The sequence below is a fragment of the Ascidiella aspersa genome, chromosome 7 (assembly GCF_963924565.1).
Source record: "Ascidiella aspersa chromosome 7, kaAscAspe10.2, whole genome shotgun sequence".
In the NCBI taxonomy this organism is placed as follows: domain Eukaryota; kingdom Metazoa; phylum Chordata; class Ascidiacea; order Phlebobranchia; family Ascidiidae; genus Ascidiella; species Ascidiella aspersa.
In genome coordinates this window covers 1518963-1591051 of record NC_139453.1, presented here as the reverse complement: position 1 = coordinate 1591051, position 72089 = coordinate 1518963, and the positions used below count along the sequence as shown (strand labels likewise).

Sequence of the window (72089 nt, the reverse complement as noted above, 5' to 3'; positions counted from 1 at the left end):
ATTAGAATTTAAACTTCACTAAAATACTGATAAAAACACAGATTTTTACACCCACAAAAATTGCCATTTTGGCATATAAAGGTGGAAAGACTTTTGAATGCCACAAAAACATAAAACACATATTGACTATCCATACAAGAAAAAGGAGCTGCTATCCCAGATTGAAATCCAAGTTTGGCAACAAACATAAAAATTGACAAATTCGGGGATATGAGAAATTAATCAAGTAATAAGAATTGCAAATTTGTAAATGATGTTTTTAAACAACATTCAAAACACATGCTCACATCTCACTCTTCTCCACCCAAACAGTTGTACAGCATAACTTTAAAGACTTGGCTGGCCCTAACATTATGGGTTTTAGCGCTTGTTTAAAAAAATGACAAATTGGAAAACAAATGAAACCAGTAACGTTGACATTTTTTTAATTTAGACATGAACAGTTACTAACTGAAAGTACAAAGTTTGTCCTGGACTGGTATAGAGTTTAGGTTAAAGCAAAGTGGAAACAATTGTTCTATTTTGTAGTTTAGGTTGACATAAAAAATTAAGCAAACACAAACAAGAATGAATACGTCTAAAAATATATATACAGTATATCAATTGTTTTTACCAGGCCAGTATAATTAAAACATCTTCTCTGATAATTTCTCCAACGTTTTCCTTCACAATCCGCCTTCTTCAGGGTGAATGAAATCGAATTATCAATATTTTAAACATGTTTGGGCCAGCAAGGAATGGGAAATCAAGATGAAATGTTTAACACTTTTCCAGGCGAACACGCTATAATCACAAGCACAAACAGATATCTGTCGCTGTTACAATGTCAACAACTTAGTCAACCTCTGCTCTTGTGTTTATTTTAAGACGCTTTGTGGGGATAAAGACAGGACAAATAGAAATAGTTGCTGTATGGTTCATTATATTTTGGTTCAATCACTGAAACCATTTTGTGAAGCAAAAAAAGTCTTAAACATGCCACAATTCTACTAATGTTCAAATAACTGAATATCATTTGAAAATTGCAAGATATAAAGTAATTATTGTTGTACGTTGTTACAAGTAAAATAAAATATAACGGTAGCTATTTGCCTGGATCACTCTTTTACGTTAGCATCAATACGTGATTATTGGTTCGGGTTTGGGTGTTGGTAGAACCCTAACCCTAATAGATTTAATTTTTGAGTTTTACATAATTCCAATGACTATTCAGAAATTGCTTTAAATTGCTCTGTTAGCCGGGTAAATAGCCTCAGGGGGTGTCTATAGGTTATTTGACCGGATCGCTCTTTTACGCTTGCACCAAGACGTGATTATTTATTGATTTTGGTTTGGGTGGACTGGTTGGTGGTGCAGGGCTAAAGCTGATTTCGTTTGAAGCACTGATGCGGGTTTCCGCTGATTTGAGTCTGGCTCCGTTTGTTATGGTTGATCAAAAGTTGCGTGTTCCTACAACTTAGCCACAGCAAGGTATTAAACGGATCTGAGTTTATTGAACAACATCAGAACGGCAATCAACTTACAGGAATAGCCTAAGGTCCATGGTACAGTACTAACAATCCAGCATAATACTTTCTATCCTTTACATTATTTAAGTTGAGCCATTTGTGCAGCCGCGTTCAGTTGATGAAGCGTAGAGGGGTTGTTGGGAGCTATAAGAAGGCTGCTGACACTATAGACGAGGGCCGACGGCTGCCTAAGTCTCTTACAAGTTCTTAATCCGACTCCAAAGGAGCAGGCCGCTAGAATCCCTGTCCTTAACTTCTTGTACTCTAAGCAAAGACAATCCACTCAGTAGATAGTTGCTCTTAGAGTATATTCACAAATCTCAGAAATACAGCGATAAACAGAGCGGTGATTCAAGCCGCTAATCAGTAAGACGTATAAAGTAGAATCAATTGTCAAATGCGGAAAAGCAATTCGCTAGGTGCGGCGGTCACACGTCAGTGGACAATGGTCACGTGTATAGTGACGTAAAAGTAGGCTAAATGCTAGAGTTGATTAGTTTATTTAGCCTCGCTTGGCTTAATGCCCACAGCTTTTGTACACATCGTCTGGCCATAAAAGCATTTAGCAGAGGCGTGTTAACAGTTGACATCTCCGTGTTTCTTGTTTATAGACACGGTCAAATGTTTAGTGGTGAGAGGTCTGCGGTTTGGCCACGTCAAACAGTTTGTTATAAAACATTAAGTTTAAATAATAACAACAAATAACAATACGTGTACCCTACAGTAGTATAAGAATTATTTATTTGATTTTTGTTTCAGAAAATTGATTTAAATTACTTAGTTAGGATAATAGGATAATATTTTATTTGGAACGTCAAAAAACAAAAACAAAAAACGAGAATCGCCGAAATCACAATGTTTTGAAATATTTGACGTTCCCAGGAGACAGCGAAAGACCGTAAGGTTCATCGAGTCAGCTGTCTCAGTTAGACATGTAAATAGCCTCAGTAGGTGCCTGTAGGCCAGATTGGAAAAACCTTGGACTTAGCGCGGGGGAGACGATTTTGCAGCTTGAATTTGCGCGGCTGTAATAACGGTATTGGTAAATTTTGCACGGCTGAAAATGGAGTACATGACTGAAAACCGTTGGCGCGACGAAAATTTTGCGCGTTTGAGTAATTTTGCGCGGCTGACCGCATTTTACGTTGATTTTACATAAAATGCGCGGCTATGACCGCGGCTGAGGGGAAAACTGCATGGGGGATTTATCCCCCCGCGCAGGCCTTACTTTCCAACCTGGCCTGTAGGCTATTTGACCGGTTTACGCTTGCACCCGTTAGTGATTATATGAATATATGTGGGTTTAAACTACTTTGCTGTCCAGGTAAATAGCCTCTTCCTAAAAATTATATCTAATGTGGCGACCAACCGCAATAGAGAAACTCAACTTTGAAGTTCACAGAGATGCACACTTTACGTTGTTTTACATATTGCATTCATCTCGTTAACCCTACTATAACCAACTATAACCAACAGTTGTTGATTTTGTGAAGGTTACGATTATTGCTAAACAGCACTGCGCTCTATGGTAAATCACCTTAAGGTGCTTTCCCGAACACCGCTAGTAACTTTTGGTTTCGAGTGGAATAAGTTACTCTTCCCACTAACAACACCGGGCAACATATACCTCAGCTTTTGTTGTAATTTATGTTTATTCACTGGGGTTGTTTCCACATAATTTTAGGTTTTTTGTGTGGACTGTAATTACGGTAAAAGTCGTACTCTAAAATATGACAGAAAATAGTCCTTTTAAATATTCCACGCATGACCGCGCATCTTCATGACCTTTATTGTCGTCCGGAATTTTTGCAAAAGTACGCTGCTATAAACTTAAGTTGTCAAAGTGCTGGAAAACTGTTGGAATACGTTTGTGGCAACTATTTATTGTTTGCTGAATATGTTTGTGATTTGTGGCAACTGTGAGAGCACTGGAACTGTGGATTCCCGAAATTGTCGCTAACTTGGTAAGCTTTGTTGTTATCCTAAATATTTTTTCAGCCTGTAATAGTGGATTATGGTTGTTCTGCTACTAAATTATAGAATCCACACGTGTATATTTGTGATCTAGTCCTTCTGAGGCAACTGTGGAAAGTATGGCAAGTACACCCGCGAGATTTTTTCAACCTTTGAAAAGTGCACCCCACATGTGAAAATGCTTGTGGACCATACGTTTACAGTGCAATGTATTCAATACAGAGAGTTTTAGAAAGTGATAAAGTGCACCCGAGCTGTACTTTTTTGACGTTTGTTGCACCCGGTACTACTCAGACCATATTTGTATTTTTTTTAAATGATATAACAATAATGCATAATATTTCCGAGTAAATTATTCCTATAATAAGTAGTTAACTAGCCTATGTGCCGGTTAAAATTTACTTGTACTGTAAGTTGGCAATCAGTTAGGCTAATATAGCAAAAATTGGCCATATTACGTTAATTTAAAAAGTGTGGTATAACATTATGGTATGAACTAATGGATCTTCCGGTAATAAACTTATTACATTTCAGATCCTGGTAGAAGAGTATGTAGAGAAACGACGCATGTCTGTTTGTGCTTGTAATTATAGCGTGTTCGCCTGGTAAAGTGTTAAATATTTCACCTAGATACTCATTTTCATTCGTGGCCGTTCTGGCAAATCTAGCCGACATTCGACTCAGCTAATCTCCATCGCAGTCGCTCTTGTGCTATATAGTGTCACGCTGCTGTTGGATTAAACACGACAGTCAACTGATGCATGTCTTACTTGCGAGACCCGTTTTTACTGCGCTGTAAGCCATTTTATTGAAAGCGAGCTATGCTAAATTATGTGAATGTACAATAAATCTATAAGCGACCTGACAGTATGCTCTTTAAATTACAATGAAAGTTTGTCTTAGTTTTGATTTAGTGGAGTTTAGATAGCACGGTGGTCATGTCTCACCTGTTGAAATATACAAGTGCAATCTTTCAACAAGTGTTGAAATATATCAAGATATCTTCTGAAGTAGTATTGGTCAACGATTAAGTCACTCATAACCTAACCGCAGGCATATTTTCTAGCCTTGCCTTACACTAGAATCCTGATTAGGCCAACTGATATCTGTAATGGTTTTTCCGAGGGCTCCCGGTATATTGTTGTTCTGCTTTATGTATTTATTTAAAGTTTGTGAACGCGCTTGATTAAAGTTTTGTTTCTCTGTATTATTCCTGCCTTATTATGCGAGTTGAATGGTGCGTTGTGACGTCATAGTGGTGCGTTATGTTTGTTAGCATCAAACTGTTTAAAGTGCAAAACTTGAGATTTAAAGAAAAACTCTTAATGTTATCCAAGATGTTTCACAAAATGACTTAAGTCCAAGTCAAGTCATTTTGGTCAAAGACTTAAATCAAATCAAGTCAAGTCATTTCAAAACAGTTCCTTAAGTGCACTTAGGTCAAGTCATTGACTTTGCCTAGGTTCGATTTTAAACGAAAAGTCGGAACATGTCAAGAAGGTTGCAAATCCCAATCGAAAAATAATCATATTTAAAAAAAATTACGACCAGGCCACAAACTGGCACTTGGTGGCGCTGGTGAGGAAAGCTAACAAAGTTAAAATTTTCGTCACATATTTCCTTATTTCATGCACCGAGCTGAACAGTATTAGTCGCTGGTTTTGCTACTACTTAATTCTAAAAGGTTTTTATGTGTCGGAATAACCGACAATTTTGTTTAATTTTCTACCTGTAAGCAGTGGTGCGATACAAATATTTTGTCAGCCGGTTCTATCGCAAAAGGCATATTTTTTAGTCGGTTCTGTTACAAAAATTCATAATTTTTGGCAAATAAACTGAGAAGCAAGCATTAACACCGTGTCATACAAGGGATTGATAGAAACATCAAATATTAAAAAAGTCAAGTAAATTAAAACTAAATTATTGAAGGTTTTCACCATTAAAAATAGCCTGTACGACATGTTAAAAATGTTGCGAACCGGCTGAATCCCATCACTGCTTACAGACTAAAAAGCAGCAGTCGTCTAATGACTTTCACTTATGACGCAAAAAATTCAATTTTCAGACAAACAATCACAAAAGGAAAACTATTACAATTATAAAAATTAACACAATGTATGACTGTTACGTGCGAAATCGGTGTATTAGATAAAAGGCAAAACTCCATTGACAGTAACCTGTGATGCTAACCGGTTCGCTGATCTCTTAAAATTTTGTTAGACGGTTCTATGGAACCGATGCCAACAGGCTGAATCCCACTACTGCCTATAAGTGTAGTAGTAACACTTCGTCACATTGTTATTTATCACACAGAATTTTTGTTTTATCGCTGTATCACCGCTTTAGTGTTTCGTCATGGAAAGTTTTCTGTAAAAAAACATCAATTGCCGATCTAGGAAAGATTTTGCAAAGACACCATTTTTCACTGAGTCAGGCGTCGCCGGCTCATACGTACATCCGTTTAATGTTAACGCATGTTTTGAAATTCACCTTATTGTCAACAATTCGGGTTTGGCCAGTTACGTGGTATTTGTCATTCGAAGGCTTTTGTTTAAGCCATTTGGGGCAAAAATATTATTTCCGTGTTTAAGAGAGTCGAGAGAAAAAGCTTAGCTGGAAACGCCCTTGTCACGTGAATGCCTACGTATTATAATATAACAAATAACTATTTTACTGCGCATGTGCGCAGTGTTCACGCTAAGCGCATTTTTTTGCGCATTTGCACAAAATTTTGGGCACTTGCGCACTTTTTTTTACAGAAATGCGCAAGCCAAAAAAAAATTTAAAAGTTGTATTTTTACTTCAATTCGACCTCCAGTCCTCTACTGATGCCCAGATTATCACTGTTTTGCAAAGATTATTACATAATACCTTATGTACCCCATTTTTGCTCCACGAAAGTTTCGAAAAAGTGCCCAAATCAGTTTTATTTAAGCTACGTACGGACAAAAAAGTGTAAAAATTAGTTTGCTTTGAGATATACGTGTAAAAAAAGTGGTTCTTAACTAGGGAAGGCGCTCACACCCAAATAGAGCGCCGGCAAATTCTCAGGGCGTCGCAAGTTCTGCTAGTAATTTTTATGGCTACATGTTACGCTTGGTATGATTTCTGCCTATATTCGGTGTCTTATGTTTCACTTTGAAATTACATGCATGTGTAGTTTCAGCCGATCTGTCAGAAATTAGTGCAGTTTTATGCAAAAAGGTGTACGACAATTAGGGCATCCAAAGGCAGGAGAGTCTGACTTTTAGACTTTAAGCTAGCGGCAATTTGCAATAATTGGATCTTTAGGTAAACTTCCGGCAGATATAAATAAAAAATATTGGCTAAAAACTTACAAAAACTATGAGATAGACTTAATAATACTTGACCCACCCGAACCCAAACGATAAACAGTTCCCTAACTCAAATAATGTGCGTTAATTTAATAATTATTTAAACGTTGGGAAAAAGCCCAAACTCGGGTGGGCATAAGATAATTTCTAGTCCAGGTTATATAGGATTGTTACGTCACACATTGATGTATTCGGACCAAAAGTGTTTATATTATTACTAAATCAATGCACATTATTTGGGTTAGGGTGCTCGTTAGCGTTTAGGCTCGGCTGGCAGGTATTGTTAAATTTAATCTTCTTAAGCAGATTTGTTAAGTCAAATTAGTACATTGTTCCAAGACTTCAAAGTCTAAAAGTCCGACTTTTCCATCCTTTGGATGCCCTAATTGCTGTATACCTTTACTTAAAACTGCACCAATTCCTGACGGATCGGGTGGTAGTTTAGTAACTGTAAAATTTGGTTCGTTGTTTTGTGATTGGCAAGTTTTTGAACTACTAATTTTGATTAGTTCTCGGTGTCTCTAATAGGCTCACTTAACTCATATTTCAATCTTTTACGACGATTTTAGCTTAGTCTAAACAAGGTAGTGCATTTGACTTGAATCTAAGTTTTGCATAGAGGTTAGACACCAGGCCATGGTTCTCAGTAACTGCAATTTTTTTGCGATATGCGCGAATCTTTCGTTTTACAACTTTATTTTCTTCCTGATTTAGAGATATTTTTAGCTCAAGGTATCTGTGTTTTGCACTTTATGCTTTGTGTTATAGGAAAGTACTTGCTTTATATAAAATACCTCGCGTTGTAATAGCTTTAAACAAAATTATTACAATTACCCGCTATATGCTTTTATTTGCAAAAAAGAACTTTTTTATGCTGTTTTTTTTAATGCTAAAAAGGTAAGGACTTCCCGAAGATAAAACTTTTAGGCTCATTTTTCGGTAAAACAAATGTAATGCAAATTACAATATACCCGAAAAAGCAAAGTTGCGTGTTGTGTCAACTAAAGGAGTAGGTTAAATTTATGTCAATGTAAACAGAAAAGACGTGAAGGCCAAATTTGTTTCTAATTAAAGTTATCACTTTAAAAAAATGCGTAACCCGTTTAAAAGTTAAAAATGCTTACTGCTAAAACCACCCCACTACGCGCGAGAATTATATGGGCCGAAAATTTATTTTCGGGACATATCTTGTTTTTGCCGCTATTCTTTTTTGGTTTTTATGGTTTGTATGGTTTGCTTGGTATGTTTCAGACCGATTTTTGTCCAGAGCATTATAGAAAAAGTATACATCGTAGAACGTAATCGTTTTAGTTCATAACAGCTATCTACTCCTATCTAGCGGCAGAAAAACTTCAATACAGAATGCTTTCATATCACCTGCTTTATTCAGCTCGCGTCGCGACGAGGCGGCTGCTGGCATCCCTGCTGCGCCTTATTGTCCCGCGCGTGCAACGATTTTGTTGGAAGTGGCTTGCCTAGTAAAACTAGGTGCATGCGACTTGCCTTTCATAAAGAGGCCTCTCTAAGTAAAAAAACCTATTGCTCTTACAACACAAAATATTTTACCACCGCAAATTTAAATGCGAATCCTGGAGGCAGTGGACATATCTCTATTAGCACCTGTTGTAATTGTTGCACCATTCAAACATATCAACACCAGGCCTGAACAAATATAATTATACAAGAGCCGCAACAACAAAAAGCTTAAGTTTAACACATTTTTAGCGACGACGTTACAAAGATACGTCATAACATGGCGTCATAAATAAAAAATATTAAGACCACTGCGTTTATTAGATTTAAATTGGCAAAACTTTCAATATAAAAGGTATAGTTTTTTAGGCACATAAAAAAATTTTGCACATTTCTCGAAACTACAGATTTAAAGCTTGTTTCAACAGTGATTGCTCGGATCAAGCCATGGTAAAAATTTACCGAGTAAAAGTTGGCAAAAGTATAGCAAACCATAGGCGCTAAACGATTTGAAGTCTTTAAGAGAATGATAATATTTGCTTTTTTAAAATGGTAGATGGCCGAAATGTAATAACATGGCCGTAAGCATTATTTACGTAAATTATATTTATCAAATATATGTTTTGATCATTCCCCAAATACTACGCCATTATTTGAACCCCTTTCGCAATAAAGCCAAAGTTAATTGGGAAAGTTTTCGGCCCATATCTGTTTTTGCTTGCAGAAACAAGTTAAGGAAAAAAATATATATTATTAAATATACAATACAAAATATCAAATATCAAAAAAAAATAAATAAAAAAAAATAAAAAAAAAATTTGAAATTTGAAATTAAAAAAAACACCAAGCCCTGAAAATATGTCTCCTGACAAAATATACAACAACCGCACCCCCGTCTACTTATATGCTCCTATCTAGCGGCAGAAAAACTTCATTGTGGATTGTGGATTGCGGATTGTGGATTGTGGATTGTGGATTGCGGATTGCGGATTGTGGATTGCGGATTGTGGATTGCGGATTGCGGATTGCGGATTGCGGATTGCGGATTGCGGATTGCGGATTGCGGATTGCGGATTGTGGATTGTGGATTATGAATTATTATGGATTATGAATTGTATTGAATAAAGTCTTGGCTGTTACTCAGGGAACCAATTGGAGTGCTCGTATGTTAGAAGCAGGCGACAATGAACAATTTAATTTGAATGCAATATCTACATTGTAGTTGTGAGGTTGGTACACCGAGGCACAAAAGACAATTAAATGAGTACTCATTATCAACCACATCTACAGTGTTTTAGGGGATGCGATTAGGGGTAAAGGGTGGGTTTAGAACAACTTGGATACCCTGAACACATGGCAGTTAGTTGGTCACTTACCGAGGCTTTTAGGTTCTACAAATAGTAGCCGATAAATTCGCTGGTTTAAGGAATCGTTGCAAGTGTACATGCATGGGTGGTGGGGATCCCCCTGTACCACTACTCTAAGTAACCACATAAATGGAAAATACAAGGTTTAAAGAGTTCAGACGAAACTAAAGTGTTAGTTGCAACTATTTATGTTTAAGCTTTACAAACTTGTCCACAGCCTGAGTGTTACACAAGGACAGCTAAGAGCACAAAAGTTGTGTCACGATCACAAGTTTTGCATCGAAATAATACTCATAACTGTTTATTTGTTGCTACAATGCGAACACAGTAGCAAAGGGTCAACGAAGAACCACAAAATGGTTATCGAGTCAGTTGACCCTGATAGTATAAGGAACTCAGGTTACAACAGAAAATGGGAAATAACAACGATAAAAGAGAAGATTAAAGCAAAAATGCATAAGGAACGTTGGCAATGCAAACTATGTTTAGCGAAAAATGAAACAATGAACAACCAATCGTTATGAGAGTAACTTAAACCACAATGCGGAATGAAATATTCACAAGTGAAAACACGCTTCAGGCAATCAGGCAGGCGAATCAATTAGTTGAGTTCCCCACGGCAATGGTCAGTTCAGCTGAAGGCAACGGTCAATCCGAAGCGAGCCACGCGCAATCAAATTGTTTACAAACAATGTCACGTGTTTACATACACAATGATACATGAATGAAACACAGGTTAGTTTTAAGTAGCGTATTTGAAACTGTTTGTTTCATCCAACGTTTAAAACCAATTAGGTTTAATTTTTTAATATTTTCAGGAATGTTATCCCATACTTTAATACCTGCATACTTCAGTGTTTGCTGGCCACGTGTTGTTAGCATTTTTGGTAAGTAATATTGCCCCTTTACAAGGCGTCTGGTGTTGTGTGCGTGTATGTCACACGTGGCAATAAAATAACTTTGAAAAATATCTGGTAATAGCTTTGAATTAAACAAATACATAAACTTGGCCAATTTAACGTAATGTATGTCAGATAGCTTCAAGATTTGGGTTTTACTATAGAGTTGATTCATTGAGCTACGAAATGGACTATTTGTGATGAGTTTCATTACTCTATTTTGCATAACAACTAAATTATGAAGAGTACTTTTGTTGGCAAAGTAATAAAAAAGCGAGAAGTGTTTAAAACAGGGCGGTAATAGAAAGGTGTAGTTCAAGTAGCAAAGAATAGTATATTTAAACACTAAAAATCAAAATAACTGCTCAAATTTGCATGATTTTCTGTCTGATTAAACCTAAACTTTGCTTTGTATGAGTGATGGAGTGGGAGGCACAGGAACGGTGTTCCCTCTGCTGCACACTGATATGTTGCAGTGAGCGATCTACGCTGTTAGAATTGTCCAACATTGTCTCCAGCTTAGCACCTGAGTTCTTGTGCCGACTCCTGTTGGTGTAAATACACATTAAACAAGAAACCACATTGTGGAGCATAATGTCTGGAAGTTGTAGTAAGGCAAGGAATGAAAAGATTATACATCATTCGAAAATCATACATGATAAGGTAACATTATGTTCGAATAAAATTTTAAACAACGTTTACAATATTTATGGATTCACACAATATTACCAACTTTTTTATGCTTTTTGTATATTCAAATTTCGTTGTATAGTTTAGGTTTAACCAACAAAGGCCTTTTTTGCTTTATTACCCAATACGAGTCAAAATGCTGGTTTAAATGAACTTGGACTAAATTTAAAAAGGACCGCAGGTAATTTTAATATTAAGCAAAGCTGGGCTTAAGCTGATTGCTGCAAATAACTTAAACTCGTGATTGGCTTGCGTGCGCCACTGAGTGGATATTACGTTGAAGGAGAACTTACAAATATTCTCACATGAATCGTCAGCTTAATCCCACCAGCTCAGAAGCTTGCTTTCGTCTTTTTCCTGCGGTTTGGTTGTTGGCAATCTGGAACGGTGCATGTCATAAGAGCAGTATTGTCCCACTGATGCTGTTTTTTGCGTATCTGTTTCGGTTCTGACGTTCATTACGCAAATTCGTGTGAAGATTGGCTTCGTTCGTGTGAAGATTGGCTTCGTTCGTGTGAAGATTGGCTTTCTTCGTCGGAAGATTGGCTTTCTTCGTCGGTAGATTGGTATTGCTGTGAAAATAACTTAGAACCTGATTCACAAATTCCCTTGCCTCACAGCCAGTAATTAGAACTACTCAGTAAAACTTTAATTAATCCCATCTGCTTTCGAATTTAGCCCCAAACCGACAAGAAATGCTCTTATATAATGTGTAGCGAGTTGTAAAGGTGGAATTGAATTCGTTGTGCTCGTGTCCCAAGTGTGTGTAGCGGTCGACAAACTCTTTTGTCGCCGCCCAAAACACCCTTTTAGGAGCTATTAAAGGCCCACTACGTAAAAACCAATGCCGTCATTTTGTTTGGGACTGTCATAAAAATGATATAATGAAGTTACAAAGAGGCGGAGAGACGGATGATTTACCTTGGCGGGACGTAGGTTGCCCAAGCCGGAGCTTTACAATGGCCATACAAGATTTGAGCAAAACAGCAAAAAAATGCATTAATTAGATAATTTGATAAAATGCAAATTTTCAAGGAGTTTAAGTCCACACAGCGCTATAGGAAGTACACAAAAGTATAATACGAAGACAAAAGGTATAAAAGCTACACAAAAAGTTGTGAGTCAGTGGTTCTCAATTCCTGCCTTTTACGTGTGCAAATGTGCATCAACACCCAAAACATATCATTTGCCAAAATGCCAATTGTGGTTTCTAATAATTATATAGTTCTCGCTCTTTTCTTTGAATAGGGTTAGGATAAACTTTCATATCTCGAAGTGAAAAATGTTTTATGATTTGCGTGAGGTTAAGATTCCAGCTAATTTTCGATATACGTATTTTCACTGTGTTTCAAACCTGACGTATTTATTTTCCCTTTCAAAAGTCGCCTAAAATAACTTATAGGTGTTTTAAATTACCATTGTTAACCAATGTTTGAAATGATCATTGTTAACTGACCATTGGTAATTTGTTGTAATTGACGGAGTACCGCGGGTAAGTCGTTTAAATATATAGGAAATGATATTTTTATTTTTTTTATGAATTAGGATTTTAGGTAGCGATCGCGGTTCGATGCTGTGTTTTTTTTGTTTAGAATGTAATTAGCTTTGTTTAAATCGTAGTAATTGACTAAGGTGCGTGATACTTAATAAATTTGTGTACTGACTTAAATGTTGTGATTGTCAGGTTATTTTTCTTATTATTAAATCAATCTAAAACCCGAATTAAGAACTACAATCTAACAATCTAAACTAGACACGAAAAAGTCGCAACACTGTTCCACGGTATTTTCAGCTTGTTATTACATGGGCCACTTTTTACCTCAGCTTTTGTTTTTTGTTTCGTTTTTGTTACGACTAGGACCACCAAGAAGTTAGGCACAGGAATTACCACGGCTTATGAGTCTGTTATCACTTAATAAAACATTGCAACTACCGTGGAAAGGTTTTCTATGTATAATCACATTGGAGTGATTTCATTAAATGGCCTTTAATATATTAGAATGGGCTTCGGTCGCAAAATTTTACCAGCTTGATGTTTTCGTAAATTTAGGGTCGCCTTAAATGGCAAACTAATTGTTTAGAAGTTGATCCTCACACGACGCAACATGCTCTAGAATGCATGGCGTCTTTTGGGTGAGTAGATTAAATTAAAACGGAATAGTTTATAATAGATAAAAAAAATTACATAGTTCATCTTGGCTTGGATTTATTGTTTGGGGTTTAGCTTTGTGGCCGTGGAATCAACAAAACGTCTAAATATAAACTCTTATCCACACTTTTAAAATACAGTAGAATTACCATTCATAAATCAAAAGTTGCTAACATTTAAGCTTGATAATTGTATTTTTTTATTTATAGCTTAGGTTAGGGGATTGAGTTTAAGAACAATCATCAAGCACAGATAGCGCCTAATTAAGCAGAATTTGTTATTACAACGGCAAATATCTTAAGTGTAAGGTCCAACCGGATTGAACCTGAGAAAACTTACTACTTAAGTTCTGTTTTGCTCGCGTACAAAGTATTGCTGTATTTGTTCGACGCCGCTATGTTAAATGACTGGTTCACAATGGAAAGGTGTTACGTCACAGTCAGTTAAACAGGTGACATCGCACTTATGCATAATGTCCCAACAATATGTCACTTATATTTGTAAGCTACCTTGCGCAGAGAATCCACATCAGCTTCATCGATGTCGCATTCATTTAACCCCAGCTCTTGTACATTGTGGGCACAAGTTCGGAGGAAAGCGAGTTCTTGCGATCCCAACTTGTTGAAGCTTAGATCCAACCTCCTCATCTACATAAGCACAACATAATGTTAGATACAAGCACGTGTTTGGCTGCATTAGGGTTTCTAACTAGAAACAGATCGTATAATATCAGCCCGTAATATCGGAACTTGTCCGATGCTGAAAGAATAAAATGTTGCTGAGGCTTCCAAAGAAAATTCGTTCCAATTAAAATTACATAAAATCACGGACATTTTATTACAAAGGAACTCAACACAAAACGTCAATATTTTAGAACCAGATGTGATTGACGCATTGTATTTTATAAGTCGACTTACTACCAACGCGATTGCTAGAGATTAATGTTGTGTAAATTATTATTGGTTTCCTTGTTCAACTTGATTTACGATCCTGCTAGCTGCATTAGCTCCAGAAAGAGCCCAGGTTGGAGATTTGGAGTAACATTAACATGTGACTCAAACTACGATATGTTTGTAAATTTACTTAGATTTCAGCGTAACCAGTGACATTATATTTTTATCACGCAATTAGTTTGTACCGATGTACTTTCAACGCACGTTTTTTGGTCATTATTTTACTGATTATGGCATCTAGGCAAAGTTTACAAACCAATGTATTTACTATATTCCTAAAAGGCATATTTGTTTACTTATCAATGATGAAGTGCAGAATTTAAGCCACGGCCCTGTGAGCTATTAGACGAGGTTCGCAAAGAGACAAAAAATTATTCAACAACGTTTGTATTTAGAAAGTGATTTAAACCATGCTTGGAAAACCTGTGGTCCACTTACTTTTTCGAATTCCCGCAGCAATAAGTGGGTCCCCACCGCTGTTTTGAACAAAAACTAACTGGTTTGCATTGTGGCGGGAACGCGTAGGAAAAACATTCCCATAAAAATTTGTTTACCTTTTCCCTTAATGACGTAATAAACGTAGTGACGTCATACTTTCAGCAAATAAAACTCTGTTTAATATTTTACCGGTCGATCCATTCGTGAGATGGCGTCAGTCAGAGGTTGCAGATCGGATCCAGCGATTTCGCAATACTCCAACTTCAGCTGGTTTATGTTGCTTACACTTGTTGCCAGGCAACTCAACCCACGTGACCCCAACTTGTTTACACTCAGGTTCAAAACCTCCATCTATAAAACAAGAAAGTTGAGTTATTACACACTCGCCCTCTACAGATGCGCCACGTTGTCTGAATAATAAACACGGCATTTTAAGTTGATGACGTCACGATTTATTTACCTTAATTGGCGGAAATAATGAGATTAGTAGAATGCGTCGCTATTTACTTTTAACCGACACAATCCGTCCAACCATAAAATTACAAACAAATAATTAGCTTATCTTAACACATTCCAGTTCGTTCGTGGGCCACAAAAGTAACTGATAAAATCTAATGACACTTGAACATAATTTGCGCATGAGGCGCCGAATAGTTTATAGGCAGCGCTGACATACCGTGTTTATTTTAGAGTTGTATGCTTAGTTGCCTTATCTTAGTTTTTAAAAGCGTTCTTTATCAATTATTTTAAATTGACGGTGGAGTAAGAGAAATTTATTTATATTTACCGAGTTATTTAACCCAGATTATAACAGTAATGCATTAAATTACATAATAACAATGGATTGTGATTGTTTATTCTAAATCTAAAAAGTACATTGTAGCCGATAGAAATGTGGTAGCTTGCTTTAGCAATCAACTAACTTTCGGCTTGACGCGAGGACTGGCATTTTGTGTCAGTACAGACAAAATGTTATTGAGAGAGTCCACATATTCACGTTTTTTGTGATAAACATGAAAATGAATTTTCCAATGTCAAAGAAGTCGAAAAGAAAAGAGCGACGATCATTGCTGTTATTGTGATTGTGAAATCAGCCCAGAGGCAATCGAAAACACAATGTTACAACAACAACAAATTGCTAGAGGCATTACAGTACATCATTCAATAAATAATTTTATTGCAAGCCAAACTCCGCCATGGGGAACTAAACTTGACAACCAGACAGGGTCAGCTTCAGGCGTGTCATGCTGCCATGCACCACGGTTTAAAACAGGGGTCAGCAACCTATGGCACGCGGGCCAGTGAAAATCATCCGGCCCGCGACCTGTTGAACATGCTAGACAGTGGACATGGCTAATCGGTAATGCCTCATATTTTTAACTATGCTAAAATGGAAAAATGCAAAAAATTTTCGCGCCTCACGCGAGTCGTATTTGCCTTTGCCCTTAAGTATATATTTTTTTTTGAGAGGGCTTCTTAGACTTAGTTATATTTAACGAAATATTTAATAAATTCGTCGCAAATGTAAGAACGTGCTATTGCTTATACGTAAACAAATGTTAGGGTCATTTTGATGCCTGATAATAATAATTAATTTATGTTGATTTACGGGCTCATGAACAGTTTTAAACTAGAAAAGTTACTTTGGCTGAAGGTGCATACAATTCATGTTGTAAATAAAAAAAAATACTTATTAGACTATTATTTTCCTATTTTGTGCAATTTGGACTCATGGTTGTATTATTTAGTTATTTAGAAGGAATTCTCGCCAACCGGACTTTGAGTAGCTTTACTTGAAAAGTATTTCTCTTATTATCATGAAATGTTAGAACTTAAAATATAGTCAGCTGGGTTGTATTGTGGCGGGAACGCGTGGAAACAGCATTACCAAATAACAATTTGTTTCCACATAACCTTTGTCGCAGACTAGTTCGGGACACAATCCCCAAAGTACCACAGTGGCTGCTAGGGAAAGAAATGACTTTACTTTGTCGAGCAAGACGTTTATTGGACAGTACGACAATCAGTATAAGGCAAATAACCATGCACACCAAGTGCTCGCATAACGCTACAGCTTGTTTCTAACCACGAGTTTGCAAACATAGCTCAAAATGCGTCCGATTCTCTCGGTATCGGCTAGTAGCCGTTACGAACGGCGATGCCCGCGGCCAAACGCATTAGTTCGGCACAAAAGGGCTACAATCCTACAATAATTAAATTTGTTACAACCTTAGCAAGGTAATTAACATGTAGTGACGTCACACTTCCAACAACATCAACTCTGTTTTATATTTTACCGGTCGATCCATTCGTGAGATGGCGTCAGTCAGAGGTTGCAGATCGGATCCAGTGATTGCGCAATTCCACAACCACAGCTGGTTTATGTTGCTTACACTTGTTGCCAGGCAACTCAACCAACGTGACACCAACGCGCTGTGACTCAGGTCCAAAAGCTCCATCTATAAAACAAGAAAGTTGAGTTATTACACACTCGCCCTCTACAGATGCTCCATGTTGTCTCAAAATAACCACGACATTTTGAGTTGATGACGTCATGATTTTTTCCCCTTAATTGGTGGAAATAAAGAAATTTATTAAATGCGTCTCTGCTTACTTATAACCGACACATCCCATCTAACCATAAAATTGTGAACAAATATGCTTATTTTTACGCATTCCAGTTTTCCCAAGTAACAAGCCACTAGGATAAGTAATATACAAAAAAGATACAAAAGTAAAACATGCATTTTTGAACCTGAATGAAAACAAGAAACATTGTTCACATATAGCGTCGTAAACATAAAAAACCTGAAAATGACTACAATGGCATTCTAATATTTGTTTAATTGTAGGTTGGGAAAACAGAAAGGTGGTGCCGAAATTACAGCGATTGAGTAAAACACTTAATGTGTAAAATTCAATAAAAGTAGCTGATTTTCAATAAATGTTTGGCTGCCATTAGAGCCACCAACACGACAGGTACAGGGTCTGCTGGTCTGCCCAGTTTATGGAACCAACCAAATCACAATAAAATAATTGGAGATTTGCGTTATATTTTACGAAATATTTAATGACTTGTTTGCAAATGTAAGAACGTGCTATTGCTGATACGTAAACAAATGTTAGGGCATTTTGATGCCTGACAATAGTAATTAATTTGTGTTGATTTACGGGCTCATGAACAGAGTTCCAAACTAACAAAGATATTTTGGCTGAAGGTGCACACAATTCATGTTGTAAATAAAAAAACAAAACTTTATTAGACGTATTATTTTCGTATTTTGTGCAATTTGGACTCATGGTTGTATTATTTAGTTATTTAGAAGGAATTCTCGCCAACCGGACTTTGAGTACCTTGACTTAAAAAGTATTTCTCTTATTGTCATAAAATGTTTAGTACTTAAAATATAGTCAGCTGGGTTGTATTGTGGCGGGAACGCGTGGAAACAGCATTACCAAATAACAATTTGTTTCCACATAACCTTTGTCGCAGACTAGTTCGGGACACAATCCCCAAAGTTCCAAAGTAGCTGCTAGGGAAAGGAATGACTTTACTTTCTCGGGCAAGACGTTTATCGGACAGTACGACAATCAGTATACGGCAAACCTACATGCACACCAAGTGCTCGCATAACGCTACAGCTTGTTTCTAACCACGAGATTGCAAACATAGCTCAAAATGCGTCCGATTCTCTCGGTATCGGCTAGTAGCCGTTACGAACGGCGATGCCCACGGCCAAACGCATTAGTTCGGCACAAAAGGGCTACAATCCTACAATAATTAAATTTGTTACAACCTTAACAAGGTAATTAACATGTAGTGACGTCACACTTTCAACAACATCAACTCTGTTTTATATTTTACCGGTCGATCCATTCGTGAGATGGCGTCAGTCAGAGGTTGCAGATCGGATCCAGCGATTGCGCAATTCATCAACACCAGCTGGTTTATGTTGCTTACACTTGTTGCCAGGCAACTCAACCCACGTGACCCCAACTTGTTCCAACTCAGGTTCAAATACTCCAACTATAATACAAGAAAGTTGACTTATTACACACTCGCCCTCTGCAGATGCTCCATGTTGTCTCAAAATAACCACGACATTTTGAGTTGATGACGTCATGATTTTTTTTCCCCCTTAATTGGTGGAAATAAAGAAATTTATTAAATGCGTCTCTGCTTACTTAAAACCGACACATCCCATCTAACCATAAAATTGCGAACAAATATGCTTATTTTTACGCATTCCAGTTTTCCCAAGTAACAAGCCACTAGGATAAGTAATATACAAAAAAAAGATACAAAAGTAAAACATGCATTTTTGAACCTTTATTAATATCGTGCTCGCACAAGCAAAATATCATATTTATACGTAAAAGCTCGATTTTTTAAGTTATCTGGCCAAAATTACCTTTAACCTTAAAAAATATATTTTTTACATTTCAAGATAGAATAACTGCATTTCCGCAAATACAAATACATTCCGATAGAAAAGTGAAGTCATTGCTAAGGCCAATTAAGCAAAAAAATAAATAAATTAATAATTGCAATTAATTTTCGGTGTAGGCTATTACGCAAAAAAATATTTTGCGTTACAAAGTCTTATTATCTTGTTTTTTTAATGAACTTGTTTGTATATTTATTTATTTAAAAATAGAAACTCACGTTGAATCGCAAAACACGGAAAAAGTTATTAGTTCAAAAAACACCATGTAAACATTGAGCTCTTTCAATAGAGGATAATAAAACATTGCTTGTACTACCCTTTAATAAGTTGAAAAGACGATTTGGTTTGAGTAAATATTTTTTTACATTATTAATATTTCAGATTATGTCACTGGAATTCATTCATGCGTAACTGGCACGTATTGCGTTGGACAAACCTTGTGATTGGTGTGCGCCATTGTATTGATAAACATTTCCAAACCGTTGCCAGTAAATATGACTGAGTAGTAACCCTCGCCCACTGAGTCGTCAACCCCAAGGCTGATGACCATCTCCCTTTGTGTTGCTCGAAGCACGTGACAGAGACTTGACACTTCACTGGGAACGATTGTTCCCCTCTTTATGTGAAGCTCTCCAGGGAGGGAATCGGCCAGAGCCCTGGTGATGCCTTCATCATTGGATTCCTGTGCTAAACTGCAAAGCTTAAACAATTTTGATTTAAAGCTGTTATCATCACATGTTGAAAGTTGGGACCCAAGCGAAGTGATTAGATCTTTAAGCAAAATTTTCTTCCTGGCAACATCAGCAGAAGAGATTTTAAATATGGGCTTTAGCTTACAGTGGATTTCTGTGTTCAGAAACCCGAAAAGAAATCGTAGAACCATCTCCCACTCATCACTTTCCATGCTTTGAAGCTGTTTAGAAAAAGTTTTAAGGTCTATATCAAACATCAGATGGAGAGCTGCAAAAAATTCATGCCAAAGGAGGTGGATAAAGAAGAAAACTTTGTCCCCCTCCAGTATTTTGAGGTCAGGGTCTGTGGAAGAAACTTGCATGTTGATAAAATCTTCCAACCCAGCAGCATCAAGATTAGCTTTGGCAAAATCATCCATATCAAAGTTAACCTTGCCATTGAGCATTCCGATAACAGCCAAGTGCGAAAGTTTTTGTAAAATATTTGGAGTACTTTCAAACTTTGGGGAGCGAATGCAAGTGTCAACAAACGAGGCAAAAACATCAGTAAGAGTGAATGAGCTATCGTTTGTGAGATATTTTATGATATATGGTGCGATGGTTTTGGCAAATATTGGAATAAAACACAAAGCATTAGCTGATGGGTTTTGTTCTAGTAACTTTTTAATCTTGTCATAATCCTCTTGGTTTGGATAAATCTTTTTGAAGTACCTATCTTGGGAGCTTTCATTAAAGCCAATTACCCGTACAGGAAAGTGGGGCTTGCAACTTGGGTGTAGCTTGTGATAAGCCCACGGTCGTGAAGCAAGCAGCTTGTGAGCATTTGGAAGAATGTCGCCTCGTAGAAGGTTTTGGAGAATGACAACTGGCTTATTGCAGTCATCCAAACGGATAACTTGAGCATCCGATGAAATGTCTTTAAACCTACATTCGTCCATACCATCCATTACGATATATACGTTATTGGATTTAGAAATTCTGGCCAAAAGTTGATTCTCTAAACCTGCTTGACACTTCCAGTTCAGATTGGAATTTCTAATTGAGGTTGTAAGAAATTCAAGAACACTCATAACCTTGTCATTATTTAATTCCTTAAGATATAGAAATGCCAAATACGAACTATCGTGAGCAGTTATTGCATCTCTGACATGCTTTTTTAATATGTCTCTACTGTGCTTGAAATACTGCTTAGCAAATGTAGTTTTGCCAATTCCAGCGGAACCAATCAAAGTAATAATGTTGCCATACCTTGTAACATGATCGTCAAACGCAGCTTTGTTGCTGAATTTCTTACTTTTAGCCTCTTCAACTGCATTTTCCTTTGCAGTAGCACCCAGTTTATCCACTGTAACCCTGGTAGAGTTTGATGTATTGCTGGGAATCAATCCTTTTCCTTCATCTCCGGTGTTTGTTGACGCTCCACTGTGGCCTCAAGGTCACATGGATCAGTCGGCAGAGTTCCAATGACCTTCTCAGCATATTCGTTGAGGGCTTTTGTCAAGGATGCACCTGGAAACGCAAAATAACATTCTTTGTAAAACTGTTTTCAAACAATAACAAGTAAATGTATAAAGCAAGTTTTAATTAAATAGTTGTTCACTACATGGATGCTTGTACGATTATGGCGGAATCAGATGATAATGCTAAAACACTGTGAGTCGAACCAGGGGTATATCTATTGAGCTCAGGCAAACACAAACCGACCAGATGCCATTAGTTGTTGGCACAAATCACCATTATGTTTGTCTTTCAACACTCTATTGACCTAACACCACTTTCAATAAATCGGAGCTAGCAATGCTTAAAACACAGAACATGGCTTCTTTGTTACAAACTTAAAATTATTTTATCGTTGCAATTTAAAATTATTTTAATGCTGTTTATTTTACAATTATCGCTATTATGTTTTATTTAAAAGTAACAATTCACACGCCTGTATTCTGTTTACCAGTATAGTAATGTTGCAAAATGGATAGTATATATATGCCTAGGTATGCCAGCAGTTATATGTTGTGGCACAGTGAATAAAAATCGCTTGGTTTCCATTACTCGCTTAGCCTGCATATTCCGTCATGTATCTGTCTTTTCGTTTGCAAACGTATCCACTTACACCGGTATTGTAATGAAAAAAGGGAAATTATAAATGCCTGGTGATGCCAGCATTAATATGTCATGACACAGTTAACCAAAATGCAATTTGGTTTATATAAAGCAGAATTACAGTAATACCATAAGACAATGAAGTTAAAGTGCCGATAATTGTGATGCTTTTACATAATTATAAGTAACATTATTTAACAGTAAAGGTTTGCAATATGTCAAAGCATATCTTCATTATTTTAAACTGTGATTTAAACCACAATGTCCACATCCACTGGATGTTTTCCACAATCCCACCTCACCAATTAACAAATGTATTAAACACAGTAAAATATCTATGACTCACCGGCCTCTGCAATGGAGCATTCATCAGGTTTGCCAGCAGCTAAAAATATACAATATCAAGGTTTATAAAACGTCATTAACCACATAAACATTACAAATCAATGTTATGTGTTTGCAAATGGCAGTGAACGTGTTTTCACTTGTTTTACTTCTTTATGTTAATAACAAATACGATTATTAATCAACGTATAAATGCACTTAGTTTCGAAAGATTTTTAAAAAACAAAATCAACAAAATTCAATTTCAATTTCTTTTTTTTTTATTATTATTTTGGCACATAACGTTAATACAACAACAAAAGCAAAAGATTATTTAATACGCCGGGAGGCACCGATACAACCAACAGGTTTACCGGTCAAGGTGCCCCCTTTCACAATATATATTAGCAAACACAAGAATTATTTAAACATATTAATACTATTTATTTAAATTATTATAAGTTTTTAAATTATTTATTAGTAAGACTCTGAAAAGATCATCACGACACCAATAAATGATGCAGTTGAAAAAAACAAATGCATATATACCAGGAAGTAAACTATATCAAATAATAACGCTAAAGAAAAACAAATATTACTGCAGTAGTGAAATAGCAAGTTAAAATAATTGGAGCAATGTAGTTTTATATTTAATTTTAAATTGGTGAAATGATAATGATTTTAAGTTGATATTAATATTTCCCCATACCATTGGTCCTCGATATCCAAGTGATCTCTGCCCTAGTGATGTGTTTGTGCGAGGTAAAAATAATTGCCTAGTATCCTTTAACCTAGTTAAATGATTATGTATATCAGAAATTTTAGTAAAGTAAAGGCTAAATGTGGGAGGTAGAGCATTGCTGTGGAATTTGTGCATAAATTTCCCAAATTCTCATTGATATATTTCTGAAATTTTAAGTAATTGCAATTCTCTAAAAAGTGGTGTGATGTGGCTATCATATTTGCTGAAAGTTATCAATCTAACTATTTTATTATGAAGAACATTGACTGCATGAAGTGTTACTTTGGTGGCTCCACCCCATGTTAAAATGGCATACTGCAAATGGGAATGAACAAAGCTAAAATATACTAGCAGTCTTAATGTTTCTGTATCTACATAGTGTCGCAGTTTACATATTATTCCTGAAGCCCTAGCTAGTTTTGTTTCAAGTTGTTTTAAATGTTCTGTCCATTTTAGTTTATTATCAATTTCAACTCCTAAATATTTAACAGAATTTCAGTGTTGTTTATCTTTATTCTAAAATTATGCTTTGTTACTATGTTTTGACGTGTCATCAACAAATATGATGTTTTACAATAATTTAGGGATAATTTATTATGTCTCATCCAAACATCTATCTTTGCTAGTTCCAAATTAATTTTACATTGTAAACTTTGTAAATCCATATCAGAAAAAGAAAGGTATGTGTCATCAGCAAATAATTTAGTATTTAGTGATGATGCTAGAGTATATTGTGAAGCTTAATCGCAATTTAAATGCCTTTTGATCTTTTAGAAGTTCAGATGTTGGTTTTATTGAAGCAAGGTTGGTTTCGGGACATCTACTCATCGCTGTAGCTGAGCGCCATGGCCGCGCAAAACTTCTAATCCGTTTCTTTAATGTTTTGTTTTAAGAAATCTGAATCGCTAAGCATATTATGACATGTTGCGTCATGTAATTTAAACTCTACATAGTCCCTGTTCAGTCACGTGTCCTTATTGAAAACCCTGAGGCACTCCACATTTTATTGAAGTACATGTAGGTTTAACTCCATTAACAACAGTAAATTGTTTACAGGTAGAAATATAACTTTTAAAGAGTTGTAAAGGTAAAGGTAAGCCACGAATTCCACAGCAATGCTCTAATTTTTTTAGAAGTATTGAGTGATCAACTGTATCAAATGCTTTTGATAAATCTAGAAACACGGCACATGTAACAAGGCCTTTATCCATTTTACCTAAAAGATCTTCATAAATTTCTATATTGCCAAATTGGTTGAATAATCGCTTCTAAATCCATATTGATGATCAGAGACAAGGTGGAATTTCTTAAAATAATTTACCAACCTTCCATGAAGTAATTTTTCAAAAAATCATAGTAAAGTTGGGCAATAAAGAAATTGGTCTATAGTTTGTGCAGTTTTCTTTGTTCTCCTTTTTAAATATTGGTGTAACTTGAGCAACCTTTAGAGAGTCTGGGTACACCCCCTGAAGAATGCATTGGTTGTATAGATCACTATAGGGGAGATGACAGATTTTTATAAATTTGATGGGAATATCATCAACAGGTAAAGCTTTTTTATACGGAATTGAGGAAATAATTTCTTCCACTTCCTACGAAACAATAGGAATAAGAAAAAAATATGACGATGCTGCCTTTGGCAATGCTGGAGGTGTAGATGGGGGTGTGATGTTTTCAACAAAATCAGTAATTTTCATTTTATTTTAAGTCAGTCATTGCAAAGCTTGGTCTTACAAAATTATTATATTAGGCTCTGTTTTGTACTTAGTCAAGCGAACCTTGTTACATTTGTCGAGATGATTTATGGTTTTTCGGATTAGTAAGCGTTACTATTACTTGAGAAATAACTACGCTGAATTTTGTCCTAAAATTGAACTAGAGTAACTCTGCACCAAACTTGTTTTTTTTAGTTTCTTTTGCAAGTTAATGCCCTTTAAGAAAATTGCAAATCTCTGCAACTGGCACTAGGCCACACCAGTGTTTGGCATTTTTTTGTCGAATCCCAAAGTATGCTTTTTAGAGGCCCACACATAAAACCACTCCGAAAACAGTGGTTACGTGACGCATAGCAATCGAATCATTTATAGTAAAGTTTAACAGAAATATAACTGTTAGTTATTAGTCACACAACGCAAGAAATCACAAAATATCGCTTTTTCGCTAAATAGATTTTAGTATAACATTTACAAAAGTGCATAAAAATCCTTACATTTGACTTGGCAAGTAACACCGTATGGTTGAAGTAATTTAAGATACATGTTGTTCTTGAGGTAACCGGAGGTAATTTCACCAAACGTAAAAATTTACATAAAAAGTTTGCACGAAACACATAAAAAAGGAATACATTACGTTAATCTTCTTATAAGATTTAAATAAATGTTACTAATGATACTTTATTACAAAGTTTAATAAAAAACTAAAACTAGATATACTCGCGGCCCATTAGATAAGACTCTGTGGTCCACAGTGCGCCAACCACTGGGCTACACCTCGCCCAACAGCATTTACTGCACACTTTATGATTAGGCGAAAAGCTTCATCGGTAAGTAATAGACCGCCCGAAAAAACACCAAACTAGTCAGCAAATAGTTTCTGACAGATTATTTCAACGTCGAAATAAACTTATTTATGTACACTTTTTTCCAAAAGAAATTTACTACCGTCTTAAGTTTTTAAGTTTTTAAAAAAAAAATACTCGAAAAAATATTAATATTTAATAAGAATATTCACCATAAAAATCAGGTTAAAATGTTCATAATAATATCGGGTTTTGCCGAATTAAACCCTTACTCCCCTACAAAATTTCAAATTTATAGCAAGCAAGGCATCATTGAAACTGTTAAAAAAAATGTAGTTTCAACCTGGGATGAACATTTTAATTTGATATTTATGGCAAATATTAATATTGAATCAAGTTTGTAGAGCTCTTGTGGCAAATGTAATTTTTTTTTCCGACGTTTCGACGTCCTATACAGGTCGTCTTCATCCGGGTAAATAACACTGGTAATTAACACTGAACACTGAAGTGTTAATTACCCTGATGAAGACGACCTGTATAGGACGTCTAAAGGTCGGAATAAAAATTACATTTGCCAGAAGAGTTCTACAAACTTGATATTATGCCTGGCAGCAATAGCTAATATATTAATATGAAATTATTTGAATTTTATTATTTTTTCGAATATTAATTTTTTTAATTTAAAAAATATAGACCGGTCTTAAGACGGTGGTAAATTTTTATTTGGAAATTTTTTTTATGTAAATAGGTTTATTTTGGCGTTGAAATAATCTGCCAGAAATTATTTGCTGACTAGCTTTTGGTCGAAAAAAGGCTGGTTTCCCACCACTTGGCTACATCATATAAAGCAGCAAAGTAATTGTTTACCAACAATGACAGGCCTGTAACTAAACTTGCTAATGGCGAACATTCGACTAACGTAACTTTTCGTGATAAAACAAATCCAATATTATACTTTAAACATGCCTAATGACACGTCAAAGAACGTGTCAGAAAAATTTGTTACGAAATGTTACATAAAGTCTTACATAACTTGCAAATTTCGAACATAATGACACTTTGCTTTAACAATACCTACTACCTATAGCTACAGAGTTATGCCCCTGGTCCCCGAATGACCACTCGGTAAAGAGGATCGAGGGCCACGGTTGAGAAACCCTGGTTTAAAGGGTTATGTTTGGTGATTGTGCAACTAGATTATGTGAATTGCATACACTGAACACCATATAAGAGTTAAAAAGAAACATTAATACAGTTTACTCAGCTCTTGGGTGCTGATTAGCAATTTTGCCTCAAATATGTAACAATTAGTGTTAAAAGAGGCTTATAAATCTGAATTTCAGAATGCCAAATAGAGGATTTATATTAAGTAAATCCTAAGTATACAACTTTTTTGTTGTTTAATCCGTTATATGTGTGACACAATGCATCACTTTACTCACCATTAGGTAGGTTGATGTGGACATGCTGTTGGACAGACTGTTTGGCGTTATCTGAATAAACAACAAGCTTAGAAGATTAGGATTTTAGGCAAAGTTTGATTTTATTTAAACATCAATTTGCTTTCAAACACGAATTTTGCATCCTAAGCAAATCAAAAGATGTAATACAGAACTAATAATTAATCAGTCACAATGTTTGACTTTAGCTCATACTTAAAACATTGGTTGTTATTTATCCATTTTACTTTATGGTTAAGCAACAATAATTCACCTCTAGCTTGCTGAATCACTCCTCCAGATTGATTGGAGTTTTCATTTCGGGTTTTTGACGTTCCAGCTTCTAAGTTAAAAAAATAATAATTTTCTTTAGATCAAGTTGTTCCAACCTGGGGACCATCAACCCCCAAAAATCAAATTTGTTGATTTTAGAAGGAAAAATCAGATTCTGTTTATTTTATTTGGTTAGGTTGCGCTAAAATTAATAAAATGTTTCATGAGCCACAAAGCTAATTTGGCTTTCACTGTTGAAAATTAAATGTAGAATGATCTGCATTACATCGCCAGTTTTCATACAGAGTAATTTAACAGCACTTACAAAAATCAAAGAGGTGCTTAAATGTGTTTAATTATCCAACATGATGTTTGATAATTTTGGTTTTAATAGTTTGGCCTTTGGGGGAATAAATAACGCTGAAGTCTTGTACATAAGATGCACAAAAAATTGTCAGACTGAATATTGGGAAGGCTGAAAGATCATTCGAACACCTGCTAAAAATTTATAAACTACAGTAATTTGTTATCACCAAGCTTAATGTTTATTTCTTCATTTTTTTTTACATTTTTCTGTTGTTGTTGTTAGGCATGAAAATTTTGTCAAAGTTTTGACTATTTTTACCAAGTCATAAAAATAAACGCTGTAGTTATAAGCGTGTAACAAATGTAAGCATTGCATCACATAAAACTGCTAAATAATTTTTGCAGCGTAATATTAAAACTTAACATTTGTTTTGCTTTGCGCTTCTTGCTTTATGAAATTGTTGAACTTACCGGCTCGGTGTGCTTCCAGTGCCAAACCGCCTCCTTGATCTATGCAAAAACAATGCACGTATTGGCAGGAATAAAATGGGGACGTAAATTTCACAGCGGCACATGTACATGACACTGTGGTTACTTTAGAAATGCCTTCTCAAGTCGTTTACCCCCGTAAACCATTATGTCTATATGGAGTATTTAAAACTGCTACCCAACTAAATAGGCTTATATCGACAAAAAAAAACATGAAAACAGACAAAACTGTCCGTAATCAATTCTAGATAAACACTCACTGTTCATCAAGATTCTTTAATGGAAAAGACGAAAGAAAAATCAAATTAGCACTTTTTACGTTAATATTCTCAAAAATTAAATGAGTTTTGAGCCATGTCTAACATACGGCTGTTTTGGCGACCGGAACATTATTTGTTTATTTCTATTTTAAAACATTTTTAGAAATTTATGTTTTAAGGAGGAATGTCTTTTTATTGCAGTTGTTTAATCTTCTAAATGGGCTACAGGTCACAATTTTTTAGCAACAAATACAGTGTAGCCTAATTAACTTACTTCGACTACTCTGGCCTCTGTTTCCATCTGCAACGAAAAACACAAAACGAATTTGTAAACGAAATTTTAGCAATAAGTTGAATTGAAACGACAACAAATACGCCAGTTGCAAAACCCATTTTCACCCATTTTGTCACAAACAAAATGCACCCATTTTGTCACAAACATTTGCAAAGGAAAGATGGTTATTATGACTTTTCCGTGCTTTTTGACTTAGGGTTAGCAAGACACATTAATTGCATTTCCACCACGCAACTAGTTTTGAATAAAATCCAAACTGTCAGTAAGCTAATAGAAACTATATCTTTTGTTAGTAATGATTATATGTTTTATAAAATATTGTGATATTAGAGTGTGGTTAGGAACACTATGCACAGTTCTGTAAAGTAGCTTTAAAATACATGTCAAAGCCAAAAAGGTCGAGTAAATTGACATCATCCTAAAAAGACGTAAATACGTAGCCTATTTGTATCATCATCAGTTAATGTGACAAAAAACTTATAATTGAAGCTTAAATGTTATACGGTAATGGATGACTTTGACATTTATTTTAAAGTTACGTTACAGATTCCTACATAATGTGTCCATTGGTATACATGACGGCATAGCATTTCAGCACTGATTACAAATAAGGTTTAAATAGGCCTATATTTATGTCACATAAAGTGAGATTGAGGTTCATCTCCTTATTTTATTGTATTTACATCCAATCCTGTAGCTTGATGTACGTGTGTGGTTTTTCTAGACTTCAGGCAAAATAGGATTTTTATAGTTTGTTACGTTGTAATTAAACTAAAGTGCATTTATATTACACGTAACACGTTTTAATTAATAATCCCAGAGTCTTGTCATAATAGCCGGATAAATTTGCATCCTCTTTTTTTAAGGTTGTTGCAATTTTTTTACCCCAACGAGGGTTCATATTGTTAGGATAGTTATAACATCAACAGAAAATGAACTTGGTGGTTTCTTATCTACAATCAGTATTACTGCTTACCTATAGTAACATAGAACTCGCTTTCCGTAACCAATTTGTCGTCATGTTTAATTTTATAATGGATTCTTGTTCTCCTTTCCATACACCCATCATTCCTACTGACACAGAAATCGAAATCTTGCACACGCTTCGTCCTTTCCAATGTTTCCTTTTTTTTAGGACCGATATTAAAGTTGTCGTCCTTTATGTTTTGGTCCATTTTTAGGGTGTCCAGCTCTATTTGCATTTGCTCTTGGGAGTTTCTGTGTATCAAAAAAATATATGCAACACCACTTATTAAAGACAAAACGGTGTAACTTCTTTTATGTTAAACCGAATGATTCTACAAAATAATTTTTAAAAGATATTATTTTAAAGGCAACGATTAAACTTATAAAATGTCAGACTTTTTTCGTATTGCACGTTCGTTAAACAGTAAACGTAGTTTCAGTTTTACAATAAACATAAGAAAGTGAAATGAGTAAGCAAATAAATCAATTGTTGTCCAATTTCTGAAGAATGTAAATAAAAAATGAAATTCGTTCATATAATCATAAAGAGCTGGCAAGTAAAGCAAGGGTGTGCATTGCAAATTAGCCGAATGAGGCGCGCAAAATGGAAATAAGTGCCTGGCTGCTCGCGAAAGGATTTAGTTTTAGATCCAATGCTCTCACGAGCATAGTTTTATGGACCATTTTAATAAGACATGTTAATCGCACAATCAATTTGTTTTCCCTGCAAATCTACCGAGAGTAACAGTACTAATACTTTTTGACACGTCGTCGTCGTTCACTTAAAATTAATTTAGTATAGCGCCTGGCAAGTGCTGTGGCAGTAATATTGGCATTTGTTTAACGTACAGTACATGGGTGTAGTGATGTTTTCCTACAAACTACAAGGAACACGAAATCGATTAGCATTGACTAATGAACACCTGGAAAATGGACTCTAGTTTGCCAGCTCATAAGGTAAGGTGATTTGGATCGATGATAAATGCGTTGGATTTGCGGTCTGATCTGCATAACGCATATTCTGCTCGTCGGTTTAAAGGTTGCACACCCCTATGTAAAGCGTACGATTTTACAACGTTTAGGTATTTTAGAAATAAGCACTACAAAGTTGACTTGAATAAGTACAATATCTACCGCATTTCAAAAGTTTCCATGTGGAGATTCTCATTGTCTAGTCTGGCGTCACCAACATAATCAGTAACACGCATTTTAATAATAGCATCATTTTCGCCATCATCCACTTTTTTGAAAACAACAGACTTAACCTTTGCCAACCCAAAGATTTCCTGTAAGAATTGAATAAATTTCCACCTGTAACGCAAAAAATAGAACGGTTTGGAACACCGTTATTTCATTAAAAAATTATGATTCTTTTTTTGTTTCAAATTAAACACATTTGCCTTAAACTAAACCACTTTTGTGTATGATTAATGTTATATTAAATTCTAACATCCTGAAGATGTGAAACAACATAAAATAAAATACAATATACATTGTTATCCGGTCGTCACACGAAACCAATCATTTAAACTTGAAAGACAAATTGCAGTTATCAGTATGATTTTGAGTATTTGTGTAAGCCAAATGTGTCTAAAATTAAGTCGGAACTTTTTTGGGATGTACGTTTAAACCGCCACTAACATTGTTCTCTAATATATTATTTAAGGTTGTTTTACTCGACTAACTAAACGAAATTGTATTTGTAGTTTTAAAAAGTGGAAAAACCTACTGTGAAAAGTGTCGTGTTTTAAAAGTTAGTCCCAGTTCCTTCCGGTGCATAATTGTCGTGAAGTACTTCCATTCAGATCCATCTTCACTTGTTTGTACCTAAGATTTTTTTAAATTATCGAAGACGTCACAACTGCTTCTTTAAAATGTATTGACATGTACCTCAACATTAGCGGCTTGACTGCCATCTGTGACGAAACAAGTTTGTAGAGTTATTTGAATTGGTGTTTTGAATTGCTGGTTGGACGGCTCACAGGTCAAAATCGGAGTTATTGAATCCTTTTTTAAATCATTTATTTGGATTTGAAATTAAAAAATGAAATGCTACGTTAACCACTTACAGATCCATCTGTGTCTCCATAGCGGGAAGTAAGTTTTATCTTAACTTGATGATCCAAAGCACCTTTTGGTATGTTCACTACACATCCCCAAAGATTGAGTATTTTTCCTTCCTTTCCAACTAATGATGAAATCTCATGGCGGACATCTTGCTAAACACGTTTTGAAGAAAACAAAACATCACATTTTTTAAGAGGTTTTAAGGTTTAAGATATTTTAGGAGCCATTTTTTAGAGAAAAACGCATTAATAGCTAATAAATGTATCCATGGCAACTTTGATCATAGTTCCCTGGATGTCAACCACACAAAAATAGTTGGTGTTTATATTAATGGTGCGAATGTTTGTTTTTCTACAACTTTTAGACGTATAAAACAAACACACACCACTCTAAAATACACAACTTGGCGCAACCCCCACAATATTTTCGTATAAAAAAATATTAACAGTTACAAAGTAAACTAGACTGCGTTGCGGTTGTCGTATATTTGTCGAGGGGGTATTTTTCAGGGACTTATTTTTAAGGGTGGTTTGACAAAGTTGTTGGGCCATAACTTGGGTTTGTTAAAATAATTGGGTCAAACAGGGGTATTTATTAGGTTAATGCATGTAATATTATATATTAGTATATTACACTTTGGTTTGTTGGTTTTAGGGTATATATTATATTGTACTTTCCATTAACTTGTTTCTGCAAGCGAAAACAGATATGGGCCGAAACTTTCAGCCTTTTTACCATGACCTTACTGATGCGAAGGGAGCAGTTTGCTAACGGATACAATTTACGTAACTGTCTTTAGGTAAAACGAAGCATAACTACGTAAAGTTATTATGTAAAATCCAAACAAAATAATATTATTTTTAGCGCTTATTCGAATACAAATCCATTACAGTACTACGAAGTTGCCAGAACAAGTCCTGTTTACGAGATATTGCAACCGCCCAATGGGGGTATAGAGCCTAAAGCGCTAGTTTGATGACAGAAAAATTACTCTTATAACCCGCTGGAAAATAAGTCCATGTTAAAACAATGTGCTTGACAGCCTTCCCAACCAAACAATGAAAAGTAAAAAGTATTACTAGCAAAATTGAAAGATGAAGTCACAAAGCGTGAAGTCATGAAACAAGTGGCGTTTAAATGTGTTTATTTTCGTTTAAGGATATGGCAAACAATACTTAAAGGTGTTGTGGCAAAAATATAATGATTTTTAATTTAAGAATGATGTAAGTGCGCAAAAGCAACTTTAAGTTTTTCTTGTTTAGAAAAAATACGATAGAGTTAACTTCCATTTGGTCAAAAGTAAAGATTAACTTAGTATACGACCTAAGTCCAATGCTTTGATACACACGAATTTTGGATTTTAAAGATCAAAGCGATAACTAACTGAAGAAAAACGGGTCAGAATTTTGCGATTTGGAAACTTTTGGGCTACGAACTTTTAATAGTTTCTCGGTTTTTGGATTATGTTTGCTACCTATTATTAGCCGATTTGGGTTGTGTTTAATCAACAGTGTGATATGGTTGATGGAGAACTAAGTTGTGCACAGGAGTTGGGCACCATGCCAACATCTTCACAAATTGTGTTTTTGCCAACTTTAACCACAAAACTGAGAATTTTTGTGACGCTTCGCGTAAATCTGTCATTTATTTATGGCAATTGGTTAGCGCGGGGGAACTCAGCCTTTTTGCGCCAATTTTTAATGTTATTTTCGTTATGTCCATTGTCCAACACACATTTTGAAACACGATTAAAGCAATGTTTAATTTTTGCGCTTTGAGCGACATTTTGACGAGGTTTCTATGCCTTACAACTGTTAAGTCAATGCCCTCACAACATGTTTGTCAAAATCGGCTCGATGAAAACCAATATATTGAGCACGAGCAATTTTTTGTGAGCCCAACGCGTCAGGTCTCCTATATTGAAGTTTACCCAATTAAAATCAAATAACCACAATCGTTTCGCGCTTCGCGCGATTAACGGTCAACTTTTGTATTTTCATGTTGTCTTACTGATATGTCATCGAAAAATACCGAATTGCTTTTGGTATGATAATTATTTAAAATCTGCGCAAGGCACAAGGAGATTACCAAAGGAGGTCGCGGTAGAAATAAGGTTAAGAACCAATGACCAACATGAACTTTGGGTATTGCTTATTTAATAATAGCCCAAGAAGGATTGTATTGTTTTATTTTTATTTTTGGCTAACTGTAAAGCCTATATCGCGAGCCGGATATAAAGTTTATGTTGAACTCAGGTAATGATTAAGATGGAAAAAACTTTTTAGCATGACTCTAAAATTACAAGATTTTCTTGCAAAGTCTTTTTTGACATTCATAAGTAATTCGTTCAAGAAATTACAGTTATTTCACATATATATCTAAATAAACCAAGTATTTAAAAAATAACTCTTAAGCCAGGAGTGGGCAACGTGCGGCCCAGTTTTTTGGCCAAGTTGTTCGTTGTTATTTATTTTGGAACTTGGTGGAATAAGACTTAACAGAAACAGCGTGTTAGGTTACAATCAGGATGCATTGGCCCTATAGCGACCTTAATGCCTTCCGCCAAAAATTCCACGCTAAGTATATTGTCCTTTTAACTTCTAAACCAAGTAACCGTTTGCTACTTTGGTAAAGGCCCTTCAACTTCTTCCAGCTATTTTTCCCTAAAAAATATGAGTGTGCACCATGTTGGGACTTTTGCTCAATCAGTTTCCTGTTTGAAGTGCGACCGCTACACTAATGCACTTGAACTCGAATGGGAATCATCTATTACAAAACAATCTTCATTGATAAAGTTACTTGTCACGTTGTTATGATAAAAATTGTTTTGCAACATTTACACTTGTCTGGTACGGTCAAGGTGTAACAGACTTTTGCCACGCATATTGACTGAGATGGTATGTTTAACAGCAGGTTTTGAATTAATGCTGTTAATTAAATTGTACTGAGCCGATCCGTACGAGAAAGGCTTCATTGGAATTGTAGGAAAAGTTATTTCCGAATCCACAAGTAGAAAGCACTGACAAAACTGTCGTAGTTGCAGCCTAGTAGCTCATTAGTTTTTCTAGTAAAAGCTGAAAATATGAATTAGTGCTTATTCGATGTGCGGCCCTCCTGTAAGTATTACATTTCCTAACTGGCCCTTGTGTTAAAAAGGTTGCCCAACCCTGTTTAAGCGGCCACGGAATTCCGATACCCGATATTTTTGGTAAACAGCAGAGTCACCTGACCTGATGCCAAATACATCATTACTACGGTCAACGGCCAAGAAGAAAACATTGATAAAATTGAAACGTTCGAACCCGGGGGAGTCCCGGGCGGCTTCGTGACCGATTGTAACCCCGACTCGCTCGACGTCATCAGTGACGCGCGGGTCGAGTCAAAAAAAAAATCGACACCGCTTTGTTAAATTTCTGGTTCACAATGGAACGGTGTTACGTCATAGTCAGTTAAACAAGTGGTATCGCGCGTATGCATATTGTCCTAGCAACATGTCACTTATATTTGTAAGCTACCTTGCGCAGAGAATCCACATCAGCTTCATCGATGTCGCAGTCAAATGACCCCAGCTCTTGTACATTGTGGGCACAAGTTCGGAGGAAAGCGAGTCCTTGCGATCCCAACTTGTTGCCTCTCAGGTCCAACTTCATCATCTACATAAGCACAACATAATGTTAGATACAAGCACGTGTTTGGCTGCATAAAGGTTTCGATACTAAAAACATATCGTACAGTATCAGCCCGTAATATCGGTACTTTTTCGATGCTGATATAATAAAATGTTGCTGAGGCTTCCAAAGAAAATTCGCGCCGATCAAATTTCCATAAAATCACAGACTTGCAAAATACTCTAGCAAAGATAGCAATTCAGGTCAGACACAATTAACAGATTGTTTATTGTGTCTGAGCTGAATTGCTAGCTTTGCTAGAGTATTTTGCTGTTACTGCTCAGGAATTAAGGTCGACATTTACCGGCAAGGGTCAAGGTGATTTCCATTATTCACATATTCAGTGCAACAAAATCACAGACTTTTATTACGAAGGAATTTAATTGAAAAAAAAAAATATATATATAGCCAGCTAAATGTTTGGCTGCCATCAGAGCCACCGAGAGTGGCGACAGGTACGGGGTCTGCTGGTCTGCCCAGTTTATGAAACCAACTAAATCACAATAAAATAATTGGAAGTTTTACGATATATTTATCGAAATATTCCACGAATTCGTCGCAAATGTAAGAACGTGCAGTTACTGAGACGTAAACAAAGTTGGGTCATTTTGATGCCTGATAATTAATTTGTGTTGGTTTACGGGCCTATAACCGAGTTTCAAAAAAAAAAAAAAGACATTGGCTGAAGGTGCACACGATTTGTAATTTAAACAAAACACTTATAGGACATATACTTTTATCATTTTGTATGTTTTGGCCTAATTATTCATTTTTTAAATGAAGCTGGTTTGTATTGTGGCGGGATCGCGTATCAACAACATTACAATAACATTTTGTTTACCTTTTCCCTTAATGACGTAATTAACGTGTAGTGACGTCACACTTCCAACAATAGCAAATACTCTGTTTAATATTTTACCGGTCGATCCATTCGTGAGATGGCGTCAGTCAGAGATGAAGAGATTAGTTGAATGCGTCGCTATTTACTTTAACCGACACATTTTATCTTACCATAACACTGTGAACAAATAATTTGCAAATTTTTACGCATTCTAGTTTTCTCATGTAACGAGCAACTAGGATAAGTTAATAACAGGATACAAAAGTAAAAGATGCATTTCAGACCTCATCAAAACAAGAGACATTTACACATATAGCGTCGTAAACACGAAAAACTTAGAAAATGACTACAATGGCATTCTAATAATTGTTTAACTGTAGGTTAGGAAAACAAAAAGGTGGTGCCGAAATTACAGCGATTGAGTAAAACACTTAATGTGTAAAATTCAATAAAAGTAGTTGATTTTCAATAAATGTTTGGCTGCCATTAGAGCCACCAATAGGTGCGACAGGTACAGGGTCTGCTGGTCTGCCCAGTTTATGGAACCAGCCAAATCACAATAAAATAATTGGAGATTTGCGTTATATTTTACGAGATATTTGGTGAATTCGTCGCAAATGTGAGAACGTGCTATTGCTGATACGTAAACAAATGTTAGGGTCATTTTGATGCCTGACAATAATAATTAATTTAGGTTGATTTACGGGCTCATGAACAGAGTTCCAAACTAACAAAGATATTTTGGCTGAAGGTGCACACAATTCATGTTGTAAATAAAAAACAAAACTTTATTAGACGTATTATTTTCGTATTTTGTGCAATTTGGACTCGTGGTTGTATTATTTAGTTATTTAGAAGGAATTCTCGCCAACCGGACTTTGAGTAGCTTTACTTGAAAAGTATTTCTCTTATTATCATAAAATGTTTAAAACTTAAAATATAGTCAGCTGGGTTGTATTGTGGCGGGAACGCGTGGAAACAGCATTACCAAATAACAATTTGTTTCCACATAACCTTTGTCGCAGACTAGTTCGGGACACAATCCCCAAAGTACCAAAGTGGCTGCTAGGGAAAGGAATGACTTTACTTTGTCGAGCAAGACGTTTATCGGACAATACGACAATCAGTATAAGGCAAACCTACATGCACACCAAGTGCTCGCATAAAGCTACAGCTTGTTTCTAACCACGAGATTGCAAACATAGCTCAAAATGCGTCCGATTCTCTCGGTATCGGCTAGTAGCCGTTACGAACGGCGATGCCCGCGGCCAAACGCATCAGTTCGGCACAAAAGGGCTACAATCCTACAATAATTAAATTTGTTACAACCTTAGCAAGGTAATTAACATGTAGTGACGTCACACTTCCAACAACATCAACTCTTTTTTATATTTTACCGGTCGATCCATTCGTGAGATGGCGTCAGTCAGAGGTTGCAGATCGGATCCAGCGACATTTCCTTAACTGGCCCTTGTGTTAAAAAGGTTGCCCACCCCTGTTTAAGCGGCCACGGAATTCCGATACCCGATATTTTTGCCAAACAGCAGAGTCACCTGACCTGATGCCAAATACATCATTACTACGGTGGACGGCCAAGGAGGAAACATTGATAAAATTGAAACGTTCGAACCCGGGGGAGTCCCGGGCGGCTTCGTGACCGATTGTAACCCCGACTCGCTCGACGTCATCAGTGACGCGCGGGTCGAGTCCAAAAAAAAATCGACACCGCTTTGTTAAATTTCTGGTTCACAATGGAACGGTGTTACGTCATAGTCAGTTAAACAAGTGGTATCGCGCGTATGCATATTGTCCAAGCAACATTTCACTTATATTTGTAAGCTACCTTGCGCAGAGAATCCACATCAGCTTCATCGATGCCGCATCCACCTAACCCCAGCTGTTGTACATTGTGGGCACAAGTTCGGAGGAAAGCGAGTCCTTGCGATCCCAACTTGTTGTAGCTCAGGTCCAACATCCTCATCTACATAAACACAACATAATGTTAGATACAAGCACGTGTTTGGCTGCATTAGGGTTTCTAACTAGAAACAGATCGTACAATATCAGCCCGTAATATCGGTACTTTTTCGATGCTGATATAATAAAATGTTGCTGAGGCTTCCAAAGAAAATTCGCGCCGATCAAATTTCCATAAAATCACAGACTTGCAAAATACTCTAGCAAAGATAGCAATTCAGGTTAGACGCAATTAACAGATTGTTTATTGTGTCTGAGCTGAATTGCTAGCTTTGCTAGAGTATTTTGCTGTTACTGCTCAGGAATTAAGGTCGACATTTACCGGCAAGGGTCAAGGTGATTTCCATTATTCACATATTCAGTGCAACAAAATCACAGACTTTTATTACGAAGGAATTTAATTGAAAAAAAAAAATATATATATATAGCCAGCTAAATGTTTGGCTGCCATCAGAGCCACCGAGAGTGGCGACAGGTACGGGGTCTGCTGGTCTGCCCAGTTTATGAAACCAACTAAATCACAATAAAATAATTGGAAGTTTTACGATATATTTATCGAAATATTCCACGAATTCGTCGCAAATGTAAGAACGTGCAGTTACTGAGACGTAAACAAAGTTGGGTCATTTTGATGCCTGATAATTAATTTGTGTTGGTTAACGGGCCTATAACCGAGTTTCAAAAAAAAAAAAAGACATTGGCTGAAGGTGCACACGATTTGTAATTTAAACAAAACACTTATAGGACATATACTTTTATCATTTTGTATGTTTTGGCTTAATTATTCATTTTTTAAATGAATCTGGTTTGTATTGTGGCGGGATCGCGTATCAACAACATTACAATAACATTTTGTTTACCTTTTCCCTTAATGACGTAATTAACATGTAGTGACGTCACACTTCCAACAATAGCAAATACTCTGTTTAATATTTTACCGGTCGATCCATTCGTGAGATGGCGTCAGTCAGAGGTTGCAGATCGGATTCAGCGATTTCGCAATTCCCCAACCACAGCTGGTTTATGTTGCTTACACTTGTTGCCAGGCAACTCAACCCACGTGACCCCAACTTGTTTCCACCCAGGTTCAAAAGCTCCATCTATAAAACAAGAAAGTTGAGTTATTACACACTCGCCCTCTACAGATGCTCCATGTTGTCTGAAAATAACCACGACATTTTGAGTTGATGACGTCATGATTGTTTCCCCTTAATTGGTGGAAATAAAGAAATTTATTAAATGCGTCTCTGCTTACTTATAACCGACACATTCTATCTAACCATAAAATTGTGAACAAATATGCTTATTTTTACGCATTCCAGTTTTTCCAAGTAACAAGCCACTAGGATAAGTAATATACAAAAAAAAGACACAAAAGTAAAACATGCATTTTTGAACCTTAATGAAAACAAGAAACATTGTACACATATAGCGTCGTAAACATAAAAAACCTGAAAATGACTGCAATGGCATTCTAAGAATTGTTTAATTGTAGGTTGGGAAAACAGAAAGGTGGTGCCGAAATTCCAGCATTTAAATAAAACATTAAATGTTTGGCTTCCATCAGAGCCACCGAGAGTGGCGACAGGTACGGGGTCTGTTGGTCTGCCAAGTATATGAACCCCAATTAAATCACAACAAAATAGTTCGAGGTTTAAGTTATATTTTACGATTCTGTATGTTTTGGATTGATTTTTTTATCTATTAAATTGAACGCCAGCTGGTTTATATTGCTGCGGGAACGCGTAGGAAAAACATTCACATAACATTGTGTTTTCCATTCCCCTAATGACGTAATTAACGTGTAGTGACGTCACACTTCCAACAACCGTAAATACTCTGTTTAATATTTTACCGGTCGATCCATTCGTGAGATGGCGTCAGTCAGAGGTTGCAGATCGGATCCAGCGATTTCGCAATTCCCCAACACCAGCTTGTTTATGTTGCTTACACCTGTTGCCACGCAACTCAACCCACGTGACCCCAACTCGTTGTAACTCAGGTCCAAAGCCTCCATCTATAAAACAAGAAAGTTGAGTTATTGCACACTCGCCCTCTACCGTGCGCCACCTTGTTTTAACCACGACATTTTGAGTTGATGACGTCATGATTTTTTCCCCTTAATTGATGGAAATGAAGAGATTAGTTGAATGCGTCGCTATTTACTTTAACCGACACATTTTATCTTACCATAACACTGTGAACAAATAATTTGCAAATTTTAACGCATTCTAGTTTTCTCATGTAACGAGCAACTAGGATAAGTTAATAACAGGATACAAAAGTAAAAGATGCATTTCAGACCTCATCAAAACAAGAGACATTTACAAATATAGCGTCGTAAACACGAAAAACTTAGAAAATGACTACAATGGCATTCTAATAAATGTTTAACTGTAGGTTGGGAAAACAGAAAGGTAGTGCCGAAATTACAGCGATTGAGTAAAACACTTAATGTGTAAAATTCAATAAAAGTAGTTGATTTTCAATAAATGTTTGGCTGCCATTAGAGCCACCAATAGGTGCGACAGGTACAGGGTCTGCTGGTCTGCCCAGTTTATGGAACCAGCCAAATCACAATGAAATAATTGGAGATTTGCGTTATATTTTACGAGATATTTGGTGAATTCGTCGCAAATGTAAGAACGTGCTATTGCTGATACGTAAACAAATGTTAGGGGCATTTTGATGCCTGAAAATAGTAATTAATTTGTGTTGATTTACGGGCTCATGAACAGAGTTCCAAACTAACAAAGATATTTTGGCTGAAGGTGCACACAATTCATGTTGTAAATAAAAAACAAAACTTTATTAGACGTATTATTTTCGTATTTTGTGCAATTTGGACTCGTGGTTGTATTATTTAGTTATTTAGAAGGAATTCTCGCCAACCGGACTTTGAGTACCTTTACTTGAAAAGTATTTCTCTTATTATCATAAAATGTTTAAAACTTAAAATATGGTCAGCTGGGTTGTATTGTGGCGGGAACGCGTGGAAACAGCATTACCAAATAACAATTTGTTTCCACATAACCTTTGTCGCAGACTAGTTCGGGACACAATCCCAAAGTACCACAGTGGCTGCTAGGGAAAGGAATGACTTTACTTTCTCGGGCAAGACGTTTATTTGACAGAACGACAATCAGTATAAGGCAAATAACCATGCACACCAAGTGCTCGCATAACGCTACAGCTTGTTTCTAACCACGAGTTTGCAAACATAGCTCAAAATGCGTCCGATTCTCTCGGTATCGGCTAGTAGCCGTTACGAACGGCGATGCCCGCGGCCAAACGCATCAGTTCGGCACAAAAGGGCTACAATCCTACAATAATTAAATTTGTTACAACCTTAGCAAGGTAATTAACATGTAGTGACGTCACACTTCCAACAACATCAACTCTTTTTTATATTTTACCGGTCGATCCATTCGTGAGATGGCGTCAGTCAGAGGTTGCAGATCGGATCCAGCGATTTCGCATTCATCCAACCTCAGCTCGTTTATGTTGCTTACACTTGTTGCCAGGCAACTCAACCCACGTGACCCCAACTTGTTCCAACTCAGGTTCAAATACTCCATCTATAAAACAAGAAAGTTGAGTTATTACACACTCGCCCTCTACCGATGCGGCACGTTGTATGAAAATAACCACGACATTTTGAGTTGATGACGTTGCGTACAAAAGTAAAACATGCATTTTTGGATTTTACTTAGAACATGAGACATTTTACACATATAGCGTCGTAAACATAAAAAAATTGAAAATGACTGCAAACGGCATACTAATAATTGTTTAATTGTAGGTTGGGAAAACAAAAAAGTGGTGCCGAAATTCCAACGATTGAACAAAACACTTAAAAAAATTCATTATTAATAGTTGATTTCCAAGTAAATGGTTTGGCTGCCATCAGGGCGGCCGAGAGTGGCGACAGGTACGGGGTCTGCTGGTCAGCCCAGTTTATGGAACCAACTAAATCACAATAAATAATTGGGGGTTTACGTTATATTTTACGATTCTGTAGTTTTTGATTATTTTTTTACCTATTGAAATAAACGCCAGCTGGTTTATATTGCTGCGGAAACGCGTAGGAAAAACATTTCAATAAGAATGTGACGTCACACTTCCAACAACAGCAACCGTTGTTTTAATGCAAGAACGACGTTTTGAGTTGATGAGATATTTGCTATAAGCTTCGCTATCCACTTTTGCAATAGTGTAGAAACGCATGGATTGATCATTTTTACGAAATGGTACGTTTGGTATTGTACCTTTGGGCTCAAGTATTCCCTCAAAAAAATATGCTATTACGTAGTAGTACTTGGAAACTTTCATTTCTAACAATTGTGCTAATGAATGGCAGTTTGCATTTAACAGTAGGACAGATGCAGCAAACAATAGGTCCCGGACACCTGCTGTATTTGAAGAGATAATAAGTTAAAACAACTGCCTTAAATTCGTTTGTTATACAGGCTGCCATAAAGCGAGCGTAAGAAAACCACGAATATTCTATTGCAGTAATAACCAACTAAACTTGTAATAATTCTGCATCCGAGTGTACTATAGGAATATTACATACTCAGAATTCATTCGTGCATGACTGGCACCTAATGTGTTGGAAAAGTCGATAATTATTATTATTGACCACAAACCTTGTGATTGGTGAGCGCCATTGTATCCATCATCTATTCGTTGCGATTGACTTTTTTTATAAAAAAAATAGCAGTGAGTTTGCTAAGCTTAACAGTGAGCTTGCTAAACCGCATTTTCACGTAAGTACTTTATGACCTATTTAATCGGATCCATTAGTAGTTCATTCACAATTAAAGATATTTGCTATAAGCTTCGCTATCCACTTTTGCAATAGTGTAGAAACGCATAGAATGATCATTATTACGAAGTGGTACGTTTGGTGTACCTTTGGGCTCAAGTATTCCCTCAAAAAAACACGGTATTACGTAGTAATTAGTAGGCAGTTTGAACTCAACAGCGAGCCAGATGCAGCAACTAGGTCCCGGACCCCTGTTGTATTTGAAACAGATAAGTTAAAACAACTGCCCTAAAGTGAGCGTTAGAAAACCACGAATATTCCATTACAGCAGTAACCAAATAAACTGGCAGTAATTCTGCATCCGAGTCTATTATGACGGCCGCAATATTACGTCATTGGAATTTATTCATGCGTGACCTCACCTAATAGTTATAAAAATCTATAATTATTATTATTAACTACAAACCTTGTGATTGGTGAGCGCCATTGTATCCATAAACATTTCTAAACCGTTGCCAGTAAATGTGACTGAGCCCCACACCCCGATGCTGATGACCAACTCCCTTTGTGTTGCTCGAAGCACGTGACAGAGACTTGACACTTCACTGGGAACGATCGTTCCACTCTCTATACGAAGCTTTCCAGGGAGGGAATCAGCCAGAGACCTGGTGATGTCTTCATCATTGGATTCCTGTGCTAAACTGCAAAGCTTAAACAATTGGGAGTTAAATCTGTAATCATCACATGTTGAAAGTTGGGACCCAAGCGAAGTGATTAGTTTTTCAAGCAAACTTTTCTTGATGGCAAAATCAGCAGAAGAGATTTTAAATATGGGCTTTAGCTTACGATGGATTTCCGTGTTCAGCAACCCGAAAAGAAATCGTAGAACCATCTCCCACTCATCACTTTCCATGCTTTGAAGCTGTTTCGAAAAAGTGTCTAGGTCTGTATCAAACATCAGATGGAGTGCTGCAAAAAATTCATGCCAAAGGAGGTGGATAAAGAAGAAAACTTTGTCCCCCTCCAGTATTTCAAGATCGGGGTCTGTGGAAGAAACTTGCATATTGATTTGCATGTGGAGAAAATCCTCCAACACAGTAAAATCAAGTCCTACTTGGACAAGCTCTTTGTTGTCAAATTGAAACTTGCCATTGAGCATTCCGTTCAAAGCCAAGTTTGAAAGTTTATGTAAAAAATCAAGATGATATTTTAACTTATCTGAGCGAATACGGGTGGCAACAAACTCAGTAAAAACATCAGTAAGAGTGAATGAGCTATCATTTCCGCAATATTTCATGATATAAGGTGCAATAGTTTTGGCAAATATTGGAATAAAACACAAAGCATTAGCTGATGGGTTTTGTTCGAGTAACTTTTTAATCTTGTCATAATCCTTTTGGTTTGGATAAATCTTTCTGAAGTACCAATCTTGAGATCTTTCATTAAAACCAATTACCCGTACTGGAAAGTGGGGCTTGCAACTTGGGTGTAGCTTGTGATAAGCCCCCGGTCGTGAAGCAAGCAGCTTGTGAGCATTTGGAAGAATGTCGCCTCGTAGAAGGTTTTGGAGAATGACAAGTGGCTTAGCGCTATCGTACAAACCAATCACTGGAGCATGCAATGAAAGGCATTTAAACCTACATTTGTCCATACCATCCATTACAATATATACGTTATTGGATTTAGAAATTCTGGCCAAAAGTTCATTCTGTAAACCTGCCTGACACTTCCAGTTCAGATTGGAAATTCTGGTTGAGGTTGTAAGAAATTCAAGAACACTCATAACCTTGTCATTATCTAATTCCTTAAGATATAGAAATGCCAAATACGAACTATCGTGAGCAGTTATTGCATCTCTGACATGCTTTTTTAATATGTCTATACTATGCTTGAAATACTGCTTAGCAAATGTAGTTTTGCCAATTCCAGCGGAACCAATCAAAGTAATAATGTTGCCATACCTTTTAACATGATCGTCAATCGCAGCTTTGTTGCTGAATTTCTTACATTTCGCCACTTCAGCTGCATTTTCCTTTGCAGTAGCACCCAGTTTATCCACTGTAACCCTGGTAGAGTTTGATGTTTTGCTGGGAATCAATCCTTTTGCACCAAACATCTCCGGTGTTGATTGACGCTCCACTATGGCCTCAAGTTCACACAGATCAGTCGGCAGAGTTCCAATGATCTTCTCAGCATATTCGTTCAGGGCTTCTCTTAAGGCTGCATCTGGAAACACAAAATAACATTATCTGTAAAACTGTTTTTAAACAAAAACCAGTAAATGTATAAAAGCAAGTTTTAAACAATACTCGTTTACTGCATGGAATGTTTGTACAAATATGCCACAGCCCGCAATATTATGAATAATATGAATATGCTAAAACACTGTGATTTGAACCAGGGGTATATCTATTGAGCTCAGGCAAACACAAACCGACCAGATGCCATTAGTTGTTGGCACAAATCACCATTATGTTTGTCATTCAACACTCTATTGACCTAACGTCACTTCCAATAAATCACAGCTAGCAATCCTGGGAAAGACACAGAACACGGCTTCATTGTTACAATCTTAAAATTATTTTATTGTTGCAATTTAAAATCATTTTAATGCTGTTTATTTCACAATTATCGCTATTTTGTTTTATTTTAAAAGTAACAATTCACACGCCTGTCTTCTGTTTACCAGTATAGTAATGTTGCAAAATGGATAGTATATATATGCCTAGGTATGCCAGCAGTTATATGTTGTGACACAGTGAATAAAAAACACTTTTGGTTTCCATAACTCGCTTAGCCTGAATATTCCGTCATGTATCTGTCTTTTCTTTTGCAAACGTATCCACTTACACCGGTATTGTAATGTAAAAAATGGAAAGTATAAATGCCTGGTGACGCCAGCATTAATATGTCATGACACAGTTAACTAAAATTCAATTTGGTTTATATAAAGCATAATTACAGTAATACCATAAAACAATGAAGTTAAAGTGCCAATAATTGTGATGCTTTTACATAATTATAAGTAACATTATTTAACAGTAAGGGTTTGCAAAATGTCGAAGCATATGCTCATTATATTAAACTGTGAAATAAAACCTCAATGTCTACATCCACTCGATGCTTTCCACAATCAAATGCATTAAACAGTAAAGTATCTATGACTCACCGGCCTCTGCAATGGAGCGTTCATCAGGTTTGTCAACAGCTAGAAATATACAATATCAAGGTTTATAAAACATCATTAACCTTACACAAACATTACAGACCACTCTTATGTGTTTACAAATGGCAGTGAACGTGTTTTCACTTGTTTTACTTCTTTAAGTTAATACCAAATACGATTATTAATCAACGTATAAATGCACTTAGTTTCGAAAGATTTTTAAAAAACAAAATCAGAAATTTTCTAAAAATACTAACAAGTCAGTCATTTTATTTTAAATCAGTCATTGCAAAGCTTGGTCTTCCAAAAGTATTTTTTTATATTAGGCTCTGTTTTGTACTGACCAAGCGAACCTTAATACATTTATTAAGATGATTTATGGTTTTTCGTTTTAGAAATGCGCTACTATTACTTGGGAAATAACTACGCTGAATTTTGGCCCAAAATTGACCGAGAGTAACTCTGCACCAAACTTGCGTTTTACGAGTTTCTTTTGCAAGTTAAGGCCCTTTAAGAAAATTGCGAAGCAACTGGCACTATAGGCTACACCGGTGTTCGGCTTTTTTTTTTGTCTTGTCCCAAAGTATGCTTTTTAGAGGCCCACCCATAAAACCACTACAAAAACAGTGGATATGTGACGCATATGGCACAGTAAATGATTTCGAGCAATCGAACCATTTATAGTAAAGTTTAACAGAAATTGAACCGTAAGTTATTAGTCACACAACGCAAGAAATCACAAAATGTCGCATTTTGGCTAAATAGATTTTACTATAACACTTATAAAAGTGCATAAAAATCCTTACATTTGACTTGGCAAGTAAAGCCGTATGGTTGGAGTAATTTAAGATATTTGTTGTTCTTGAGGTAACCGGAGGTAATTTCACCAAACGCAAAAATTTACATAAAAAGTTTGCACGAAACACATAGAAAGGAATACATTACGTTAATCTTCCTTTAAAATTTAAATAAATGTTACTCATGATACATTCAATGAAACGTATGTACACACATATGTGTGTTACAATTGGAGTCCAGCCCTTCTGAAGCTGCTTTTTGACCAACGATTACGGCTTACATATAATAGTACAACAAAAGCCATTGCAGACTCTTCACCAAATCTGTCGATCAAATGAAGCAGAGCTAGAAAAACAACTGGCCTGCAGTGAGGTTTGAACTCACGACTTTCGGTCAAGCCGGGACCGTCGCTCTATCAACTGAGCTAAAAAAAATAATATTCAAAAAAATATTAATATTCAATATTAATTCTCGCAATAAAAATCAAATTAAAATGATCATATTAATATCGGATTTTGCCGAATTAAACCCTTACTCCCCAACAAAATTTCAAATTTATAGCAAGCGAGGCATCATTGAAACGGTTAAAAAAAAATTAGTTTCAACCTGGGATGAACATTTTAATTTGATATTTATGGCAAATATTAATATTGAATTATTTGAATTTTGTTATTTTTTCGAATATTAATTTTTTTTAACTTTAAAAAATATTGACCGGTCTTGAGACAGTGGTAAAAGTTTTTTTGGAAAAATTATACGTAAATAGGTTTATTTTGGCGTTGAAATATCTGTCAGAAAATTATTTGCTGACCAGCTTTTGGTCGAAAAAACGCTGGCTTCCCACCACTTGGCTACATCATATAAAGCAGCAAAGTAATTGTTTACCAACAATGACAGGCCTGTAACTAAACTTGCTAATGGCGAACATTCGACTAACGTAACTTTTCGTGATAAAACAAATCCAATATTATACTTTAAACATGCCTAATGACGCGTCAAAGAACGTGTCAGAAAAATTTGTTACAAAATGTTACAAAAAGTCTTACATAACTTGCAAATTTCGAACATAATGACACTTTGCTTTAACAATACCTACTACCTATAGCTACAGAGTTATGCCCCTGGTCCCCCAATGACCCCTCGGTAAAGAGGATCGAAGGCCACGGTTGAGAAACCCTGGTTTAAAGGGTTATGTTTGGTGATTGTGCAATTAGATTATGTGAATTGCATACACTGAACACCATATAAGAGTTAACAGAAACATTAATACAGTTTACTCAGCTCTTGGGTGTTGATTAGCAATTTTTGCCTCAAATATGTAACAATTAGTGTTAAAAGAGGCTTATAAATCTGAATTTCAGAATGCCAAATAGAGGATTAATATTAAGTAAATCCTAAGTATACAACTTTTTTGTTGTTTAATCCGTTATATTTGTGACACAATGCATCACTTTACTCACCATTAGGTAGGTTGATGTGGACATGCTGTTGCAAGGACTGTTTGGCGTTATCTGAATAAACAACAAGCTTAGAAAATTAGGATTTTAGGCAAAGTTTGATTTTATTTAAACATCAATTTGCTTTCAAACACGAATTTTGCATCCTAAGCAAATCAAAAGATGTAATACAGAACTAATAATTAATCAGTCACGATGTTTGACTTTAGCTCATACTTAAAACATTGGTTGTTATTTATCCATTTTACTTTATGGTTAAGCAACAATAATTCACCTCCAGCCTGGAAAGCCACTCCTCCAGATTGATTGGAGTTTTCATTTCGGGTTTTTGACGTTCCAGCTTCTAAGTTAAAAAAATAATAATTTTCTTTAGATCAAGTTGTTCCAACCTGGGGATCATCAACCCCCAAAGGGCAAATTTGTTGATTTTAGAAGGAAAAATCAGATTCTGTTTATTTTATTAGGTTAGTTGCGCTAAAATTAATAAAATGTTTCATGAGCCACAAAGCTAATGTGGCTTTCACTGTTGAAAATTAAATGTAGAATGATCTGCATTACGGAGCCATTTTTTTTCAGAATAATTTAACAGCACTTAGACAAATCAAAGAGGTGCTTAAATGTTTTAATTAGCCAAAATGTTGTTTGATAACTTTGGTTTTAATAATTTGGCCTTTTTTGGGGGAATAAATAACGCTGAAGTCTTGTACATAAGATGCACCAAAAATTGTCAGACTGAATATTGGGAAGGCTGAAAGATCATTCGAACACCTGCTAAAAATTTATAAACTACAGTAATTTGTTATCACCAAGCTTAATGTTTATTTTTTTTTTTTTTACATTTTTCCGTTGTTGTTGTTATGTATTGTTAATACAGGCATTTTTGAGAGAAACAAAAACACTTTGGAGAACAAAAATAATTACAGAAGTTCAAACAGGTCTTTACGCGTTTAACAACTTTTTTTCTCCGGTTGTCAAGCCTTAATGGTAAAAATAAACAATATGTGAGACAACAGGTGTGGGTATTACCCTGGTTAAACAAAACTTGACTGAAATTTTTGTAATCGAACAAAAAATAAGAAATTAGCATAAATAAGTTTGAATTTAATTGATATGATCCACTTCTTACGCATCCATATGTTTTTACAAATGTTGGATAATTTTTGTCCAGAAATAATCCTAATAAATCTAACCATGTAAGATTACTGCGGAATGGAAAGCACCTTAAAGTTGGGAGTCAGAAACGAAAACGTCAAAACTACAAAATAAGTTTAGGTTGTGAGACAACAGGTGTGGGTAGAATAAATCAGTGGTTCCCAACCTGGGGGTGGCATATTTTTCTTATTTGCGGTAAAACAGTCGTTAAACATATCTTAAGCCACAAATCTAGGTACTTGTGCATACTTATGGCTTAAATCGGGACATTCCAGATAATAAAATACATTTTTTTCCGCCTTGGTACATGTGACCGGACTCAAAATTTCATTTGGGTCGTCTACTCTAGTTGTATATATTATTTAATTTTTTTTGGCCTTTTTTTGCCTTCTGGGCAATATTTTTTTAAATTTCAATAAATTTCAGACGCAAAACTTACATAATATGGTTCATGTAATTAGGTTTGCACTGTAATGATATTAATGCTAATTTGTTGTTTTGTTCACCTATATAAAAGTTCAGTGAAGATAATTTTGTCGCTAATGGAAAACTTACGGAAAGTGAGATAGCTTTTATTTATAAGTTGGCAAACTTGTAGCACTTTTTCTATGTTGATAATATTTGGGTCGCAGTGAAAAACGGTTGAGAAACACTGCGTTTCATTTTCAGTTTGAATTACATATCATCTGTTAATTGATATAGTTTGAGTTTTTTTTTCTCGCGTGTATTTTTTTCTTTTTTGCCATTTTCATTTATAAATTGTGATATTCATTTTCAGTTTGAATTACAGCCTTCTACCTATTTACCTTTTTTGTTTATTTACATACAATGATTTTTGCAGTAAAAAATATTTTTTTAGAAGAAATGCATGTGTATCTGTCGTTTGGTTTCACTTTACATCTCTGGTTTGCATCTTCCAGGTGTAATATGTTTGTGACATATTCCCCCAACCCAGGTGTCCTCATGGGGCATCAGAGTGTTAATGTCAAATGTGTAACAATCTTATTGTTTAACTGGTCAGTTAAAAATACCATGCATAACTATAAAGATTTTATTTACAACAACTGGTTTTATGTTAGGCACCAGCCAGTGTTTTTTTAAGGTGTTTTGGGGGACCGAAACAGGAAAATTTCTCCAGCGGTTTCCCAAATTTTGGACTTGCAACTTTTTGTTATTTAAATCAAACACTTGCGGTCTCTTAAAACTACTTAGCGGTCACCAAAACCAAACCTAACCTTAAAAAAAAACCTGGGCACCGGTAATGTATTCAGTATTACTCGGTAATTAAAACATAGCCAATAGGTAGGTATAGTGTGATTAATGCGGAAATTTATAAGTGAAAAAAAATTGTTCAACCCAAATGGCACAGAGCACCCATATGTATTTCTGAAGGTTTATTTACATAAGTAAGTAAGTAAGTAATGTTTATTTTTCCGTTTAAATTAAAATACACAAGTAAGCTATGACAAAAAACAAATTCACGCGCATAACAGCATTTTACATAACAGCATTAAACATTTTTTGGTTTCTGTAACAGTTATTTAGTAAACTATGGGGCGAAGTCCTAAACCGAAATTATCCATTTTGAAAAATTTTGGAACCAAATTGGGCTATGTCCAAAAAGGGGGCAAAAAAAAAAGGGGGGGGTCTGATAAATATGAAACCCATGTAGCATTTTCCACATAGTATGCATTGGTAACCATGAATAGTTTCATTGGCATTGCTTTTGAGTGGATATTATAAAACAGACATAAACCGTTAAAAAAACGTTTTGGCGTTTAACTCAAAACGTTGAAAATGGACATAGCCCAGTTTGGTTCTACGCCTAATTAAATCTTATTGATACAGTCAATTCAAAAGAGAGTTGAAGATCAACAATTTAAGACACATGTTAGCCAACTTCATGGCAAAATATAAATGTGCCATTGCAGACTTATAACTTACTGTCTGTTTGCGACATCCTTGGCTTTTTTGTCGGTGATGACACCACCAGGTTTTACCAAGTTACTATTCCTTGCTTAAATCTGCAAATATATATAATAGTACATTAGTAAATAAATATAGCATATTATGCGAACTAATAAAAAAAACTGTTTCAAATAAAAATAATTGACCAAATAACAAATTATTTTTATATCATAATACTTTAATAAAAAGTAATTTAATTATCTTTAAGTTATTTACAAAAACTGAACAGTGTAATTAACATTTTGTTCTACTCTGCAATAACCGCAAACAAGAACATTTTTCATATGCGCTTGTAATATCAGACAACTGCAGATTACTTATCACAGCTACAATAACCTCTTCATCCAGTTGTAACATTACTGACACATCCAAGCATGGTTGTTAACCATTAACAAAGCTAGCTTACACCACCAGCACATTTCAGTTGCTGCCTAAAAGCTGGATGCTGAGTAAAACAAACAGTAGCTGACTAGTTGTGAGACTGGAACTGTATCACACCAAGACTTGCACCATTACAACCACACTTTGGCAAACTAAGTGTAATCAATATTTCAGTAAAAAACAAATATATAATTAAGTTACGAAAATATGTGACAGAAACTTAAAATAAATGTTAAAAGTTCTCTATGTATATTTTTATTAAATCCAACAAAAAAAAAAAAAAGTAATAAAAAAAAATATATTTGCTGGACGAACAATTTTATAATTGATACAAAGCCAGGCAGCAACAGCATATCCATTAAAACTCAAAAGACAAATCTCATACTAACCTTGCTTTGGCATAATTCAGTCAACTCAAAGCATGTTGTGAACATGAGAGGTTTAGCAATATTATTTAATAAAATATAGTTTCTGTTATAATAACAATCTATCACTAATCTAAAAGAAAAGGAAGTTGTTTTTATATTATGATTGTTGGATGTGTTATTATTAAAAGATAAAACCATTTTACACAACTTGGGATATTTTTAAACAGAATTTTAAAATTTAAACTTTATTTTTTTATTTGAAATAAAAGGATCTATACTTGTATCTTTGTAGCGTTTGGTCATTGTCTTGATCTTCAATCCAAAATTTATGCTGAACAACCAAGAAATGATTATTTGTTCTATTATGAAAGTACTTTATCTTACCTACATCACAGTTTAGTAAAACCTATAAACCAAAACGTAATCCATAAGAGAGAGATAGATGTATTTATTCAAAACATCGAACAGAAATAAAACAAACAATACAAACACTCTGCTAAGAAAATCATGGTTCTGAGTTCCCAGGGGACAAAAAAGACCGGTAGTTAACCAACCTCAGTATGACAAATAATTACCTGTGTAATCAAAACACAGCAAAACTTGTGTAGGTTTATAAAAGTTATCTCTAAAAGTATTATTACTTTTAGATTTATGAATCCATTCAAGGTCAAGGCACTTCTTTAGAAAATATTTTTCATATACCCGGCATATAAAATAAAATGTTCCGCCATGACATGCTGCATGATTTAATGTAATAAGTAGAAGTAAATTGCAGAGTTGTGGATCTTTTATGTGCTTGGTCATTAGCAAATATAGGACAAGCCAGCAAGCAAAATTTCCATTCGTTTATCGTGAGTTTTATGTGCAACCTTGAGAACTTGAGTAAACATTGTTGACGATAACACGGCGACATTGTGCAACCTTGAGAACACAGGTAAACATTGTTGGCGATAACACGGCGACATTGTGCAAAGTTCAAGTGATTAGAAATACTGACTATACAACAACTCTGACTTAAGCACACTTAAGTCACTATTTTTTTTTTTTTTCTGAATTTTTGCAAAGAAAATAATTTTTTCTGCATGTGATGTAATTTTTTACTAAAGATATTGTTCATGACCGGGCGAGTTTATCAGTTTAATAGTTTGAAGTTTTATTTTTAAGATAAGGAATTCACTTTCTTTAATTATGAATAACTTAAGCAACCCATGACTTGGACTGGGATTTAAGTTATGTTACGAATAACTTGACTTGAACTTAAATAAAAAAAAACAGGACTTACGTTATATCAAAATGAATTGTTACAAATTGCACATCACAGATACAAAGCAAATCCAGCAAGGCATAGTTTGTATTTACCTTTGCCATAAATTACATCGCAAAGCACACAACAGTGAAATGGTTGAACGTTAAACTTTTCCCAGAATCACAGTACCAGGAACTTGTAAAGTTTGTTGTTTACATTTCAGCCTGTAAGGTTGTGTCATGTGACGAATGTGAACCAATAGGAAAATGTGGGTGTTGTTTCTTGTTCTCCAACAAACTCAGACAGGAACTTGCTTCGATGGAACAATAAACCACCTCTCTACTGCCACACATGCCACACCCTGTGGTATCACTATTTGTGGATTGCAGTAAAACATGACTAACAGATTCACGTAAAAGCATTCCAACATTTTGTAATATACTTCCAAAATGATACATTGTTATTTTTGATGTACCAAAACAACAGTTATGATAAGACAGTGCGTTAGTAACATTAGATTTCAGTTAAATCGAATTCATATTCATATTACAAATAAAACTAAGATAAAAGTTGTTTTTGATCTGTTTTAATGCACAATACAAGTAAGTATGTAATTGTAAGTAACATAAAATTTTACTAAAAAACAACAACTTGTTATCTATTTAAATAATTTTGAAAAAACAATAAATTTTAGTTAAAAAAACAAACGACGAAAATCCAAATAAAACACAAATAGAATAGAATTAAAACTTCATGGTAATACTGATAAAAACACAGAAATTTAAATGGCATATAAAGTTGGAAAAGTTTTAGATTTTACCAAAACATAAAACACATATTGATCAAAACAAGAAAAAGAAGTTGCTAACCTCAGATTGCAATCCAAGTTTAATAAGAAAAAATTGACAAATTTAGGGATTAGAAAAAATCAATCAAATAATCAGGTTTGCAAATTTGGTAAATGATATGTTTTTGAACAACATTCAAGACACATGCCCACATCTAACTCTTCTCCAATCCAAAACTTTTCTGCAGCATGAACTCTAACACTTGGTTGGCCCAAACATTATCGGTTTTAGCACTTGTTTTAAAAAAATTACACATTGGAAAACAAATGAAACCAGTGACGTTGGCAATTTTATGATTTAGACATTATAGAACAGTTACAAACTGAAAGTACAAAGTTTGTCCTGGACTGGTATAGAGTTTAGGTTAAAGCAAAGTGGAAACAATTGTTCTATTTATGTAGTTTAGGTTAAACATAAAAAATTAAGCAAACACAAACATGAATAAATACGTCTAAAAATATATATACAGCATATCATACGTTTTTACCGGGCTTAGTATAATTAAAACATCTTCTCTGATAATTTCTCCAACTATTCCTTCACAATCCGCCTTATTCAGGGTGAATATAAACAAATTATTTTTTGGCAATATTGACAACATATTTTGAAAATTGTTAAACATAAATTATTTAAGCAATTGATGTTGTTGGATAACAAACTCTAATTTATTACTATTTCCTTCATACTCTGGTGATCCAAAGCTTTTGGGGGAAAACGTTGAATGATACATATTTTAACTTTATCTAAAAAACACATAACAGCTGAAAGTAATTGCTGCAACTTGTCAGCCAATATTGGTGAAACTTACTTCAGTTATAACATTATAAATGTATCTTTGACACAGGATTCCAAGAACCATCTTACAATCTACTGTTTCATATATTGTATTCTCATCTTAACCATTACTGTTGTATATTTTAACAGGGTGACATTGACAACCATACTATCTGACTCCTCTATTTTAAAACTAAACAACCTGTCCCAGTATTTCAAAGTGCATATTGTCAGATTGATAGGTGTATTACTACATTCAACAAATTAACATAACTACACTTTCAATGAATACAGTCCACAACATGGAGCACAAACACGTCTCGCAAGTATGATGATCCTATTGCTGTGTCTAGTTCAGTTTTTCCAGTAGCTGCATTGAACTGTATAGCACAAGAGCGAATGTGTTGGGGATTACAGATGGGGCCAGCAAGGAAAGGGAAATCAAGATGAAATGTTTAACACTTTACCAGGCGAACACGCTATAATCACAAGCACAAACAGATTTCCGTCGCTGTTACAATGTCAACAACTTAGTTTCCAACTAATTTCAACCTCTGCTTTTGCGTTTATTTTAAGACGCTTTGTGGGGATAAAGACAGAACAAATAGAAATAGTTGCTGTATGTACCATTATATATTGGTTCAATCTCTGAAACCATTTTGTGAAGCAAAAAAGTCTAAACATGCCACAATTCTATTAATGTTTAGAATTTCAGATAAACTAAATACCATTCAAAAAAAGGAAACATATAAAGTAATTAATGTTGTACGTTTGTTACAAGTGGTAAAATAAAAATTAGGAAGTAGATATTTGCCTGGATCACCCTTTTACGTTAACATCAATACAGGATTATTGGTTCGGGCTAGGGTTTTGGTGTCTGTAGTATTATAGGTATTTAATTTATTCAGTTTTGCATAATTCCAATGATTTTTTCGGAAATCGCTTTAAATTGCTTTGTTAGCTGGGTAAATATCCTGGGGGTCTACAGGTTATTTGACCGGATCGCTCTTTTGCGCTTGCAATACATGATTATTCATTGATTTGGGTTTGGGTGGAGGACTGGTTGGTAGTATTTGAATTAATTGTTTGATTTTTTTTCAGAAAATCGATTTAAATCACTTTGTTAGCCACGTAAATAGTTTTACTAGGTGCCTGTAGGCTATTTGACCGGTTCTTTTACGCTTGCACCCGTTAGTGATTAAATGTGAATTTAAACTACTTTGCTGTCCGGGTAAATAACCTCATCCTAAAAATTATATATCTAATGTGACAGCCAACCACGCAAGATAAACTTAACGCCTACAATGACTGGACTCTTCAGGCATTCCCGGCCTACTTTTTGACCAATGGGAAGAAGTCACTACCCATTTACCTTTTACTAAATGCTTTTACTTTCTTTGATTTCATTTGGCAAAAAAATAGATAAACTCAACTTTGGAGTTCACAAGCACACCTTACGTTGTTTTATATATTGCATTCATCTCGTTAACCCAACTACAACCACCAGTTGTTGATTTTGTGAAGGTCGCGATTATTGCTGGACAACACTACGCTCTACGGTGGATCCCCTAGCGGTGCTTTCCCCAAACACCAGTGTCAAGTGAATTTTGGTTTGCGAGTTGAACAAATTACTCTCCCACTAAAAACATCGGAAAGCTTTTGTTGTAATTTACATTTATTCACTGGGATTGTTTCCACATCATTTTAGGTTTTTTTAGCGTATTCCAATTACGGTAAAAGTCGTACTCTAAAATATAAAAGAAAATAGTCATTTTAAATATTCCACGCATGACCGCGCATCTGCATGACCTTCATTGTCGTCCGGAATTTTTGCAAAATCTTTCAATTTTATTCGTTTGTTGTGACTAATAAAATACTCTGCTATGAACTTAAGTTGGAATATGTTTGTGACAATGATTTATTGTTCGCTGCAGATATTTGTGATTTGTGGCAACTGTGAGAGCACTGGAACTGTGGATGCCCGAAATTGTCACTAATTAGGTAAGCTTTGTTGTTATCCTAAATATTTTTTTAGCCTGTAATAGTGGATTATAGTTGTTCTGCTACTAAATTATAGAATCCACACCTGTATATTTGTGATCTAGTCCTTCTGAAGCAACTGTGGAAAATATGGCAAGTGCACCCGTGAGATTTTCAACCTTTAAAAAGTGCACCCCACATATTAAAATGCTTGTGGACCATACGTTTACAGTGCAATGTATGCAATAGAGAGAGTTTTAGAATGTCATAAAGTGCACATGAGGTGTACTTTTTTGACGTTTGTTGCACCCGGTACTACTCAGACCATATTTGTATTTTTTTGAAATAATATAACAATAATGCATAATATTTCCGAGTAAATTATTCCTATAATAAGTAGTTAACTAGCCTATATGCCGGTTAAAATTTACTTGTACTGTAAGTTGGCAATCAGTTAGGCTAATATAGCAAAAATTGGCCATATTACGTTAATTTAAAAAGTGTGGTATAACACTATGGTATTAACTAATGGATCTTCCGGTAATAAATTTATTACATTTCAGATCCTGGTAGAAGAGTACAAGCAAAGCGATTCTTGGCGACTTTGCAGAAGCAGTCTACGGCAACATAGACAGATGAACAGTATTAGTCGCTGGTTTTGCTACTACTTAATTCTAAAAGGTTTTTATGTGTCAGATCAACTGACAATTTTGTTTAATTTTCTACCTATAAGCAGTGGTGCGATTCAAATTTTTTGTCAGCCGGTTCTATCGCAAAAGGCATATTTTTCAGCCGGTTCTGTTACAAAAAGTCATAATTTTTGGCAAATAAACTGAGAAGCAAACATACATTGACACCGTGTCATACAAGTGATTGATAGAAACAACAAATATAAAAAAGTCAAGTAAAATAAAACAAAATTATTAAAGGTTTTCACCATTAAAATTAGCCTGTACAACATGTTAAAAATGTTGCGAACCGGCTGAATCCCATCACTGCTTACAGACTAAAAAGCAGCAGTCGTCTAATGACTTTCACTTATGACGCAAAAAATTCTATTTACAGACATACAATCACAAAAGGAAAACTATTACAATTATAAAAATTAACACAATGTATGACTGTTAGGTGCGAAATCGGTGTATGAGATAAAATGCAAGACTCCATTGACAGTAACCTGTGATGCTAACCGGTTCGCTCATCTCATAAAATTTCGTGAGACGGTTCTATGGAACCGATGCCAACAGGCTTAATCCCACTACTGCCTATAAGTGTTGTAGTAACACTTCGTCACATTGTTATTTATCACACAGATTTTTTGTTTTATCGCTGTATCACCGCTTTAATGTTTCGTCATGGAAAGTTTTCTGTAAAAAAACATCAATTGCCGATCTAGGAAAGATTTTGCAAAGACACCATTTTTCACTGAGTCAGGCCTCGCCGGCTCATACGTACATCCGTTTTAATGTTAACGCATGTTTTGAAATTCGCCTTATTGTCAACAATTCGGGTTTGGCCAGTGACACGTGGCTGTGTCATTCGAAGGGTTTTTGTTTAAGCCATTTTGGGGCAAAAATATTATTTCCGTGTATAAGAGAGTCGAGAGAAAAAGCTTAGCTGGAAACGCCCTTGTCACGTGAATGCCTATACGTATTATAATATAACAAATAACTATTTTATTGCGCATGTGCGCAGTGTTTCCGCTAAGCGCATTTTTTTGCGCATTTGCACAAAATTTTGGGCACTTGCGCACTTTTTTTCACAAAATTGCGCAAGCAAAATAAAAACTTAAAACTTGTTTTTTTACTTCAATTCGACCTCCAGTAGTCTCCTGAAGCCCAGATTATCACTATTTTGCAAAGATTATTACATATAATACCTTATGTACCCCATTTTTGCTTCACGAAAGTTTCGAAAAAGTTCCCAAATCAGTTTTATTCGAGCTACGTACGGACAGAAAAGTGCCATAATAAGTTTTACCCGAGTTACGTACGGACCAAAAAAGTACCCAAATTAGTTTTATCCGAGCTACACACGCACAACAAAGTGCCGAAATTTATTTTATTCGAGCTACGAACGGACAAAAAAGTGTAAAAATTAGTTTGCTTTGAGATATACGTGCGAAAAAAAGTGGTTCTTAACTAATAGGGAACGCGCTCACACCCAAATAAATATTTTACCACCGCAAATTTAAATGCGAATCCTGGAGGCAGTGTACACCTCTCTGTTAGGACCTGTTGTAATTGTTGCACCATTCAAACATATCAATACCAGGCCTAAACAAATATAATTATACAAGGGCTGCAACAACAAAAAGCTTAAGTTTAACGCATTCTTAACGACGACGTTACAAAGCTATGTCATAACATGGCGTCATAAATAAATAAATCTTGCGTTTATTGGATTTAAATTGGCAAAACTTTCAATATAAAACGTGGCTTATTAGGCACATAAACGTGTTTGCATATTGCTCAAAACTACAGATTTAAACTCTGTTTCAACAGTGATTGCTCAGACCAAGACATGGTAAAAATTTACACAGTAAAAGTTGGAAAAAGTATAGCAAACCATAGAAGTTTAATCATTTTAAGAGAATGATAATATTTGCTTTTTAAACATGTTAGCTGGCCAAAGTGTAATAACATGCTTGTACGCATTATCTACGCAAATTCTATTTATCTAATATATGTTTCGATTATTTCCCAAATACTACGACGCCATACTTCAACCCCTTTCGTATCAAAGCCAGAAGTTAAGTGGGGAAGTTTTCGGCCCATATCTGTTTTTGCTAGCAGAAACCAGTTAAGGAAAAAATATAAAATATATAATATAAAATACAAAATATCAAAAAATAAAAAGAATTAAAAAAAATTTAAATTAAAAAAAAAATAAACACTAAGCCCTGAAAATATACCCCCTGACAAAATATACAACAACCGCACTTACCTCTACAATTGGGCGGTTACACAGCGCCACGCTTGACTCAAGTCCGCCACACAAACTACCAAGCGAATTCGCGTCTCAAGCGAGTGCAATTCTCCAAATAAAGAGACTCATTTTGATGTCTGGGAGAAATTAATTAAGATTATTGGGACGCCTCTCGTGCTCTCCCGCGCATATTGCCTCCTTCTCTCCATTGCAACAAAAGCATTCGTCCGACAAAGCAAGCAAAAAATAATTACAGATTATATTTAAGAACTAAAAAACGGAAGTTTCGAATTATTACTCAGGACTTGCAAGTTCGGTAAATTGGCAATATATTAACAGACTGAAAATAGTGAAGACCAAAAAAAAACTATAGTGAAGACCACAAAAAAAAAACGTCTCCCGAGTATCCAATTTGGGCACTTTTTTTGTTGAAAATTTTGGGCACTTTGCGCACTTATCTTCGGCTTGTGCGCAAAATTTTGGGCACCTGCGCACATGGTAAAAAATTAGCGGGAACACTGCATGTACGTCTTGCCTTTCTTTATACAGATCTCTTCTAACCCCTTTATAAGCTTGCTTTATAAGATTCTTTATTATTATGAATTGTGAATTATGAAGTATGAATTATGGATTATGAATTATTATGGATTATGAATTGTATTGAATAAAGTCTTGGCTGTTACAGGGAACCAATTGGAGTGCTCGTATGTTAGAAGCAGGCGACAATGAACAATTCAATTTGAATGCAGTATCTACCTTGTAGTTGTGAGGTTGGTACACCGAGGCACAAAAGACAATTAAATGAGTACTCATTATCAACCACATCTACAGTGTTTTAGGGGATGCGATTAGGGGTAAAGGGTGGGTTTAGAACATTTCTTAACTTGGATACCCTGAACACACGGCAATTAGTTGGTCACTTACCTCCGGCTTATAGGGAGTTCTACAAATAGTAGCCGATAAATTCGCTGGTTTAAGGAATCGTTGCAAGTGTACATGAATGGGTGGAGTTCAGATGTAACTAAAGTGTTGGCTGCAACTATTTATGTTTAAGCTTTACAAACTTGTCCACTGCCTGAGTGTTACACAAGGACAGCTAAGAGCACAAAAGTTGTGTCACGATCACAAGTTTTGCAGCGAAATAATACTCATAACTGTTTATTTGTTGCTACAATGCGAACACAGTAGCAAAGGATCAACGAAGAACCACAAAATGGTTATCGAGTCAGTTGACCCTGAAGGTATAAGGAACTCAGGTTACAACAGAAAATAGGAAATAACAGCGATATAAGAGAAGATTAAAGCAAAAATGCATAAGGAACGTTGGCAATGCAAACTATGTTTAGCGAAAAATGAAACAATAAACAACCAATCGTTATGAGAGTAACTTAAACCACAATGCGGAACGAAATGTTCACAAGTGAAAACATGTTTCCGGCAATCAGGCAGGCGAATCAATTAATTGAGTTCCCCACGGCAATGGTCAGTTCAGCTGAAGGCAACGGTCAATCCGAAGCGAGCCACGCGCAATCAAATTGTTTACACACAATGTCACGTGTTTACATACACAATTATACATGAAACACAGGTTAGTTTTAAGTAGCGTATTTGCAAGTGTTTGTTTCATCCAACGTTTGAAACCAATTAGGTTTAATTTTTTAATATTTTCAGGAATGTTATCCCATACTTTAATACCTGCATACTTCAGTGTTTGCTGGCCACGTGTTGTTAGCATTTTTGGTAAGTAATATTGCCCCTTTGCAAGGCGTCTGGTGTTGTGTGCGTGTATGTCACACGTGGCAGTAAAATAACTTTGAAAAATATCTGGTAATAGCTTTGAATTAAACGAATACATAAACTTGGCCAATTTAACGTAATGTATGTCAAATATCTTCAAGATTTGGGTTTTACTATAGAGTTGATTCATGGAGCTACGAAATGGACTATTTGTGATGAGTTTTATTACTCTATTTTGCATAACAACTAAATTATGAAGAGTACTTTTGTTGGCAAAGTAGTAAAAAAAAGAGAAGTGTTTAAAACAGGGCGGTAATAGAAAGGTGTAGTTCAAGTAGCAAATAATAGTACATTTAAACACTAAAAATCAAAATAACTGCTCAAATTTGCATGATTTTCTGTCTGATTAAACCTAAACTTTGCTTTGCATGAGTGATGGAGTGGGAGGCACAGGAACGGTGTTCCCTCTGCTGCACACTGATCTGTTGCAGTGAGCGATCTACGCCGTTAGAATTGTCCAACGTTGTCTCCACCTTAGCACCTGAGTTCCTGTGCCGACTCCTGTTGGAGTAAATATACATTAACCAAGAAACCACATCGTGGAGCATAATGGCTGGAAGTTGTAGTAAGGCAAGGAATGAAAACATTATACATGATAAGGTAACATTCTGTTCGAATAAAATTTTAAACAACGTTTACAATATTTATGGATTCACACAAAATTACCAACTTTTTTATGCTTTTTTGTATTTTCAAATTTAATTGTAGTTTAGGTTTAACCAACAAAGGCCTTTTTTGCTTTATTATCCAATACGAGACAAAATGCTGGTTTAAATGAACTTGGACTAAATTTGGAGAACTTACAAATATTCTCACATGAATCGCCAGCTTAATCCTACCAGCTCAGAAGCTTGCTTTTGTATTTTTGCTGTGTTTTGGTTGTTGGTCATCCTGGAACTGTGTGTGTGTGATGTCTGGCGTTGATTCCGCAACTTCATGTGAATTGGCTTTCCCAATATTGCTGTAAATACAATTGTGAGAATCACTTTTGATTCACAAAGTGATTTACTTGCCTTACAGGGGCAATTATACCTAGGCGGGAAATTCTAATTAAGGGGTCAAACAACCCCTCTGAGTTAGGATATGGGCCAAAACCTACGAGAAATGCTCTTATATAATGTGTAGCGAGTTGTAAGGGTGGAATTGAATTCGTTGTGCTCGTGTTTGAGGCATCCCAAGTTTGTGTAGCGGTCGACAAACTCTTTTGTCGCCGCCCAAAACACCCTTTTAGGAGCTATTAAAGGCCCACTACGTAAAAAACAATGCCAGCATTTTTGTTTGGGACTGTCATAAAAATGATATAATGAAGTTACAAAGTTAGGCCAATCTAAAAACATAGCTGTTTCTCCAGCGAACTCGTGCGAAAATATAAGGCTGAAAAACAGTCCAATCGAAAAAAATCGTTTATTTGTTTTAAATTGGAAAGTTGAAATGTAAGTGGAATTGCCTTGCGCCTAGTTTAAGAAAGGTGAAAGAGGCGGAGGGACGGATGATTTACCTTGGCGGGACGTAGGTTGCCCAAGCCGGCGCTTTACAATGGCCATACAAGATTTGAGCAAAACAGCAAAAAATGCATTAATTAGATAATTTGGTCGTAAAATGCAATTTTCAAGGAGTTTAAGTCCACACAGCGCTAGGAAGTACACAAAAGTATGATACGAAGACAAAAGTTAAAAAAGCTACACAAAAAGTTGTGAGTCAGTGGTTCTTAATTCCTGCCTTTTACGTGTGCAATTGTGCATTAACACCCAAAACATATCATTTGCCAAAATGCCAATTGTGGTTTCTAATAATTATATAATTCTCGCTCTTTTCTTTAATATAGGGTTAAGATAAACTTTCATATCTCGAAGTGAAAAACGTTTTATGATTTGCGTGAGGTTAAGATTCCAGCTAATTTTCGATATAGGAATTTTCACTGTGTTTCAAATCTGACGTATTCATTTTCCCTTTCAAAAATCGCCTAAAATAACTTATAGATGTTTTAAATTAGAATGTAATTAGCTTGTTTAGAATGTAATTAAATTACCATTGTCAACCAATGTTTGAAATGATCATTGTTAACTGACCATTGATAATTTGTTGTAATTGACGGAGTACCGCGGGTAAGTCGTTTAAATATATAGGAAATTATATTTTTTTTTATGAGTTAGGATTTTAGGTAGCGATCGCGGTTCGATGCTGTGTTTTTTTTGTTTAGAATGTAATTAGCTTTGTTTAAATCGTAGTAATTGACTAAGGTGCGTGATACTTAATAAATTTGTGTACTGGGTTAAATGTTGTGATTGTCAGGTTATTTTTCTTATTATTAAATCAATCTAAAACCCGAACTAAGAACTACAATCTAACAATCTAAACCAGACACGAAAAGTCGCAACACTGTTCCACGGTATTTTCAGCTTGTTATTACATGGGCCACTTTTTACCTCAGCTTTTGTTTTTTGTTTCGTTTTTGTTACGGCTAGGACCACCAAGAAGTTAGGCACAGGAATTACCACGGCTTATGAGTCTGTTATCATTTAATAAAACATTGCAACTATCGTGGAAAGGTTTCTATGTATAATTACATTGGAGTGATTTCATTAAATGGCCTTTAATACATCAGAATGGGCTTCGGTCGCGAGATTTTCCCAGCTTGATGTTTTCGTAAATTTAGGGTCGCCTTGAATGAAGGATGGCAACTAATTGTTCAGAAGTTGATCCTCACACGACGCAACATGCTCTAGAATGCATGGCGTCTTTTGGGTGAGTAGATTAAATTAAAACGGAATAGTTTATATTAGATAAAAAAAATTACATAGTTCATCTTGGCTTGGATTTATTGTTTGGGGTTTAGCTTTGTGGCCGTGGAATCAACAACACGTCTAAATATAAACTCTTATCCACACTTTTAAAATACAGTACAATGAATGTACGGCTACTATATAATTGCTCGCAGCCCACTAAAGATTGCTAAAAGGTCACATTTGGTCCGCCGTCCACAGTTTAGTGCATACACTGGGGTACAGAGGGTAAATACCCCGGGTATCCATCCCAGGGGCATCAAAAGAACAAACGACTAGCGTTGTCATGAAACCAGTGTTTTCAACCCCAACGTCAGTTAAATCACCGTGAGAATACAAACAAGTGGAAGACACTTGAGCGTTGCTTATAATAAGAAGGATTTTGTGACTTACTCAAGCTCAATAATTGTTTTGCTTTATAGCTTGTGAGATTTAGTTTGTTAACAATTCTTATTCAAGTACAGATAGCGGCGCTTCATTAAGCAGAATTTAATGGTATTACAACGACAAAATCGTCTAAGGTCCAACCGTTTATAATAAGAAGATATTTGAGACAATTTATTACCATTCATAAATCAAAAGTTGCTAACATTTAAGCTTGATAATTGTATTTTTTTATTTATAGCTTATGTTAGGGGATTGAGTTTAAGAACAATCATCAAGCACAGAAGCACCTAATTAAGCAGAATTTGTTATTACAACGGCAAATATCTTAAGTCTAAGGTCCAACCGGATTGAACCAGAGAAAACTTACTACTTAAGTTCTGTTTTGCTCGCGTACAAAGTATTGCTGTATTTGTTCGACGCCGCTATGTTAAATGACTGGTTCACAATGGAAAGGTGTTACGTCACAGTCAGTTAAAAAGGTGACATCGCACTTATGCATATTGTCTCAACAACATGTCACTTATATTTGTAAGCTACCTCGCGCAGAGAATCCACATCAGCTTTATCGATGCCACAACTATCTAACCACAGATCTTGTACATTGTGGGCACAAGTTCGGAGGAAAGCGAGTCCTTGCGATCCCAACTTGTTGTTGCCCAGCTCCAACCTCCTCATCTACATAAGCACAACATAATGTTAGATACAAGCACGTGTTTGGCTGCATTAGGGTTTCTAACTAGAAACAGATCGTGTAATATCAGCCCGTAATATCGATACTTGTCCGATGCTGATATAATAAAATATTGCTGAGGTTTCCAAAGAAAATTCGTGCCAATTAAAATTCCATAAAATCACGGACATTTTATTACAAAGGAACTCAACACAAAACGTCGATGTTTTGGAACCAGATATGATTGACGCATTGTATTTTATACGTCGACTTACTACCAACGCGATTGCTAGAGATTAATGTTGTGTAAATTATTATTGGTTTCCTTGTTTAACTTGATTTACGATCCTGCCAGCTGCATTAGCTCCAGAAAGAGCCCAGGTTGGAGATTTGGAGTAACATTAACATGTGACTCAAACTACGATATGTTTGTAAATTTACTTAGATTTCAGCGTAACCAGTGACATTATATTTTTATCACGCAATTAGTTTGTTCAGATGTACTTTCAACGCACGTTTTTTGGTCATTATTTTACTGATTATGGCATCTAGGCAAAGTTTACAAACCAATGTATTTACTATATTCCTAAAAGGCATATTTGTTTACTTATCAATGATGAAGTGCAGGATTTTGAAGCCACGGCCCTGTAAGCTATTAGACGAGGTTCGCAAAGAGACAAAAAATTATTCAACAACGTTTGTATTTAGAAAGTGATTTAAACCATGCTTGGAAAACCTGTGGTCCACTTACTTTTTCAAATTCCCGCAGCAATAAGTGGGTCCCCACCGCTGTTTTGAACAAAAACTAACTGGTTTGCATTGTGGCGGGAACGCGTAGGAAAAACATTCCCATAAAAATTTGTTTACCTTTTCCCTTAATGACGTAATAAACGTAGTGACGTCATACTTTCAGCAAATAAAACTCTGTTTTATATTTTACCGGTCGATCCATTCGTGAGATGGCGTCAGTCAGAGGTTGCAGATCGGATCCAGCGATTTCGCAATCCCTCAACACCAGCTGGTTTATGTTGCTTACACTTGTTGCCAGGCAACTCAACCCACGTGACCCCAACTTGTTGTTACTCAGGTCCAAACGCTCCATCTATAAAACAAGAAAGTTGAGTTATTACACACTCGCCCTCTACAGATGCGCCAAGTTGTTTTAACCACGACATTTTGAGTTGATGACGTCATGATTTTTCCCCCTTAATTGATGGAAATAAAGAGATTAGTTGAATGCGTCGCTATTTACTTTAACCAACACATTATATCTTACCATAACACTGTGAACAAATAATATGCTAATTTTTACGCATTCTAGTTTTCTCATGTAACGAATAACTACTAACTAGGATAAGTTAATGACAGGATACAAAAGTAAAAGATGCATTTCAGACCTCATCAAAACAAGAGACATTTACACATACAGCGTCGTAAACATAAAAACTTAGAAAATGACTACAATGGCATATTAAGAATTGTTTAACTGTAGGTTAGGAAAACAGAAAGGTAGTGCCGAAATTACAGCGATTGAGTAAAACACTTAATGTGTAAAATTCAATAAAAGTAGTTGATTTTCAATAAATGTTTGGCTGCCATTAGAGCCACCAATATGTGCGACAGGTACGGGGTCTGCTGGTCTGCCCAGTTTATGGAAGGACTCCAGCCATAAGACCAAGATAAGAACAACACCAACGTCAGAATAAAACACAATTCGGAATAAGACCAAAATAGGACTAATACTTATGGTATTAGTACCGTCTAAATCGTAATAAGTCCTAAATCCGTAGGAATAAGACCTAAAAGGTCAAAATCATGCCTAAACGACACTTTAACTAACCCAAAACCCCACCCCTAAGTACATCACTAACTCCCCTAAAAGTTTAAACAGTAACCCATTTTCTAACCCCACCCATTACCCACCAATAACCCCAAACAGGACAAAAAATCCGGTGCCGAAACAGCGGCGCCGGTCAGACTAGGGCGTCCAAACGTAGTCACCAAAACGGCCGATGCCAGACCGATGGCCCCCGATCGTCCCATAACCTCTACTTACAGGTTCGGGCATTATTCTGGCCATTTAGGCCTTCTTTCGATGAATTTAGGCCTTATTCCGATGAACTTAGGTCTTATTCCGATGAAATTAGAACTTATTCCGATGAATTTAGGCCTTATTCCGTTGAATTTAGGCCTTATTCCGATGAATTTAGAACTTATTCCAAAGAATTTAGGCCTTATTCCGTTGAATTTAGGCCTTATTCCGTTGAATTTAGAACTAATTCTGACGAATTTAGGCCTTATTCCGACAGATTTAGGTCTTAGTCAGACGATTTTGATCGTATGCTGTACTGGATATTACTGCGTATTTGGCTTTATTATGTCGTTTGTCTTAATACTATGGTTTTATGTTTTTTGGGCTTTATGTATTATTGGTTTTTAGGTCTTATTGTGTGTTCCCTTATGAAACCAACTGAATCACAATAAAATAATTGGAGATTTGCGTTATATTTTACGAAATATTTAATGACTTCTTTGCAAATGTAAGAACGTGCTATTGCTGATACGTAAATAATTGTTAGGGCATTTTGATGCCTGACAATAGTAATTAATTTGTGTTGATTTACGGGCTCATGAACAGTTTTAAACTAGAAAAGTTACTTTGGCTGAAGGTGCTCACAATTCATGCTTTTAACAAAAAAACTACTTATTAGACGTATTATTTTCGTATTTTGTGCAATTTGGACTCATGGTTGTATTATTTAGTTATTTATAAGGAATTCTCGCCAACCGGACTTTGAGTAGCTTTACTTGAAAAGTATTTCTCTTATTATCATAAAATGTTTAAAACTTAAAATATGGTCAGCTGGGTTGTATTGTGGCGGGAACACGTGGAAACAGCATTACCAAATAACAATTTGTTTCCACATAACCTTTGTCGCAGACTAGTTCGGGACACAATCCCCAAAGTACCAAAGTAGCTGCTAAGGAAAGGAATGACTTTACTTTCTCGAGCAAGACGTTTATCGGACAGTACGACAATCAGTATAAGGCAAATAACCATGCACACCAAGTGCTCGCATAACGCTACAGCTTGTTTCTAACCACGAGTTTGCAAACATAGCTCAAAATGCGTCCGATTCTCTCGGTATCGGCTAGTAGCCGTTACGAACGGCGATGCCCGCGGCCAAACGCATTAGTTCGGCACAAAAGGGCTACAATCCTACAATAATTAAATTTGTTACAACCTTAGAAAGGTAATTAACATGTAGTGACGTCACACGTCCAACAACATCAACTCTGTTTTATATTTTACCGGTCGATCCATTCGAGAGATGGCGTCAGTCAGAGGTTGCAGATCGGATCCAGCGATTTCGCAATCCCTCAACCTCAGCTTGTTTATGTTGCTTACACTTGTTGCCAGGCAACTCAACTCACGTGACCCCAACTTGTTGTTACTCAGGCCCAAAACCTCCATCTATAAAACAAGAAAGTTGAGTTATTACACACTCGCCCTCTACCGATGCGCCACGTTGTCTGAAAATAACCACGACATTTTGAGTTGATGACGTCATGATTTTTTCATTCTATCTAACCATAAAATTGTGAACAAAATGCCTTTTTTTACGCATTCCAGTTTTCCAAGTAACGAGCAACTAGGATAAGTTAATAACAGGATACAAAGTAAAAGATGCATTTTTATACCTTACTTAAAACATAGGGCATTTTACATATATAGCGTCGTAAACATAAAATAACTTTAAAACGACTGCAAATGGCAGACTAATAATTGTTTAATTGTAGGTTAGGAAAACAGAAAGGTGGTGCCGAAATTCCAGCATTTAAATAAACCATTAAATGTTTGGCTTCCATCAGAGCCACCGAGAGTGGCGACAGGTTCGGGGTGTGCTGGTTTGCCCAGTTTATGGAACCAACTAAATCGCAACAAAATAATTCGAGGTTTAAGTTATATTTTACGATTCTGTATGTTTAGGAATGATTTTTTTATCTATTAAATTGAACCCTAGCTGGTTTATATTGCTGCGGAAACGCGTAGGAACAGCATTCACATAACATTTTGTTTTCAATTCCCCTAATGACGTAATTAACGTGTAGTGACGTCAAACTTCCAACAACCGCAAAAACTCTGTTTAATATTTTACCGGTCGATCCATTCGTGAGATGGCGTCAGTCAGAGGTTGCAGATCGGATCCAGCGATTTCGCAATTCACCAACCACAGCTGGTTTATGTTGCTTACACTTGTTGCCAGGCAACTCAACCCACGTGACCCCAACTTGTTGCCAGCCAGGTACAAGAGCTCCATCTATAAAACAAGAAAGTTGAGTTATTACACACTCGCCCTCTACAGATGCGCCACGTTGTCTTAAAAATAACCACGACATTTTGAGTTGATGACGTACCGTACAAAAGTAAAAGATGCATTTTTGGGCCTTACTGAAAACAAGTGACATTGTACACATATAGCGTCGTAAATATAAAAAAACTTTAAAATGACTGCAAATGGCATACTAATAAATGTTTAATTGTAGGTTGGGAAAACAAAATGGTGGTGCCGAAATTCCAGCGACTGAATAAAACATTAAATGTTTGGCTGCCATCAGAGCCACCGAGAGTGGCGACAGGTACGGGGTATGCTGGTCTGCCAAGTTTATGAACCACAATTAAATCACAATAAAATAATTGGAGGTTTACGATTCTGTATGTTTTGGACTGATTTTTTTATCTATTGAAATGAACGCCAGCTGGTTTATATTGCTGCGGGAACGCGTAGGAACAACATTCACATAACATTGTGTTTTCCATTCCCCTAATGACGTAATTAACGTGTAGTGACGTCACACTTCCAACAACCGCAAATACTCTGTTTAATATTTTACCGGTCGATCCATTCGTGAAATGGCGTCAGTCAGAGGTTGCAGATCGGATCCAGCGATTTCGCAATCCCTCAACCTCAGCTTGTTTATGTTGCTTACACTTGTTGCCAGGCAACTCAACCCACGTGACCCCAACTTGTTGTAACCCACGTCCAAATACTCCATCTATAAAACAAGAAAGTTAAGTTATTACACACTCGCCCTCTACAGATGCGCCACGTTGTCTGAAAATAACCAGGACATTTGAGTTGATGACGTCATGATTTATTTTCACTGTTAAGATTAACAGTGAGCTTGCTAAACCGCATTTTTACGTAAGTACTTTATGACCTATTTAATTGTGTGATCATTCTATGACTTGCGGTCAAAGGTCACTGAGCACATGGTGCCTTGACACTGTAGTTGTCCTTACGACAGTTGGTGTTACTACATTGTCGCAGTAGGAACTCATTTTGTTAGTTACTTGTAAGTGTTTGGCAATGATGTTTAAAACATTGTTTTGTATAGATTCATTCGAATTAAGGAATCCACTTGTTTAGGCCTTCGCGTGTATTAATAAATTCCTGTACGTGTACACTGATAAAGACTTCAGTATCGGATCGGATCCATTAGTTTTCATTCACAATTAAAGATATTTGCTATAAGCTTCGCTATCCACTTTTGCAATAGTGTAGAAACGCATGGAATGATCATTATTACGAAATGGTACGTTTGGTGTACCTTTGGGCTCAAGTATTCCCTCAAAAAAACACGGTATTACGTAGTAATTGTGCTAATGAATGGCAGATTGAATTTAACAGCGAGACAGGTGCAGCAAATAGGTCCCGGACCCCTGTTGTATTTGAAACAGATAAGTTAAAACAACTGCATTGTATGTATTGTATGAATTGTATGTATTGTACGTATTGTATGTATTGTATGTACTGTATGTGTATTGTATGTGTATTGAATGTATTGAATGTATTGAATGTATTGTATGTATTGTATGTATTGTATGCATTGCATGTATTGCATGTATTGCATGTATTGTATGAATTGTACGTATTGTACGTATTGTACGTATTGTATGTACTGTATGTGTATTGTATGTGTATTGAATGTATTGAATATATTGAATATATTGAATGTATTGAATGTATTGAATGTATTGAATGTATTGCATATATTGCATGTATTGCATGTATTGCATGTATTGCATGTATTGCATGTATTGCATGTATTGCATGTATTGCATGTATTGCATGTATTGTATGTATTGTATGTATTGTATGTATCGTAGGTGATAATTACGTAGAATCTAACATATGGAACGTATGAAATGTACGTAAGGTATATGTCTTATGTATTGTATTGTAAGTAATACAAGTAATGTCAATTATGTAATTTGAATTTAGCATTCCAATTTTATCGTTTTTTTTCGAACTGAATCTAAACCAGGAGACAGCTGACTCGATGAACCTTGCGGTCTTTCGCTGTCTCCTGGGAACGTCAAATATTTCAAAACATTGTGATTTCGGCGATTCTCGTTTTTTGT

The 72089-nt window shown here is 35.7% G+C and overlaps 1 protein-coding gene and 2 long non-coding RNA genes across 3 annotated transcripts in view; all 3 read right to left on the bottom strand.

Moving 5' to 3' along the window:
• Positions 1 to 27088: 27088 nt before the first annotated feature.
• On the bottom strand, positions 27089 to 51980 carry LOC146137204 (uncharacterized). Its single transcript, XR_014501450.1, has 3 exons — positions 51477 to 51980; positions 27324 to 27392; positions 27089 to 27103 (listed from the first exon to the last, which is right to left on the bottom strand). It is a non-coding gene; the product is annotated as an uncharacterized LOC146137204 (long non-coding RNA).
• On the bottom strand, positions 31366 to 31851 carry LOC146137205 (uncharacterized). Its single transcript, XR_014501451.1, has 3 exons — positions 31708 to 31851; positions 31529 to 31645; positions 31366 to 31465 (listed from the first exon to the last, which is right to left on the bottom strand). It is a non-coding gene; the product is annotated as an uncharacterized LOC146137205 (long non-coding RNA).
• Positions 51981 to 65508: 13528 nt separating the features above from the next.
• LOC146137203 (NACHT, LRR and PYD domains-containing protein 3-like) overlaps positions 65509 to 72089 on the bottom strand; it is an 8772-nt gene continuing 2191 nt past the window's right edge. Inside the window, exons 3-6 of the mRNA XM_083393766.1 lie at positions 70655 to 70720; positions 69823 to 69984; positions 66603 to 66764; positions 65509 to 65667 (exon numbers count right to left, since the gene is read on the bottom strand). Of these exons, the coding sequence (XP_083249892.1) occupies positions 65509 to 65667; positions 66603 to 66764; positions 69823 to 69984; positions 70655 to 70720 (549 nt within the window). The remainder of the gene's footprint in view (positions 65668 to 66602; positions 66765 to 69822; positions 69985 to 70654; positions 70721 to 72089) is intronic.